General features: G+C 35.0%; 1 non-coding gene across 1 annotated transcript; it reads left to right on the plus strand.

Annotated features, from left to right (window-relative positions):
- The first annotated feature begins 35,214 nt into the window (after positions 1-35,214).
- On the plus strand, positions 35,215-35,287 carry Trnaa-agc (transfer RNA alanine (anticodon AGC)). The gene has a single exon. It is a non-coding gene; the product is annotated as a tRNA-Ala (tRNA).
- The last annotated feature ends 36,802 nt before the right edge of the window (positions 35,288-72,089 follow it).

The following is a 72,089-nucleotide window of genomic DNA, read 5'->3' on the forward strand; positions in this document are numbered from 1 at the left end:
TTGTTTTTCTTATCCTTCTACCTTCCACCATGTTAGGATACAGCAACATGGCCTTTCCTGGAAAGCACAGAAACTGATTCTCATCAGACACTGGACCTACCAGTGCCTAGATCTTGGATTTCCAAGCACCCATAACTGTGAGAAATACATTTCTATAGTTTATGGTTTATTTAGTCTGTAAAGTTTTGTTCAGCAAATTAAGATCACTGATTTCCCACAGAGCTTATCTCATTCTCCAGTACCTCCATATTGATGACCCAAAGCCCACCCTAAATCAATTGGTGTGGCTCAGAGCTCTATTAAAACCTAAATTATATTGTTAACTATTTAGCAAACTAAAGGCTTCCAAGCAAAGCTAGTCCAGTCAGTCATGGCTTTTCAAGGGCTTAGAGATTATGTTTCAGTAAACTAGGAGTAAAGGCCAGTATTATTTTGGTTAAGGTTAAACTCTTTGCTGCATAGAATCTAAAAAGTGTGTAGTGAGATTTATTCTGCTTTACATTTTTCCCTTTAAAAAAGGTAATTGTATCTCTAATATCTATAACATAAACATAAAGAAATTCTACCACCTGATGAAACCATGTATAAGGACTTCACTATCATAAGCTAATAAGAAAAACAACAAAACACCATTTTTCTGGTATTTTAATTTAACTGTAGAATTGATTAATCATTTTATTACTATATAAGTGTTTTAAATTATAGCTCATAGAATGAGAATTTTTGAAGTATTTTGACTATATGAGCTAGAATTAAAAATCACTTATAAAGCTGATTTTGTCTAGATGACAGAACTGCTTAGAAAGATATTGAGTTCTATGAATTTAACATACTGAGTTTTGTGAACTGAACTACCATTTTGAGAAAAGTCCAGAAGTGTTAAATTATGACTTGTAATTGATTCTTGTAAGAATTTAACATTATCCTCCTAGCATAAGATGAACTTTGGTATAGATTCAGTAAAGTAATTATTCTTTCTACTAGTGCTGATAAAATGTAATATGACAAGAAATAGCCTCCTGATGAAGTTAAATATTTGATATGCAGACTAAATAAAAGCAAGCAAACCTGCCTTGTCTCTCAGTAGTGAAGTCCTGATTTAGAAAGTGGTAATGAAAATTCCATTCAAAGAATCATTCTATTCATGGCAGATTTCTGTGTTTTTATTTAGTATTTCCCTATGGAGCAAAGGTAGGTTTGTGAACTGCATAGTACTAAGAAATTAAGTTTTCCCCCAGGGGCAGATTCTAGGCAACCTTACTACCTGTTTTAAACTATCCAGTTTCCTCTACCTAATTATGCAAACAACACTTATCTATACAGGGTTTGGGACTTGAGGAACCAACACAGATGCTGATAATCTGGATACCATTATAGCTGTGAGTAATGAAATCTTTTGTCTCTAATCCAGGAGTCTTTTATCTTCTGACAGCAAACAGGAAATTTTAACAGGCTATTTGAAAGTGGTATAATTTTCTGCTCTTTGACAGACCTTTATGTTCACTTCTTTATCCTTCAATCATATAAAACATTTAAATTTAGTCTCTCTTTTAATTTCCAAGTCATTTGATTCATTATAATGTGCCATTGTCTTGGGTATATTTTTCTAATATCTAACTCTGACCAAAATTTCACAGCTACTACCCATTTTTTTGATAAGAGTGTAGGTTTTAATTCATCAACTTATTAATTTATTAAATTTTTTTTGAGAGAGAGACAGAATTTTTTTAATATTTATTTTTTAGTTTTCGGCAGATACAACATCTTTATTTGTATGTGGTGCTGAAGATCAAACCCAGAGCCACTGCATGCCAGTCGAGTGCGCTACCTCTTGAGCCACATACCCAGCCCTCATTTATTAAATTTTGAAGCATATACTATCTGTGTTTTTAGGCACTTGATAAATGGCATACAAATTAAATATGAAAACAGTCCCCATTAACTTTTGAGAAGCAAAATGTTTGATATTAATCATCAAGCTGTAGTTACAATGTATTAAACCAAGATATAAAAATTATTCAAACTCCTGGGCTGAAGCAATCCTCTTATCTTTGCCTCCTCAGTTTCTGGGACTGTTGACATACATAACTGTACCAAGGCTTATGTGTATTTATGTACCTTTTAAAATTTCTCATACTTGGAAGAGTCAACACAATCTGAGAAATGCTTATAGCACAATTAATTAAACATTATCTATAAATAAAAACCATTAAGTATAAATATTAGCTATAAATAAGCAAATACCACTAGGAAGAATACCAATTTTAAATTTAAAACATTATTTATATAACTATATTTTTAATCCTTTGAACTCTGTTATAATTTTTTAAATTAATTTTTAGTTGGCAAATAGTAATTTTGTATTGAGTACATTGTGATATTTTGATAAATACATTATGAAATTATTTAACCAAGCTAATTAACAGCCATCATTTCTTATCTTTTTCTTTTTTATGAATATTTAAAATCTACTGACTTAACAAATTTGAAGTACAGTTTACATTATTACATTATTATTGGAGCTACCATGCTGTACAAGAGACCTCATAAACTTATTTCTCCTAATTTTAACTTTGTACTGTTTGACCAACACCAATCTTGAATTTTCTTTTTACTGCGTGTGTAATACACTAATAACATTTATGACATTTTTAATATTATGCATCTTTTAATAAAATTTTATGAACATTTGATCTGTTCTATTTTTTTAAAGACTGACTATATCTTTTTGAAAAGACTGAAGAAGTCCCATTGAAAACCCTTCTAGACTGTCAGTTCAAGATACCTAGTCATGAGATCACATTGTATGAAAAATGAAATAGCCCTCTAAATCAGTTGAGGCAATTGAAGTAAAATATGCTTATTTTATTCACATTTTTAGACCATATCTGAATATGTAATTTAGATGGTAATATAAAAAAAATCTGAGCTCTATAAATATGCTCCTTGTCTTACAGTGGGTTTATATCTTGATAATTTCATGCTAAGTTGAAAATATGGTAAGTTGAAAATGCATTTAATACTCCAAGCCTACCAAACATCATGGCTTAGCAACACAGTGCACTGAAGAGTATCACTTGTTCCTTGATCAGAGGCTGACTGGGAACTGAGGTTACCTGACACTGCCCAGTGTTGCCAGTGAGTATCCACACACCAGTAGCCTGGGAAAAGATAAAAATTCAGACTATCAAGTAAGGTTTCTGCTGAAGGTGTGTCCCTTTTGCACCATCATGAAATTAAATATCAATTGTAGGTTGAACCATCATAGTCTGGAAAACTTCTGTGTATGATGTAGATGAAATAGATTATATATTACACAGTTCTGTATGTTTTCTAGGGAATTTCAACACTTCAAGCCTTCTATGTTACTGTTAGATTTCTACAATACCTAAAGAAAAGTTAGAAGGCAATTTTTTTTTTCAAATCTGAGAATAAGTAAACGTTAAGATTCTTTTAAATGTCAAGAAAAGCAGTATTAAGGAAAGAAAATTCCAATTTTTAATATTTTCTGCACTTATAATACTAAATCAGTTCTCTTTATGTTATAATGGAAAAATCTTAAACCAAAAAGTCAAACACCTGTGTTCTGATCTTCTGCAGTATGCTGTACATAATCTTCTTGAAATTATTCAGTGTTTCTGAGACCCATCATGTGCCTGAATGATATAAATAAACCTCAAAACAAACATAAGAATTGCTGGAATTAAAAAAATATATATTGTAATACTATATATTAGTTTTTCATTACTACTTTCACAAATCAAAGCAATTTAGTTGCTTAAAACAATACACATTTACTATTCCATAGTCTTGTGACCTTAGAAGTCCAGGTTGGCAAAACTGATTTCTCTGCTATTTATTTCATCAGGCTGAAACCAAAGTGTTAAATGATTTAAGTCTTACTGGTGAGTTCTGGAGAAAAATCTGCTTTCAAGCACTTTCAGGTTGTTGACAGAATCCAGTTTCTTGTGGGTGTAGTACTGAGGTCCTCTTAATATACTAGCTGTCACCTGGAATCCACATATAGCTCCTGGAAGACTCTAGGGTCCATGCATCTCCCAACCAGCAGGAGCATGTCACTTCTTTCTCACACTAAGAATCTGCCACTTCTGTCTCTCTCCCTCTCCCACCCCCACCCCCACCTCTTTTGTCTCTTTCACACTTTCTTTATCTTTTCTTTAAATTATTTTTTAGTTGCCAATAGACCTTTATTTTATATATTTATATGTGGTGGGAGAATCGAACCCAGTGCCTCACACATGCTAAGCCAGTGCTCTACCACTGAGCCACAACCCCAGCCTCTTTCTTCATCTTTTAAGTATAGAAAGTTTTGTTCTTTTAAGGCCTTATGTGAGTAGGTTTGAGGCACTTGCCCAGACAATTTGGGAAAATGTCCTCAAGTTCCATGATATTAATTCTATCTGCTTAGTCCCTCTTGTAGTGTAAGGTAACATTCCACAGGTTCCCAGGTTAGAGCATTGACAACTTAGGATGCCATTATTGTGCCAATCTCATACTATAATACAAAGATGAAGTTATTTTATTAGGTCTCTAAAATTTAGAGGAAGACAATCGTGGAAAATTTAAATAATACTGGTCAAAGTCAAGTTTTTTCTTTTTTTTAAATTTTAAGACTGGAGTGATTAAGCTGTCTTTAATTAGACTTGGGTTTGATCTAAATTCTGATCAGAATGCTGGAAAGAAAGGGGACTTGTGATGTAGATGGGCATGGCTGAGACAGATGCTCTGTTAGATATTAAATCCTGAAACTTTAGGTATTTCTGAATATACTTAACAAAATGTTCCCTAAAATGTAATTTAATGAATCTAATGTTAATTAACTAGATTACTATGAACATGTATTGTCTGTTATAGTTTATATTGACCCAATTTAAAATAACCTGAAGGAAAAGGTATTACAACTAAATATCAGAGATACAATGAAATAAAAATGTTAATAAATTTTTGTTAGTACAGTGTGTCATGCTGAAAATGCATTTATGCACTTATGATATAGGAAAATTTGATTCCACATAGTTTTTAGCTACTCTGGCATTAGCATTGTCACTGGATACTTAAAGTTACAGGATAGAGAAAAGGTTATCTCTATGTCTTACCATTTAAGAATATTTTTGGTTTTATATTTACATGCTTCTAGCTCCAGTTTAATATTGTTGTGTTTGGAGAAGGGCTTACGTGGGACCATTTGAAGTACACATTTTTTTAAAAAAGTGAATAGTTATATTAAGTGAAAAAATGCATAATGTAATTAAAGAAGGAAACCAAATACTGAATATGTGCTTAATATTTAGCCTACCAACTTTTAGAGCTAACACATTTCTTGTTTTATAAATACAGTGTCATATTGAGGAAGAGTAGAGATTTTTTTAGAAATGTGAAAAGTCTTAGCTCTGCTTCAGTGGACATGAATGTTTCAGTATCTATGATGTCATCTTACAATTAATAGAGAAATGATTAAGTTTAGGGTGTTCATAAAGTTCTGTAATCTTAGTCTATCAGAATAAATTGATATAACTTTGTCAGCAGTTTTTTTTATTTTTCACCAGCTAGTTGAATATCCCAAACCTATAGTTCAACATGTAAAATCCTCCACTCTAGGACCTCGCCCCACTGTTACAACATGGTTGTCACTGCTTTCCCACAAATACAGAGGAAGAGCAAGGCTGACCACTTTATCATTAATGGTATGATGTTTTATTTTTCCATTTTCATCTTGCTTGTGCTGTAATCCTGAACTGTAATCTCTTCCTTAGAAATGCCAACTATACACAAAGATTTCCTCAAAAGTCTCCTGATTCCCCAACAAAGTATGTTGTTCCTAGTCTCAGAAAAGTTTGTCTAAATTGCACTTCAGAGATTTATAGGATGTAACAGTGTTTCCAACATCAGAATGAATATGTAATTACCAAGAGTGTATATTCTGCAGGATATACATATTGTCTTACATTTACAAGGTATAAATTAAGCATTTCTTAAGTTTAATTAATTGATGTAACTATTTGGTAAATTTCAGGTTACCTACGATCATGTGGCAAGGGAAATCAGAGAAACTATATCTATGGTGTCTTGCTCTAAAGAGAAATGAAAAATGTATGAGCCTATATAATGAGCAGAGAAGAGTCAGGGTGTAGAGACTGCAGTGAGAGGACTAGACGTGATTGTCACTGCTTGGAATCAGGATGACTCTGCCAACTAAGTTTTCTACAGAAGGTAATGAAGCTTCCATTAACATCAATGAGCCCCATTGTGTGAGACAAATTATGGAGAAAGCAGTAGTTGAAAGAGCTTTATATTGGAAGTTGAAATGTGATTATCTTTGGGTGATTAATGGTTTCTTTCAAAATATATTTTCAAGTATTCACTACAAAATGCATGTGTCTTGTCTATACAGTACAATTTTAAATGCTGTCTGACAATACAGATACTGTTAGTTTCAATTTAAAAAACAAATATATGACTAGATTTTTGCACACCTGTAAAATATGAGAAATTGTCTCTTCCATTTAAAATAGATTTGCCTTTTAAGGGACCTCTGTGTTTCTTTAATATTGGATTTGGGCAATTGTTTTATTGTAGAAAGCAATTACGCTCCCAAAGGAAGTTTTAAATTTAATGGAACAAGCATTTGGTAATACCATCTGTTGTTATTATGTGCAAATATATAAGTGTTGCTGTGAAGGGCAAGAAACACAGTTCTTACTTCTGAATATTTACATACTCTAAACAGTCAGTTTTACTTAAAAACATCTTTATAGATTAAAAATTATAATAATTAGTAGGATATCTGTGACTTCACTCTTTGTAGGTAGGATGGAAAATTTGGAAGCATGTCCTTTTTTTCCTTTAGCAAGGTGAAAACCATATGGGTATTGGTTTCTATGATCGGGACTGAAAGTAATTCTGCCTGTAATCATATGTATCCTGAGTATATAGTTTATGAAATTTAGGTTGGAAGATCAAATTACATTATAAATTAAAAAAAATGTTCTTCTAAGATTAACAAAATGTATACTTACTCAGATTCAGCAATTATTTTCAGGACGATGTTTTCAAAGCATTTTTAGAAGAATGCTGAAATAGAATGTAGCGTCAGGGCTGCTGTGCATAGTTGTTCAGGCTGCAGACTGCATAATTTGAAGGGCTCTTGTTCCTCATGAGGGAAAAAGTAAGTCTGCAGTAACAAATAGCCTTCAAATGAGAGTGAATTAACATAATAACATGTTTTTCATGCTATATTACTACCACTGATCATCTGTTTCTCTACTTAATGTCACCTTCATGCCAGGTCTGAGGCTAAAGTAATGGTTTCTATTATGGATTTCTAGTAATGATAAAGGAGAACATGAAACACAGTGAAGCTCACTGAGACTCCTAAAGCTCACATCCAGAAATCATGCTGGAACTTCTGCTTATATATTTTTGGACAAAGATCATTCAGATGCTCACAATTCACCCAGGTGGGGGTAGGTATACAATTCTCCCACAAGATAGGCCAGGGAATTTTGGAAAACAATAACGTAATCTACTAGAGGCACCATTTCTACAAGTAAACTATAAATAGCTGCTCACCAAATACCTTAGTTTGGGTACTTTATTTTTTAAACAAGTGTATTTAGCTCATGGTTGTACAGCTTCAGGAGCATGGCATGGATATCTGCCCAGCCTTGGTGAGGGACTCTGGCTGTGTCACATGGCACTTGGTATCATGGAGGGAGCTAGTGTAAGAGGGAGGTATCATATTTGAACCAGGAAATCAGAAAGTAGACAGGGATCAGTCTTGATTTTTTATGACAACATTCTCTTGAGACCTAACCAGAGTGCCTCAAGAACTACCTAAATACCTTCCAAGGGTGATGTCCCCAAGGACCTAATCATCTCTCACTTGGTTCCACTAAAGGTTCTCCCACCTCAGTATTGCCAAACAGAAAACCAAACCTCCAACACATGACTGTTTGAGAGGCAAATCGCAGCATCCTTCAGTTGTGTAATGTGGTTGTCCTGGGTTATGGTAATACACGTTATTTATTTGTGTTAAAGCAGTGCACTGTCGTCTGTTTGTGTTAAAAGAAAATCCAGGTGGTGAAAAAAAGATTAAAGCATGGATCCTTTCCTTTATGCCACTGAAGATCCTTGATCTTTTTACATGCCACCATCTTAAAGTAAAATCCACAGGGGAAACTAACACAGATTGTGTCCATTCATTCTAATTCTTCCTCAGAAATCTACTACTTTGGGCTCAGCATCCTCACAATGAAACCTCCATGTTTTCCATTTCATTTAGACTCTGAGAAGTTATGATTGGGTCTCCATATATATTTATTTTTGTTGTAGTTTCTTTTAACATCACTGTATGTCAAAATATATATATTCAGATTTTAAATCTTTTGTTTAAAAATAATTCCTATTTATTAACTAGACTTTGGCTTAGGCATGCCATTTATGTTCAAGTTAAAACTTTGGGTATTAAAAATCTAGCCTGCTGATAAGTCTGTGATTTAAGAAATAAGTTGTCAAAAGTGATTAGTTTGTATCAGACTTTAAAGAATAAATGGTGTTCATTGAGATGCTTTGCATGAAGACGCCTAATTATTCAAGTCCTACTAGTGTGAAATCTATTTAAAATCAACAGTACAATTTCTTAATAATTTATTCTAACAGATAATAGGTTTTGAAAACTATCATATTTTGAGGTCATAAGCTTCTTAAAAGAGATAACTCACCACTTTCATTATTAGTTTCATAGCATTAATTTTAATGCTATGAAGTTTAATTAAAGATTACACAAATTAAGATTTTAGGCTTTATCTTTCTCCTTGACTTCATAATTAGCAATATTTAAAAATAATTTAGAGGCTTTAATATAATCCCGTTTTGAATGGATTTAGAGGTTTTTTTTTTCCTTTTTTTTTTCAGTTCTGGGGATGGAACCCAGGACCTCATGCATGCCAGGCAAGACCTCTACCACTGAGCCACATCCTCCATTCAGTATGGAGAATTCACTGTAGATTTAATTCTTAAATACAGTCAATAGTTCCATCCTTTTTATAAGATGACATATACATTCCTAAAATGATTATAGTTTCACTGACAATTGGAAATATACGTTGGTATAAAGCTATTACAAATAATTATATTCTTTTCATTATGATTCAAAATATCATTTGTAAATTCTGGTACCCACTTTTTATTGTCACCAAAAATTCTAATGCCATGGTTCTTTATTGTAAAAACACTTACTTCTAGTATTGTGGAGTGGGCTTTTACATTGGCGTAGGTTTATTATGCATAGAAACATTCACATACCATATTGGAAACTGTTTTCTCTCTAAAAAGTGTCCAATACAGTTTTCCTTCAGTATTGAAAAAATGGTTTCTTAATTTGCATTGCAGGTAAATTTGCTTGATGTGTTGGATGACTGCTCCACTAGTTCAGTGTTGAGTTGGGTGAAATGTGCATTTTTAAGCATTTATGTTATTCAGTGCAAAATCACCTGTGCCATTGCTAAAGCTGGGTATGTGAGAGGCAAGCAGTAGCTCAGCTCAGACGCATGGTGCAAAAAAAAAGTGCCAGCTCTTTTCTCCTATTTCATTTTCCATCTAGGATACTCCTCGTTCTATTCAGTGGCCAACAGAAGTACCTTCAGTGTTGAAAATAACTTATCACTTCTCTTTCCTGTCTTCTACTTCCTCCCTCCCTCCCTTTTCTGCTTCCTTCCAATATCTAATTGGAATATCACTGGTGATAGTGTACATAATGTAGTTACTCTGTATACTTCTTTAGATGCTTATTAGCCTTTCTTTACAGGCTCATTCTCTGATATCTCTGACCACGACCATATATATGATCATGGTCAAACTAATACAAATTTATAATTTTTATTCATACACTATTGCTTCATAGTAAAGCATCACTTATATAGTTAAGCTCTTCTTCACTCTTTTCCTCAATTTATCTCACTTCAATCCTTTCCTTTCAGTAAGTGAGTTGACTTTTACTGAAGAACAGTATAATTTGTAGAGAGTTTAAACCTGTATGTATTTGTCAACAGTAAATTTCATGCTACATAAATGGATATACCACTGGTGTGAAAATCATTTTAATACTTCTGATATAATCTGCATAATGGTATTGTATAAAGGTATAATCACAGGCAAGTTTGGTAACTTTAAGGCTTATCTGAAAAGAGTGTAGGAGAAAAGAAATAAGGTCTAAGAGAAGGTACGAGAAATAAATTTCAATGCATTACACATAGGCAACCTGGATATTATTGGTTGGAAAGACTGACTTTTTTTTTCTTGATAATAATGGAAAGAGGAATAACAAACTCACAAATAAGTGTAGGAACTAATAAGGAAAAGAATTGTCTTAGAGAAAAAGACATTAACTAAAACAAGAAGGTTAGTATCAGCTACAGTCTTATGAGAGATGAAAGATATTGATTTCACATGATGTGCAGACAGAATATGTTAAATGGGTTTTTATTGAATAAATCAATAAATTAATTCATTAATGAAAAAGTAAGTACAGGAAGACAGTTATTCTGAAGGCATAAAGGAGATTCTATCTACCATCTAATGAATAAAACAAAAGAGAAGATAAAGCTTGATTTTCTTCTTCAGTCACAGAAGATAAGTATAAAGATTAATATACTGAAGTTTAAAATTGGTGAGGAAAATTGGGAAGAAGGAAAAATGACTAGGAATCCAGCCAGCTATATTTATAAGAAGCAGGAAATAATGAATGTGAAATTAGAAGACGATAAACATGCAAGCAATATTACAAAGACAGAACTACCAGATTTTGAAACCACTTAAATATGGTACCTGGATGACTTTGGAGTCAGAGCTGGCTGCCAGATCCAAGTGTGAGTTCTCAAGAGAATAATAGTGCCATTATCAGAATGACAGCAAACTAGAGGAGGAGCAGATTTAGGGCAGTAGTGAGGAGAGGGAAATGCTTATTTCAGATCAAGACATAATGACTTACTTGTTTGGTTTAAATACTCCTGGGGAAAGACATCAGAAGGCAATTTGAAATAAGAATAATATGTAATTTGTGAGAGGCTGAGACAATGGAAATCACTGAGAAAAACAGGAATAGAAAGAGTATAGTAAATAAAAAACTTTGGGAAACTGTATATTAAATTAAAAAAGAAGAAGAAGCCTGTACCATCAGATGAGTCAAAACAGAAATATCAAGACGGAAGCACATTCAACACTTTGCCCAATGCAACACTGAGGTAGAGAACTAAGAGAGGCATTTGGTGACTACAGGGGATGGTTCCAGCAACCCCACACATATAAGGAGATGCTCAAGTCCCTTATATACAATGGTGTAACATTTGCACATTACCTATGTAGATATTCCTGAATACCTTAAATCATATCAAGGGTATTTATAATACTTTATGCAATCTAAATTCTATGTAAATAATTCTCATACTGTATTTTTTAGGGAATTATGATGAGAAAAAGACTGTGTTTGGTACTGACATAGTCTTTTCTTTGTTTTTGCTATACTGGAATACAGGACCTGGTGCATGCTAGACAAACTTATACCTCTGAGCTACATTCCCAGCAGCCCCAGGCACAATTTTGTTGTTGTTGCTGTTGACTATTTTTATATGGTGAATGACTGACTCCATAATTTTAGAACCTGCAGAAAAGGGGACCAAGTATATTTTCTTTACCAGTAACCTTTTAGAATGTAGTTTTCATGAAAAGTAAGCATGACAGAAAGGTTGTAATAGGCTAAGGAGATGGTTGGTGCTAGCATGAACATAGTACATATAAACTGTACTTTTGAAAGTTCAAAGTAAAACAGGTTTGATAGAGTGTGTCCTGAGCTATATGGAATGAGGGTCAAGACCTATGATGTATGTGAGTGCTAACTATATCTTATCTATTTCCTACTTCCTGTGGAGTTTTGCATAGTTCCTGGCACACATAGTCTCTTAAGAAATATGTATTGAATTAATGTATAAATGAGGTAGAAGACCAGCTGGGAAACTATGTACATTTGTATCCAGAATCCTAAAATACTCTTCTGTGTAACTGTTTCAGAAATAGATGTATTATGATAGATTATGCAGAACTAACTCATTGCACTATGTTTCTTCCACATTCTAAAACCCCTGACTGGTACTTTACATAGAGGAAACTAGAAATGCTGACACACAATTTTAAGCAAATGTAAATCAATGATGCAATTAGAAGCAATGCTAAATAATGGATCTTTGGGATAAGGTGGTGAATTAGACTCATCTTTAAGTGATGCTTAAACCCACATATATTTTTCTATAGGTTTGTGTACATATGCTTTTACCAAAGTGTGTATTCTAAAATAAAAGAAGGTGCTCTAAAGCTTAGAAATGTACTTACTATTGAATTATTTATCAATATCTCAACTGGATTGCTTTAAATAATGGCATCATCAATCTGCTTTCAAATGACCAGTTACATTATACAACAAACTACTGTAGTTTAAGGGAATCAAAAATATTTACATTTTTATTGAGGAAACATAATGCTTCATGGCTGTGACCTGGGGTCACTGATGATCTGAAATGTGATTCATAGGCAGCCACAACAAAATCATTTCATGAGTTTCTAGATCTCACAGGATATAATTTTATACTCTAATCTAACTTGCTATATTTTATCCTTTTTGATTATTTCTCGTGCCATATATTACATGAATATATTAAACAAGTTTAGAGATGACATAAAGTTTCTAATTGGAGACAGACTTACATTTGAATAATTTAAATAAACTCTTAATGATGACCAGTGTCCAGTGTCACAAAATTCTTTTGAAGTATTCTCGCCATTAAATGTTGTTTTAGTCTGATTCTTCAGAGAGAGAGACCAATAGTAGAGAGACAGACAGATAAATATAGAGATATGAAAGCTAGGATTTATTAGGGGAATTGGCTCATGTGATTATGGAGGTCTGGGAAGTCCCATAACAGGCCATCTGCAAGCTAGAGACCCTGGGATATCAGCAGCATGGCTAAGTTTGAGATGAAGAACTGAGAACCTAGGAGCCTGCTGGTTTATGCACTAGTGTGCAATGGCCAGAGAGCCTGAGGTTCTGATGCTGGGAGAAAAAGTTTGTTCTGTAGGTCCAGGAGAGAGAGAGACATCTGCAGAAGAATTCACTTTCCCTGTGTTTTTAATTATCTCCAGGTCTCTAGGGAATTGAATGATGCCTTCCCATTTAGTCGACTGAGACTCATATGCCAGTCTCCTCTGGAAATATTTTCATAGCCACTCCTGAAATAATGCTTTACCAGATCTCTAGGTATTCTTTAATCTAGTCACTTTCCTACTGGAACATAGAAATCATTCACTTTTTTTGGAAGGTAAATCAAGGTGATAGAACTTATCTTTGTCTTGTGGAAAACATCAAAAATGAGGCTAGTTTCAATAGCTCTCCCTAATGATTTTATGCAAAATAAAGTGGTACCAGGAAGTTTGGTCCAGAAGAAAATACCATTAAGAGAGTCAACATTTCTTTTTTTTGAAATTAAAGAAAAAAGAAAGAAAACAATTGTCCCCACATATGGTTTCCTAAGAGGAAAGCCGAGGAAAGCCTAGACTTCATCCAGTTTGTTTAAAATAAGAAAATTTGAATCTTGTGAATGAAAAACATAAATCCACAATTATTTATTTATTTTGCTGAAAAGTGCACAACTGCCTGAGATTTTAAAGCCAGAAGGAATGAGGACGAAAGTTTACAATGGAAATGTTTAAACCTTCTTCTTTCTGCAGTAGAATAGACAAAGGGGAAATGAAGACAAGGGAGGAGGGATGAGTCAAGGAAAGACAAGGGAATGAATCTTAGCTAACTTTTCTATGTACATATGTGCATGTACCACAGTGAATCTCAACATCATGTACATCCACAAGACACTAATTAAACAAACAGAAAGATCAGTGGAGTAGGGGGGAAGGGAGCAGGGAAAGGGAAAGGGAGAAGAAAAGGTATTAGGGAATGAATTAGAACAAATTATATTCAGTGCTTCTATAATTATGTCAAAATGAATCCTATTGTTATGTATAACCAAAAAGAACCAATAAAAAAGACAGAAAATGTTTAAACCTGAATGATTTCTTCTTTGTGTTTTGATTGAAAAAGAAAACAAACATTTTGAATCTACTTTTTTTAACTTGAGTTTTACATTGTTTTCAATGTTATTTCACAATGCTGTTTCTTTTTAAAGCTCAAATGAAATAATAATGTTTTATCATTTAGTTACCTAGATTGACTTCATTTAATAATCCTTTGTAGTTACAGTTCACAAATAGCATTCACATATATAGCTCTACCTTTCATGTGAACTGAGTAGTAAATATGTTTTCTCCATTTTCAGATAAGGAATTAAAACCAAAGAGTTGATGTAATTTTCCAAATATTGTAATACTGTCTGACTCAGGTCTAAAGTAAAAATTAAGTACTATTTTGTAGCCCTGAAAAAAAATGTTAATTATCATAGGAAATTAGCTAAATATAAATTAAGAAAATGATAAACCTTTTAAAATATAAATTAGTAATAATGCAAATATATTATTACTCAGGAATAGTAAGTGGAAGGAAAAATTTTTCTTTCATATATGCTATTAGAATAATAGAATGTACATATATGTTCATATAAGCTATTAGAATCTGTACAAATTTTCTGCTACAAATTTAGCAGTTGATAGAAAAAATATGATTGCTTATCATTATTCAACAGTACCATTAGTTAAGTATCCCCCTCCCCCCCCAAAAAAATCTTGAATGAGCATAAATTTCCAACAAAATAATTCATCTTTTGTTAAAACCATATAGGAAAATATTTAATTTTAATTAAGGGATATGACCTAATAAAATTACTATAATCATCTATTTTAAGTAGTAAAACTATTAAAATGATTATAGAGGTATTTACTTAAAATATAAATGCTCAAATATTATAAATTACTAATTTATAATATAATGTACATATATGTTTGTAAACAAAATTTTATAAAGATATAAAAATATTTCAAGGACATACATCATCATCATGGCAGAAGATGTTTCATTCTGCTTTATAACATTTTTTTGCTTTTCTTTCTTTGGTGAACATGAATTTCATTTGTTATTATACCTATAACATTTAAGTATTCACTTATTTTCAACTTGAATGTTCCTATTTACTGTTTTTATTTAAATGCTGTGACAGTGATTAAGTTTATGACTACAGAACACTTTTTAATACATCAGTACTTACTTTCAGATGTTAAAGTTACCTGAGAGCCCTTTGGTTCAAAAATACAAATAGAATATTTCTGAAATAAACAGCCCATGATGGCATTTTGTTTTGATTTGTGGTGCTGAGGATTGTACCCACAATAGGAGAATACTCTACCACTGAACCAGATCCACAGGCCTAGTCATATACTTTAAATTGTTCACTATTTTGTGCATAATGAAGATATTTTGCACTGTCATACTCCAGCCAGCCCAGGATGTAATTTTTGTTCACCATATCCATGCTGTACATACTACCTGACCCAGCGTGTTTGAGAGAAAGAGACCATGTTTACATAATGTATTACAGTATATTGTTGTAATTGTTTTATTTCATTTTGAGTTGTTGTTAACCTCTCAGTGTGCCTGACTTATACATTAAACTTTATCGTAGATACATATGCATAGGAAAACATGTTGTATGTGCAGCGTTCAGAAATATTCATGTTTTCCAGAATCTAATGGACATCCTCAAATATATCCCTTGAAAATAAGGAGGGGTTGCTGAATCTGAAACTGGAGTCAAAGTTCATCAGTAATTAGTATAACTTCATTTACTATTAGATAATTGTAATAGTTAGGACAAAAAGATGATTCACTACATTATGTGATTATCCAGCTATATTTTCTGGCCTGACTACATTTTATCATTTGAAAAGGGATAATATTAGAACTCTAATTCAAAGCTTTTCAGATGTTCATTTTGAGGCTAAAACAAAAAATTTTAAAGAATTATTTATATGCTTTTACTGACTTGTGTAAAAATAGGTAGAGTTTTCTGCACAGTTTTACTTTGTCAATATCTTTTGTCTCTTCTTTTTAAAAAAAAAGGATTTAACCTTTATTTTGTTGTTGTTGTTTTATGTGGTGCTGAGGATCGAACCCAGGGCCTCACCAGTGTTAGGCAAGTGCTGTATGGCTGAGCCCCAGCCCCAGCCCCTTTTGTCCCTTTTGATTACACCAAAAGTAATGGTTTCACTTGATAATCTGAAAGGTGTTAGTGGTTTTGGCAGTGTGAAGTGGTGTGTGTGGTATGTGCACACACACAGACCTGTGTACTTTCCTGGCCACAACTTGAGATGAGATCTTGTCATGGCAGCATTGTAAATTTGCTCAGACTTCAAACATTCATTTTTGTTTTTAGTTAAATTAACCAGATGGTGTCTAACATGATCAGTGGCTTCTCAGCAGCTGACATATAGGCCTTTAGTAGGAATGGCTCAGTTCAAAGTGAGTCATCCTGTCTTCACAAAACAAGAAGGTGGTTTCACTGTTTATTCAAAGATTTTAAATTATAATTTTAAAAATAGGATTTATAGTATATAATTTTATGTGTAGAAATGTATATATACCTATATATGTAATAACTTTCTACAACTTTATTTTGGAATAGTAAAGAGGTCCCTTTGACATATTTACTTGCCATATTTTCCAAACAATTCATTAGTTTTCTTTCTTTCCTCCGTTTTAATATCTTGAGATTAAGAGCAGCATTTTTAGAAAAATAAGAGATTATCAAGATTTTTTTAAAGGCAAAAGAAATTATTAAATGTGGTATGTTTTCAGAAGTATGTTATTTCCCCTTATTCTTAGATTCTGTGCCCTGAAAATAACTCCTCCCTTGGTATGATTTCCATGGCCATGATTTCATCTTCTAGGAAAGCCTTTCCTCCCTCCCAAAGATGCCTCTTAGACATAGCTAGGAGCACATGCTTTTATTTATTTTTATTTTTATTTTTGTTGAAGGAATGAACCTTTTTAATAAGTGTAAATCAACTTTTATTCTAATTAGTTATACATGATAGCATAATGCATTTCAATTCATTATACACAAATGGAACACGACTGAGCAAATGCTTTTAAATGTGTCTTCTTCAGAACCTAAGCAGGCCATTTGACTAGTGATCATAAATGGTGGCTTACAACAGTATTTTTACATTTTATGTACATTATGTGTCAGCTTCAGGGCTTAAGTCAAATCTGGGGCCCCAAAATTGTAAAAGTTTTAACTCATCTAATCCAGACTAATTGCTTTCATAGCAGCACAGCTCACAACTCTCAAATAGTTGCTTGTCTTTTCATCTGTTAGTTTTGTTCTGTTAGATGTATCAGTATTCAAACTCATAAATCATGTTGAATATGCCTCGCTTAGCTTAATTGCTGATACCTTGGTTTTTATCAGTCTTCTTGAGAGATTCATGCCTTTAGAATCTTTTTCCTTAACTATTTTGTCCAACTAAGAGGACTTATGGATGCCAAATTAATCAATTCAAAGGTTTTAATAAAGTCTCTGGTAACCTAGTGCTTGGATTAAGTCTGGGTGGCTTTACTACTTAAAAGATATCTTGATAGATGCAAATGAAAAACAGTGGATTGTTTCAGCCCACAAGACAGGAATCTTTGGGGATCTCCACATTTATATCCATTCCTCTTAGCAAAACAGCAAAATTGCAAATGAGGTTTTTTTGTAAGTTCATCTCATAACGTTGTCAAATAACACCAAGACACAATATTAACAATCTGTTTTTGCAATCTTTCCACCTAAAACTCAAGCTAGCCATTTCTATAATGTCTTCTACCTTAATTGGTTTATATTATGGTAACAAATAATCCAAAATATGAGTGGTGGCTTACAACAGCAGTTTACCTTTTGTTTACATCATATGCTAGCTAAGGGGCTTAGCCATATGTCTCTTCTTCGTTCTATAAATACAGTTGGAAAGATCATTATTTTTCTGGGATCTGTTGGTCTCTGAAGCAAAAGTTGAAGAGAATTGGTGGAATGATATGATGGTTTTCAAAGCTCCTACTTAAAAATGCTGTGTGTGATTTAAGTGTCTATTACACATGCAAGACACAGGCTTAAGCCTACCATGGCAGTGGGGAGAAAGGGCAGGGCAGTTGCAGTCCTCCTGTAGTTTGGTCAGTGAATGACTGGAAATAATAACACAGTCTTCTACACTTTCTCTAGAAATGAGGAGAGTGGTAATTAAAACAAAAATAAGATATAATTTCACACATTCTTTTTTAAAATATTTTTTAGTTGTCAATGGACCTTTATTTTATTTATTGATACATGAGAATTGAACCCAGTGCCTAACACATGCTAGACAAGCACTGTGCCACTGAGCCACAACCCCAGCCCACATTTCACACATTTTTGATTGGCAAAAATCCAAAATGTTGATTATATCAAATGTTTCAAGATGTGAGAAAATAGAAACTTTCACTCATGGCCCTTGAAACTATTAATTTGTATAATCACTTTAGAGAAAAATTTGGTAGTAGCTAGTAAAACTGAAGAGTGTATGTCTTCTGTAGTCTTAATCCAGAAATTCCACATTTTTTTCCAGTAAAGTGTTCCTACATATACACTCAGGGCAGGTAAAAGGAGGTTCATCACAGCATGATTTTTAAAATCAGATTGGTAAGGAACTTGAATGATCAGCAAATTGAAATGGATAAATTATGGTATATTTATATAGGTGAATGCTAAACATAAGTTGTAATAATAAAGCTATATATTTTTTTCAGCATGGATAGCTTGTAAGAATTGTAATGGAAAAGAAAATTTTAAAAAACATGTAAAATGTACATCAAGTTTTACACAGAAGCAAATAAGTTACTTATATGTTTATATATTGCCAGTTTTAAGAACAAGGACAAGAATCTGGGGAGAATTAGCAGAAGAGGAAAAGGAGCAGGGTAAAGAGCTCCAATAGTATCCCTAATATTTTATTTGCTTTAGAAAGAAATTAAAAAAAAAGGCATGTTGTGAACAGGAGAAATATATCCACTTACTACACTCATTACATCTGTCAAACTCATATGTTTAAAGTAGTTCTTAAATAAAAAGTCGATACTGAGAATAAGTTATATAAACAATGATAAATTCCTGCAGAGTCTAATCTATATAATGGCAATGAAATAAACATCTCCTGTAAATAAAGCAACAAAGTGGAGGAAAATGTACAAGGAGTTATATATTCATATCTGCAAGCACACAACATAAAGTTACATATTTCCAGTTGTTCTCCTATATATATATAAATACATAGAAAATATCTGGAAGTATTTAAGAATATATATATAATAAGATGAACAGCTGAAGATAATGAAATTGGATTTAGGAAAGAAGGCAAGTGAATTTTCTTTTAGCTACATTGGACACATTTTTAAAATATTATTTATTGTAATATACTGTTTTTATATTACAATTGTTTTAATTACTTTTATAGTAAGAATTAAGAGTTGGTTATCAGAAATATATAGGGTGATGTTGGGAGTAGTTCTAAAGGGTGTCTATACAGTTTGGAAACATGACTATAATATCAATGATGAATTATATCTGTAAAATATAAATAATATTAGATGCATTTTCAAATTTTTTCAATACTATGTGATACCAGCAAATATGAATGAAGATAATACTTGTTCTTCAAATACTTGTTTCAAATTGCCTAAGAAACAAAACTTGGAGAACCACAATCATTCATGTCCTGGGAAAATTAGGTCAGGTGGGAATTGTGCCTAAAATAACATTGTTACTTACATGAGACAGCAAGCAGTATGATTAAAAATAAGCCTACTATAATTTTAAAGTAATTTTCTCTAAAATGATAATGCTTTTTAAAATATTTTGGGTATTTCCATGTGACATTAGGCTAGGAATGAGTAAAGTGGAGTTGAATACTATCCTAGTTATATAGCTCTTTAGCCTCAGCACTGTTCTGTGTCTCTCCCCCTACTTTTTACAACAAAGTCCTTTCATTGTATCCTTTTTATGCTCACCACTTTAAAGATTAGACGTTATTAGGTTTTGATCTAAGGAAAGCTTAGATATATCTTAGGTCCACTATTTTCCCTTTCAAATTTTAGGTCACTATGTGTCTTCTACTTAGTTCAAAAAATGTAGCTCATACCACATAAAGCATTTATCCTTCCAGAGTACAAAAAAAGAACCATTTTTAAAAATGCATTCAGATTCTCTGAAAATTTCATGAGCTATTCTAAGAGTTAAGAGTATTACACTTTAGCCAAGCTCCCTTACTGTTTGGTGAAAGTGTGTATGTGTGAGACGATCTTATTACCCTGATTGGAAATACCAAGTCCTTCCTAAGTTGACAAGCTTTACCTAGAAGCAGTAGATACTTGAGGAAAGTCATGAGCAGAGTCAGTAGAGACCCCCCTAGGAGAGCCTACAGAATCAGAATCTTTACAGTGTATAAATGAGAACATTATTACATTTATGAAAGAAACAGTATACTACAACAAGGCTATATAGTCATGTGTCACTTAATGACAGACACATTCTGATAGCTATGTCTTGGAGGGATTTCTTTGTTATGCATACATGATAGCATTGGTCTTTAGGCCTCTCCTCTTGATGCAGTCAGGAGACATGGGAAACATGAGCTGAATAAGGCTGTTGCCTTATTATTATTAACATGTCATACTGTTCTTCAGTAATTTTTTTTTATAAGTAGAAGGAGTACATTCTAAATAATGATTTAAAATATAGCATAGTAAATATAGCATAGTAAATACATAAACCAGTAACTTGGTCCTATGTTCATATCAAGTATTGTACTACTATACATAATTGCATATGCTGTGCTTTTATATGACCAGCAGCACAAAAGGTTTGTTTATATCACCACCACAGGCATGTGAGTCATGTATCGTGGCAATAGGAATTATTTTTCAGCTCTAGCATAACCTCATGAGACCTCACACTATCATGGTAAGAGTAATTGACTCCTACATTGGTGTTAGCATGTGTCCACTTGCAGCAGATGCCATCATTCCCCAGTCTTTCATTCCCATTTCAGAGTCCTTGACCCATCCAACTGCCCGTACCTTGATGTTTTGTGTGAAGATTTTTTTTCTTATTGCTGGATTCTACTTTATGACCAACCAAAATGTTCTCCAGGAGCTGCCATCAACAAATGATTAATAGGAAATTAGAATATAAAGACACCAACTTTTTCACTCTTTAGGTGGATAATTCTGAGGTGTGTGTTCAGCTTTTATTCTCATAATCTGCCAAGTGGATGAAAATCCAGTCACTCATAATGGTAATTGGTTTAAAAAATATCTCCTTTATAGGTGAGCTTTGTTTCTTCATCTTATTTTCCCCCACACCCCATAATGTTCCTTTCCCTTTCCAAATCAGAAACTTATACTGGATTTTTGTTTTAGGATCAACATCTGGAGAAATCGAAACTAAAATAACAATATTGCCTCTTTCTTCTAATTCACCTTCTCAAAACAGTTTATAAAGGATTTGAATGCAGTTCAAAGTGGGACAGGGAACTGAAATTAAAATATACCTTCACAGTATCCTAGTATCTAGAAACAATAACCTATTATTGTTACTAATCCCATGGTGCTCTCAGCTATATGTGGTGTACCTTTGATTCTGGATTCAGCTTGACTTCTAGTTCTCACAAGGTTGGTATATTCCAATTTCTTTATTCTGAATTCTACCACCGGAAATACAGAACCCCCTTCCCCCTGATGTGATGTACGCCAAGTCCACACAGGATTTGACATCAGTGCAAATCTGGTCTTCTCAGCAGCATTGTAAATAAGGGGACCTATGGAACTAATGAGATACTGGTGAGCATTTGGATCTGTCCCTTTAATTCTTGAAACTTTCATTTGGCCAAGGAGTTAAACACAACATTAATAGAATAGGCATTCTATTACTGATTTTTTTCCTTTGCCTAATGGTCCATTTAAAATATCAAAATATTTTTCATTAAAAATTATAGTGAAAAATGTTTATTTTTTCCCTTTGTCAAATTTTTAAATTATAAATAAATTTGATGAACAAGTATGGGGCTCTTGTTTTTTGAGTAAGTTTCATGTTTATTCACAGTTCATCAGGCTGCACTGGCGGAGCTAGATGCCCAGCGTCCTGAAGGTACCAGTGTTAACAGTTATCTGTGAGGCAAGGAGAAAGAGAATTCTCCTAGTTTTCTTTTCTCTTTAGCCAATAATTAATATTTTATTTGGTAAAGATAACATACTAGTAAATTTGGTTTTGATTAATACTATTAAATATATGATTATCCAGACCTAGAAGTTATGACTGCCTTTTTCAAGAATGGGACGTAGGGGGAAGGAAATTAGACGTGCCAATGACCTGGTTACTATTTTTTCTAATTTCATTCATAAATGTAAGAATGGGCTTATAGGTAACATGAATAGATTGTTATGGTTCTTTTTTATGCCTGATTGTACATGAGAATTACCTGGGTAACATTGGAAAACCCTCCCTACCTTTTCTGGAGATGATTTAATTGGCCTGTACATCCATAGTTTATGTAGTTCTTAGGGGATTGTTGTCTGCCCCTGGGATGGCAACCACCTGCTAGAAGAAGGCACTATTTATTAAAGGATAGAGTACTGAAATTGGAGCAATAGAATCTGAGTTCTAATCCTGGCTCTGCCACTTAACTTCTATAGAATTGTATCAGTTCTATTATGATAGATAATCATAATAGAATGATGGTCTATTATGGAAATCTTGTCCAACAGATATGCAGACATATATTTAATATAACACTACTTCTAGGACACATTACTTCCAAGTTGCAAACAAGTTAGTTATTTGCAGGTGAATGGAAAGTAATCCTTTCATTATTTTGAAAAAATGAATTTTGGGTATCAACCTTTTACTAGAAACTTGCTACTTCATGTTACAGGAGTCGGGGTGTAGTTTAGTGGGAAAGCACAAGCCTAGCATTTGTGAGGACTTAGGTTCAACCCCCAGCACTTCAACAAAAAGCAAAACAAAACAAATTCATGCTACAGATGACCCAAAAACTGGATTCAAATAATGTCAGAGCCATGCTTTGATCGATTTAATCTGTTAAATAAAGTACTTATACGGGGAAATATGTTACAAATTGACCTTAAAATCAGTCAATAGGTAAATAGGAAAGGCTTTAAGTTATCATCAGTAAAGTACAAAAACAAAATATTTGCTTCTCTACGTTGGAGGACAAATTTATTAGAGTCAGATTTTTCTCATCACACAGCGTTTAAAGACCGTTTGTAATCATTCCTCATTTCCATCTTTAGTCAATCAGACCTATTTTCTAACACATCTTTGGATACTGGTCTAACTTCCCATTCTTGTCACTGCCAACCCAACCACCAACTCTATCTAGCCCAGCTGCTCTCACAACCTGCTAATTGAATAGTTACAATGGCCCTTTTATACGTCTATCCAAACCCACTCCAATCCTCTACTTTGGCAACAGTCATTCTGGGATTTTTCAATTGCACTTTTAAATGTGCTTATTTTTGAATTGAAAATGATTCTAGTCATGCATAAGATGCAAATATTTTTACATTATTTTTCCAATTGAGATATTGGGGCTCTGTTGATCCATTGGTATTTCTTAAATGATGCCTCTGAGCAGAAGAGCTTCATGGTCTAATTAATTGAACAGAAACACTTAGCACATTAATTGAGCTTACGCATTCATATAACACGTGAAATGTGCATATCAAATACATTTGTAATGTATTTCCAGCTGGCCAGCCCCCATCCTTTTCCCTTCCTCCCTTTTTTTTTTCCTGCTACTTGTTTTCCCCTGGTAACTATAGAACATAGATGAATACTCTTCTTAGGTAAATGCTGAATTTAAGCTGTGATCAAGAGGATGGATTTCATCATTACCCACTGGAAAATAATACATATTTATATACAGATCTTACTGAAGGGGGGATTATGTAGTCTACCAGAACTGGGCTCTTCTGAGTGTCTCCACTCGTTGGGAAAAGAATATTTTCCGGCTGTGAAGAGCGTTTGGTGTCTCTAATGTTGAGGATGGAAGAATTTCACTGGTTCCATCTCTACTGTCAGCAAATATATGAAAATGCATCTCAGGGAAATTTTGCTGCTGACTCCAGCTTGTCAGCCATAGACTCTGTATTTTGAGCTGATTGAGGAAGGGTTGAGTTAGAAAAGGAGCAGAGGATGAGCAAGTCATGATTCACATAGTGCTTGTTAAGAACCTCATGCTTTCATCCTTCCTCTTTTTTTCCCCTCATATAACAAAAAGGATTTTTCTCTTAATGAAAAAATAATTGCAATACCTTTCACTGCTAATTTTTATTCGAATATTATCTCACTGAATCTTTTCTCAACCACAAAAATTTACTTTATTCCGTAGTAAAGAATGTGGAACTTAAAGTTGTATAAGCAATCAACCACACGTGTGTGGGGGAAAAATCACAAGATTTTATAAGTTCCTTTACATATTTCTCTTCTTCAATCAAGTTATTTCTGCAAGTATGGAAAACTGAAGCATAGGGCCCCACTGAAGATTGCAGCATAGGGCTGCTGTTATAACTGTGTAGGTTGTGCAGTCCACAACTTGTACCACTATATGTAGCAGCCCTGACTGTTGAGGCTCATTTTCCTATACTTCTCTGAGTGTTTCATTTACAGATTAATATTGATAGAAATTAAATATATTTTTTTCCCCCAGTGAGCACCAACTATGCCCTCCACACACTGAAATATAAGTCATTTGCTTTCAGCATAAGAGGAAAAAAGATCCTCACATGCTAAGACCAAGCCAGGGCAATTATGTTATTAAAGCAATGAATAAATAAAGGAAACAAAAAAAATCCTAAAATTGACCAGCTGGGCAACTAGCAAGGCCCTGTCTCAAAATAAAATAAAATAAAATGGTAGAGGGCTTGTCTAGCATGCCAATGTCCTGGATTCCCTAGCACTACAAAATAAATAAGTAAATAATTTTTAAAAGTCCTAAAATTAATAGTCACCAGGAAGATGGATTTTATGTGATTTAAGATGCAAGCTTTTGAAGTTTACCACTGCAAGTGGAAATGATTCCTCCTAAAGTGGGCCTTCATTCACTTCTAGTACTGGTATTTCTAATCATGGCTGCTGGCCTCGTGTATCTGATTAATGTCAGCATATGGCTGAGCTTACAGATTGCTTTTTTTTTAAAAAAAACAAATGTGTGGTTGCAAAGACTACACGAGTTTATACCTGAGCAGAAGAGCTTAAAGAGCTAATTTAAACAAGATTTCTTAGAGTGATTTCAAGGGCTTTGTTAGTAACCAAACAAAATTTGCAGACTTGACATCTTTATCATTCGATAGACTCTGTAACTGAAAACTGAAGGGTAGATGTTAGAGTATTATTGATCCATTAAGCCACCAATTCCAAATTTAAGAATAATGGCATGGAAACATAATCAAGTAACAATATCTCCCGGAATAATCCTCTTTTCTGAACAGACTTGAGATCTGCCTTATGAACAGCTCAAATAACAGTGATGGAGATGGAATTTGAAGTGTGCAAGTTGACCCAGGCCTTGATCTCTCTCTCACCTTTTGGTCGTGACACCTTGAACAACAGATTGGTTTCTTTTGTTACCCAGAATTCTTTAGAATCCAAATGTCCTTTGGAAGCTTGCCACTCACGTGAAAATAATAATAATAAAATGTTACTAACAGGGCATTATGTAAAATTGTGGATGTGTAACCGATGTGATTCTGCAATCTGTATTTGTGGTAATAATGGAAATTCATAACCCACTTGAATCTAATGTATGAAATATGATATGTCAAGAGCTCTGTAATGTTTTGAACAACCAATTAAAAAAGGAATAAAAATTAAAAAAATAAATAAATGTTTATCTATTTAGAACAAAAATTCTCACAACATAGTTTGGTGGAAAAAAAAGGATTCTATGGTCAAATTAGATTGGGAAACGCTGAATCAGAGTTAACCTACTCCTGGACTTTCTCAAGGCCTTAAAGATGCTAGAAGGAATTGAGAATCTTCAGAGATTCTAGTAAGCAGCATTTCCCCAATTTATGATGTTAAAGGATCATGCATTTGTGATACTGATGTTTCATAAGTCACCTATAGGGGAGCCTCTGGTCCTCACAAGATAAACCCCATTTCATGTCCAAATAAAATGACTGCAGATGTGAGTCAATAAGAAACTAGAGTTCCTCAGGAGGCAACGAGCCCAAGGATTTAGTCTTCAGTGGAAGGAGTAAGGAGATCTGAAGTCCCCCCTGCTTCTATCTCCCCTGACTAGGGCGAGATGACTGGAGACGCTGTTCACTTAGGAATGTGAAGTGCTTTCGAGGTGAGCTCAGGACACTCTGCATGGGCATCTCAGGCCAGCTCTGATTCTGACTAGAGAGGACATTGGAATCTTCTTACACTTTCTTCTCCCACCAATGTGGAAGTCAATCTGGAAGATCTTCAACATTGCTTCCTGCTGGGGGGATTCGAAGGGTTTTTAAGGCAGATTCTGGTTTTATGGGACTTGGAAGTTAGCCAGTTTGGAGGTGGGGGAACTTGTTGAAGAAAAAAATATAAAAGTGGGAGGGGTACTACTTAAAAAGGGAAGAAATCACAACAAGCAAGATTTAAAAAGATTTTAAAACTGACAAATATCATAACTCACCCCTCGAAAAATACCATAAATTTTATTAACTGCTTGATTACCTACATATTTTTTCAAAGAATTTTTGTTTGTTTGTTTGTTTGCTTGGCTTCATGCTTGTTTGCTTCTTCATATGAAGATTTCACATTGTAAAAGAACACATTATATAGACTAGAAAGAGAATCCAAGCTTTTCTCTAGTGAGCTTATTTGAAAATTTTGTTGTTGTTGTTGTTAATAGACCTTTATTTTATTTATTTATATGCAGTGTTGAGAACTGAGCCCAGTACTCACACATGTCAGGCAAGTGCGCTACCACTGAGCCCCAGGCCCAGCTCCTGAAATTTGTTTTTATTATTGATAATCTTGAAAGTAGAGCACTTGCCTAGCATATGTGAGACTCTGAGTTTGAGCTCCAGTGCCACCAGAAAAAAATAGAAGAAAGAAAAGAAAGTTTCTTTCCATATCAGTATCTGTTTTAGTCCATTTGGGGTTACTATAACAAAATATCTGAGGCTAGATAAGTTATAAAGAAAAGTTTTAGTTAGTTCACAGTTCTGGAGATCCAAGAGCATGACACACAGCATGTGCTGGACTGCTGGTGAGGGTGTCATGGCAGATGGCATCACATGGTGGGAGTGCATTGGAGAATGGAGGGTCTGCATATGTGGAATAGGCAGAACGCCAGAGGCAACCTTACTTTATAATACCCAGTTCTGAGGAAAGTAAGCCAATCCCAAGAGATCCAACTCACTCCCACGAGACCTAATCTAGTACCATGAGACCTCCTCTAGTCTTCAGAGACCTAACCCAGTCTCTTGAGAGAGACATGAATCCATTCATGGGGGCTCCACCATGTTTTATATTGGGAATCCAATTTTCAACAGGAATTTGTGTGGGGACAAACCAGATCTAAATCATAGCAGCATCCTAACTTCTTGGAAATGTCATGTAGAACTTTCAACGTGGAGAATTTGGGAAAACTTTTCCCTAGTTTCTTTCATTTCTCAGCTTTCAGAGCATTTCGGTGTTTCTTGTCAGTGATGAATGCAACTCCTCTTTGAATTGAAGACCTCGTGGAGCAGTTTGTCAGCCATGTGCTATGGTAGCAGCTTGGTAATGAGCTTTACGTGGAGCCCAGTGTGTGCCTTCGTACCACCGTGCCAGGTGGGTTCGCACCGTGGGCAGCGGGAGTTTTCCTGATAATGATTTCTGTACTGCGACGGCTGGCACTAACTCCACTATACACAGAAGGATTGTGACTCCTGAGTGTATCCCATTAAATTCGAACTGAATGTATCCTCAATTTAACTTCCCATTAGCCTCATGGCCCAAATACCCATGCCACTCCAGCAGTCCTCGCCTTATATTGAGGGTGGGGAAGTCTAATGGAAATGATCCTGGTTTTAGCAATTCTTTTCAGGGATGGACATGGGACCCCAGACCTTGGGCATGCTAGGTAAGGGTTCTACCAATCACTCCCCAACCCTAATTAAAGTTAAAATATCTTAATTTTGGAAATTTGACAGAAACATAAGATCTTGTAAACATATCACCAGGATCTTTCCTTCACTGAATGGAGGCTTCTGATAAATCTCTTAAGTTTTAGCTGGCACTTACTGTTTGCCATTCATCAATTTCTTCCCTCTGGGAACTTGTGTGCAGTGCTAAAGGGGTGTGGGCAGCCATCTTGTGACCACAAAAGGACAACAGGAAGACAAAAGACACATGCTGAGAGAGAGGCACAGGACAACAGAGGATCCAGGTCACTGTTTACCTTCAGACTTCTTAGTACCTGAAAAATGTTTGTCATGTTCCTTGTTATTTGCTTATGAATGTGATCACAAATTGAAACACTTCTTGTTATAGTGATTTGGAATTAATGATCCAGGGGGCAAAATTTCTTTTTCTCCCTTCTGTGGGACTTTCAATATTATAAAAATTAGTTGGTCTAGGCAACGAATAATGCACATTGTTTTCACAAGCCTTTTTCATACTTCTCCTTGACATTTTAAAATCATGAAATATTTGAAGTCAATATTATGAAATGTTAATAATCTACTATCAATGTTGGAGTTCATTTTTTAGTTTCATTTAAATTTCACTGCAATAGTCTGGTTGCAGGGGGCTTGGGGGTTTAGCTCAATGGTAGAGCAACATACGCGCACACACACAAGCTCTGATTGCATGGTAATTGTATTTTAAGATGTAATATTGATTTAATATGATTTTTACGATACACTTTTATATCATATGCCCTTATTTTATCCTTTTGTAAAACAGAAGTGATTATTGTTTTCTATGAATCACAAAGGATGTAAATGAGTTTGTTGTAAAATCTCTTTGTATGCCATCATTAAGGGATCAAATAGTACATCTAGGAGGTACTTTGCTTGTGCCTTAATCATGCATATTAGGATTCTGTAAAATAAGATTTTAAGTGTGTCCAGAATCATTTCTTAAGTTAATGACTTTGGACTTTTCTCAGAATAATGCTTTAGAATTTATCAGCCTCCCTTCTTCACTGAGAGGCTTCCAGACATTCTTCACCTAGATCAGACGTAAGGGATGGAAGAGTTTCACCTGACTTTGCACCATGCTTGAGTAATCCTTACAGTTCAATGATATCTATTTTTATATTTCACTGTATGCATCTGGGTACCTGCTTGTTACACCACACATGACTTTACAATCAATACTTGTTCACAATATGTCATACAATCTCCCTTACCTCAATGCACAGTTTTCTTTGGTTGTAGAATATACCTCTCTGTTATTTCTTATATATCTATTTATTTATTTATTTTTGGTACCAGGTATTGAACCCAGGGGCTCTTAACCACTGAGCCACAATCCCAGCCCTTTTTTGTATTTTATTTAGAGACAGGGTCTCACTGAGGTGCTTAGTGCCTTGCTAAGTTGCTGAGGTTGGCTTTAAATTTGCCATTCTCCTGCCTCAGCCTCCCAAGCTACTAGAATTATAGGTGTGCCCCCACAGCACCCATATACTCCATTCTTTTATTGGTAAATAATTGAATCTTTACCTATTCATTTGCTCAAGAAATACTTAGTGAATACCTCTTATAGGTCCAGTTCACGACACTAAAAATGTAGTTTACACTCTTATTTCATTTTATTTATTTAGTTTGATTCTAGGAATTGAGCCCAGATGTGCTTTACTACTAAGCTACATCCTCAGTCCTTTGATTTATTTTATTTTATTTTGTTGAGATAGGGTCTTGCTAAGGGTCTTGCTAAGATGCTGAGGCTGGCTCCTGTCTCAGCCTCCTGAGTTACTGGGACTGCAGGTGTGTACCACTGTGCCCAAGATGGAGTTCAAACAGTGACAAGGTTCTTGCTCTCATGAAGTTTCTTTATTTTGTCCTTCTGTAAAATATAAATAATATAATAATTGTTAATTATATAAACAATTATAAAATATAAATAATTTGACTAATATAAATAATAAATATAGTAATTATTAATTATATAAATAACTACAAAAGATAAATAATTTTTTATTAACACAAACAATGTAAATTTTATATCATTTACATTTAAAATAGTTCTCATTGAGCCAGGCATGGTGGTGCATGCCTGTAATCCCAACTACTTGGGAGACTGAGGCAGGAGGATGGCGAGTTCAAGGCCAGCCTCAGCAACTTTATGAGGTCCTAAACAATGTAATGAGACCCTGTCACAAAAAAAAAAAACCATGTAAAATGGGTTGGGAATGTGGCTCAGTGGTTAAGTGCCCCTGGGTTCAATTCCTGGTATGGAAACAAAACTGAACTGGAAGGAGCAGAAGTTAACAGACAATAAATAATGCTTTAACACTAGGAATGGATCTAGGGAATGGTGAAAAGATAGACTCAAAGTTTAGCAGCTCCCACTTGACTGAAATAGTCTTGGGTCTCCCTCTCCTAAAATACTCCCTTGTGTTTCAACTCATGGTACTGATACCATTTTCTTAAGTGCTGTAATTGCTCATTAATAGCTTAGTCATTAGTAGTTTAAGAAGGACTTATGAAAATATTGTAGACACTTTTAAAATTTATATGTGACAGTGGAATGCATTACAATTCTTATTACACATATAGAGCACAATTTTTCATATCTCTGGTTGTATACAAAGTATATTCACACCAATTCGTGTCTTCATACATGTACTTTGGATAATAATGCCCATCACATTCCAAAATCATTTCTAACCCCATGCCCCCTCCTTTTTCCTCCCATCCTGTTGACTTTTAATTGAAATCATAGCATGTTAAAGCTGGAAGGGAGGCAGTCCAGAAATATTATCTAAGAGCTGCCTGGATCATCTGATTAAACAATTAAGACCTTGTCCCCTAAGAGGATGGCCCATCAGGTGTTCATATTCCAGGTCAGGATGTTCATTCCTTGGGATAATGAGAAACTGAGGAGGTTAGTGGGAGGAGATACCAAAATATGAAGGAGACTCAGAGATAGGTGGATTAAAGGAAGAAAGTACAGAAGATGAACTTTTCTATTTCTATTAGAATTAACCTTGCTCCACCAATCAAAAAAGAAATATCTGGACTTAACAACTTCATTCTTTCATTATTCATCTTTCATCAATTGCATATGAGAGTGATATGGAAGTTACTATGAAAGGTGATTACCAGTAATTGATAATTTAAGCCCTCAAAACTTTCAAATTATGACAAGGTGTTCCTGATTATATTGCTTTGCAATTCAGCAAATTTCAGTGCAGTTAGTCAACAGGAAATCAAAGATAAACAAAGTCAATTGTGGTTGGGAGTTCTTTTCATTTTGAACCTAGGGCTTTGCACTTGCAAGGCAGGGGTTTTACCACTGAGCTACATCCCAACCTAAGTTGATTTTTAATGGGGTTGCTGTGGACATTTTGGTTGGGTATTGTATAGGACTGTTTTGCACACAGTTGGGTATCTAGCATCTCTGGTTCTTAGACACTAAGTAACAAGGGCACCTCCCCCTTGTCAGTATGCTAAACAAAACTTTCCCCAAATATTCCTACCAGGGAGTAGGCTATATTATCCCCATTGATGAGAACCACTGATCTTGAGAAAGACTTAAATACATCACTCCCAGGTGATGTGGTTGGTGCTAGGTACAATGTTGTGTTCAGTGCTGTGGGAGCACAGAGGGAGAAGTACCCACTGAATCTGGTGACTCCCACAGGCATTTGGATAAGGATCCTTCCTATCAATATAATCCAACAATGCCATTCTTATTCAAAGCATTTGATAACTTCTCTTCTGGGTTTATTTTAGAGCCTGAATCATGTTCTTTTGAATTTGTTCAACAGAGTAAGCTTCCTTCTTTTGGAAATATCTCAAAATCCCTGTAGCCAAGCCTGTGAATAAGATGAATGAATAAGCTGGACAATATTATTTTTAGTTAAAAACAGTTTCACAGAACACAGAATTATGAGCTGACACTTAGCAGTTTTTGAATTATGAGAAGCATTCAGTCCTGGTATTTATAAGAGGTATCACTTAGTTCATTGTTTTTCATGTTCTCATTATCACAAGATTGTTATCATTCTGTTAGATGCTGTGGATACAGAAACAAAAAATAAATAAATAAACAAATAACAATTTCTACCTTTAAGGAATCCACTATCTAGTGAGGAAGAGAAACAAGAAAACAAAAAATTACCATTAAAAAAAGTGTAAGTACTTTCTAGAAGAGGCCTATGTATGTGTGCTGCCATGGCACATGAAGAAAGAGCTGTTCCTCAACCTAACAGGGAGGATGCCATGAGATTTGCTGAGGGAAGCTGACGCTTTTTCTGAGTTTCAAAAGTACAGTGCTAATTAGAGGAGAAAGGGAAGATATTCTAAGCGGAAGCAGCATCATATCATCATAAAGATACGAAGAATGGAACATGTGGGATACTCTGTGAGCTTTGAGTTATTTGGGGTCTAGAGCTGATGGCATCTGTTAGGAAGGGGCAGGAAATGACCCTGGTGAGTAGAAAAGGTGGTTGTCTTACCTCTTTTATGTGGGATTGGCTAACTTCACTTAGCATTATCTTCTCCAACGCCATCCATTTACCTGCGAATACCATGATTTTCCATACCAAGGAATTTGGACTTTGTATTAAAGATGAAGCATGCTGTGAAGGATTTACAGAGGAGAAATCATTGATTTAATGTAATTCCACAGGGCTGAGGATGTTAAGAGTGGTAGAGTGCTTGCCCGGCATGAGACCCTGGGTTGGATACCCAACACTGCTAAAAAAAAAAAAAAAGGAAAATGAATGAAAGGAAGATGAAAACAGAGATAGGAGTTCAGATGTTAAGAAAGATGGAAGAGATGAGGAAGTCCTAAATAAGGAATGAATGGAAACTGGATGGAGAGGAAAGATATTTTTAAAAATTACAAAATAACTAATTAAAGCATGGTCCTGAATCAGGAGAAAAGTTCTATGTGATGAATGGATATTAGAAACTTTCTATGGAATCAGGATAGAGTTTAGAAACCAGCAGATGTATGGGAGTTATATAAATGTAAAGATATTAAATGGTATTTTAATTGTGTAGGAAATTGGTGGAATATTTAATAAAAGGTGCTCGTTAGAAGGGTATATTGGTTTCCTAATTCATAAATTACCAAAAACCTGGTGGCTTTGAAAATATAAATGAATTGTAGTTCTGTAGGTCAGAAATCTGACCTGGCCTTGGAAATCTGGGAATGGAACCACCATTTGACCCAGCTGTCCCTCTCCTAGGACTATACCCAAAGGACTTAAAAACAGCATACTACAGGGACACAGCCACATCAATGTTTATAGCAGCACAATTCACAGTAGCTAAACAGTGGAGCCAACCTAGATGCCCTTCAGTGGATAAATAGATAAAAAATGTATCATATATACATAATGGAATTTTACTCAGCATTGAAAGAGAATAAAACCATGGCATTTGCAGGTAAATGGATGGAGTTGGAAAAGATAATGCTAAGTGAAGTAAGCCAATCCCCCCAAAACAAATGCCGAATGTTTTCTCTGATATAAGGAGGCTGACTCATAGTGGGGTAGGGACGGGGAGCATGGGAGGAATAGAAGAACTCTAGATAGGGAAGAGGGGTGGGAGGGAAAGGGAGGAAGCAGGGGATTAGCAAGGATGGAGAAATGTGATAGACATCATTATCCAAAGTATATGTATGAAGACACGGATTGGGTGTCAACATACTTTATATACAAACAGAGATATGAAAAATTGTGGTATATATGTGTAATAAGAATTGTAATGCATTCCACTGTCATTTATGTTTTTTTAAAATCAATTTTTAAAAAAGAGCAGAATACAACAGTCACTAATATGGCATTATGTAAACATTGTGAATATGTAACTGATGTGATTCTGCAATTTGTATTTGGGGTAAAAATGGAAATGCATAACTCACTTGAATCAAATGTATGAAAGATGAAAAAAAGAAAAAGAAAAAAAAAAGAAAAAAATTTTTAAAAAAGAAAAAAAAGAAATCTGATCTGGGTCTCAAATCAAGGTGTCAGTAGGGACACATTCCTTTTAAAATTACTTAGGTAAGTATTTCTTTGCCTATTTCAGTTTCTAGAAGCCACCCCTCATTCCTTGGTCCTTGGCCCCTATCTATCATCTCCTAAGCCTGCAACATTGGATTTTTTCTAACCATTCTGCAGTTATCTGTCTTCCATCAGAGCCAGAAAGTGTTCCACATTTTTGGACTCATATGATTAGAATGGACCTACCCAGATAATCCTGAATAATCTGCTCTTCTCAAATTCAGTAACCTTAACTACATCTGGAAAAATCCCTTTTGTCAGTAAGGTAACATCCACAGGTCTGAGGTTTTGGGCATGGACATCTTACTGTATTCATTTTTTTTCCTACTACAGGTGAAAAATGTTAATTTAGGGGGGCTGGGGATGTGGCTCAAGCGGTAATGCGCTTGCCTGGCATGCGTGGGGTGCTGGGTTCATCCTCAGCACCACATAAAAATAAAATAAAGATGTTATGTTCACCGAAAACTGAAAAATAAGTATTTTAAAAAATCTCTCTCTCTCTTCTCTCTCTCAAAAAAAAAAAAGAAAAAAAGAAAAATGTTAAGTTAGAGCCCTACCTCACATCATAAAGCATAAATTACTGATGGATTAAAGATCTTAACATAAAATTAACGAAAGTGCCAATATGAGAAAAAATATAGAAGGATATTTTAAAATAAAGAAGTTCTTTCTGGGTAGGATAAGAAACTCAGTGGTCATAAGTAAAATTAGTGACTTGATCAAATATTTAAATTATTTAAAATGAAAATCATAAAAGTTATAACTTTAATAGACAAGCATCAGATTAAGAGAAGATTTTTGCAACATGTATAATAGGCAAAGATAATATCTATAAAGAGTATATATGAAGAATATCTACAAATCACAAAGGAAAAAAACACTAAATAGAAAAATGGGCAGGGCTGGGGATGTGGCTCAGTGGTAGAGCACTTGCCTAGCATGCATGAGGCACTGGGTTCGATCCCCAGCACCACATAAAAAATACTAAATAAATAAAATAAAGGTATTGTGTCCATTTACAATTAAAAATATTAAAAAAAGAAAAGAAAAATGGGCAGAAGGTAAAATAGATGATTTAGAGAAGAAGCCTAACCAACAAACTAATGAGGGGGACAACTAAACTTTAGTTACTAGGAAATGTCTTTTAAGAATTTCTACAGGTATAGTAAACCTTTAAATAAAAAAAAAGAAATGATAAAATATATTAAGAATAATGATTCCTTTGGGGAGTAAGGTGGAATGAAGCTTTAACTGGGAATTTTAACCTATTGATTTATTTCTTGGTCTGGGGGTGTAGCTCAGCAGAGGGAAAAAAATTATATATATATATATATATATATATATATATATATATATATATATATATATATATATATATATATATATATACATATATAATCTTGGTTGGGATTAGGATATTGATTATTCCTTGCATGTGCAAGGCCTTGGATTCAATCCCCAGCACTGAAAGGAAAAATTCTCAAATTGAGTTGTAAATTCATAGATGTGTATTTTAATCATTAAATTCCATATGTTTTATTTATGCTTTTTTGTGTGTATTCATAGTTTTATGATTTTTTTTTAAACAGAAAGATTGGTTTTTAAACTTTTTATTTTGAAACAACTTATTTGAAGTAATTTCAAACTTACAGAAAAGTTGGAAGAATAATACAAAGAAATCTTATATACCTTTTGTCCAGAGACCCTATTCAAGTTTTGCCATTTGTCCCAATGATATTCTTTATAACAAAAGAATCCATTCCAGGTTTATGTATGGTACCCAGTTGTCACATTTCTCTAATCTCTTTCATCCTGAAATAGTTCTTCAGTTTTTTCTTGACTTCCATGATCTTAAGGCCAATAATGCTGCAGAATGTCTCTCAATTTAGGCTCATCTGAAGTTTCTTTTTGATTATACTCAGGTCATGCTAGAACATCATGAAAGTGCAGCTTGAGTAGCCCGTGATGTCAATTTGTATCATTTCTGGTGGTATTAGTTTCATCGGTTGATTAAGATGGTATCTGCCAGGTTTCTTGACTGAAAGTTACTCCCCTTTGTAATTAACAACTCTGTAGTTAAAAATAAATATTTGGGGGGAAGTACTTTGAGACTCTAAAATTCTGTTCTTCATTTCGTTTTCACCCACTAGGAATGCTATCCATTGGTGTGTCTTCTGAATTTTTACTATGCTCATTGTTGAAGAGTGGTTTTCCTATTTCATCTTTCCTTTTACATTTATCAGCAGAGAGAGCATGAGTTCCCTAGAGCCCCTACTCTCAGAGATATCCATCACTAACATTAATTTTTGTTAGTCTGGTGGGAAGTTTTCCCTAGATGCTCACGTCTCAGAGGGAGAAGGCAGTGGTTGGATTGGTCCAAAGTGGGTTCACTGAGTGACCTTTCAAAGGAGTAAGAAAGATAATGTGCTTGACAAAAGTGGGGTTGAAGGGATGGATCATGGGGTCTATCTGGAGAAGGAAGGAAGGAAAGGCAGAAGCAGCTGACAGAATAGGAGAAGCTGAGGAAGGTAGAGGACCCAGAACCTTGCACAATGCTACCATGGTGGAGGGGCAGCTCTGGAGCAGGGCAAAGATATTAGAGCAGTTGGTTTCAAGTGCTGGCTCCGTTTTTTATTTTGGCTTTCCCTGATGCTCACAAATTGTATTCCATCTCATTGTTTGGAGTGATTCACATCCACTGAAGTCAAGGAACAACTCAACTCTGCCTTCAGATGTGAATAGGACCATTTTGAGGCGTTGGTGATAGTTTCATACCTCCAACTTTGAGGTTTGTTTCAAGATGTAACAGCAACATGTTATTTTGTTTCAGTTGCTATTTTCCTCAGTGAGACATTAATTCTTTCAGTTTCTGTTGAAAAATCAGAAAAAAAATTGCAAACTTTTGTTGCTGTTGTTCATAATCCAAACCAAAACGTTCTTGTGTTCAAGGTTTCTTAGATTAAATCTGTTCAAAATTTGATTTCTGAGCCATCAGTATCAAAGCTAATCTTATTTGAAAGTCCCAAATTTATGAACTTTTGAACATTTTCATTAGGCCTATAGTTTTATATCTTATGAAAGTCGTTGTCTTCAACTTCAGACTTTATGTTCAAGTCAAATATACTTCCTCTTACCATTGTTTTTGTGCTTACATACTCTTTAACATGTCAAGTGAATTGTTTGCAGAATTTACAAATCACTGAAAATTTAGTCTCAACTATTTGTCTAAATAAGTCACTTATTTTGAGCCAGTACAGAAAAACCTCCTGTGCTATTGAAACTACAAGTTAAAATGCATTGCAGTCTCCTTGGTTCAGACAGTTCCTCCTATTTCCAGGAATTACAGGAGAAAACAATTGGTCCCCTTAGTTTGCAGTACTCCCAGGTTGTAATTTGTGATTTCAATTACCCATACTCAAAGAGAAAGATATCAATATGGATAAAACCACTGATCACATGCCACGGCATTCCTTCTCATCAGCTCAGCATCTGAATTGCTATGACAAACATTACCTATCAGGACACTGAGACCTGGAAGGCAAATGCTCCTTAGTTATTGCTTTAAATAATTCTTCCTTGTGGATAATGAAAGTGATGTATAGAGTAAATACTGTCAGCATGTCAAACCAAAAACTACTTCCTTTTCCTCTTCTTCATTTTTTCTTCCTTTTTTAAAAATAAATAAATAAATAAAAAGCATGGAGGAAGCTTGCTGCTTAAATGTCAGGCTCACAGCAGTAAAGAGCCTGTCCATGTTTCAAAGCCTCTGAAAGATGTCTAGAGGACAAATAAGGTGCACAGGGGGAATCCAAACCTTCTCTATCCTTTTTTTTTGCCTCTTAATCAAGATTCCAACTCATGTCTGTCTGATTCTGTTAACTGCTAGATTATGAAAAATTAGGTCTTTGAAATGAGAATGAGAAAGAGAAAAAATGTCATCATGTATATTCATTTGGTTTGGGAATAAAAGGGTGCCCTGCAATTTAGTATAAGAGACAGGGATGACTCATTACAACTATGAAGGTTATTAAGGAAACAAATAAATCGGTCACACCACTCCAACTGTGCTTGTCATTGCAGCAGCATTGCCAATTTCCCCGTACAATTGGTAATTTCTATTCCATATTTTCTTATGTGGAATACAAGGCTCTTTCTGGTGTAACAATAAATATTAGAATAGTCTTCAAATCCATCCTTCAATGGAGCCATAAAAAGCTGTAACTAGAGCAGGTACAAGCTACCTCAGAACCCTGAAAAAGAGTCATTCAAAATTACAGCACTGAAAATGCACGGAATTATCCAATGCAATAAAAAGCATATATAAAACTTAATAGTCATCAGTATAAAAGGCTATAATACTTGCAAATTAAGACTGTTTTGATAATGTAAAGTTAAATTGATACCCCAAACCAGGAAAGTGGTACAAAGCCTAAACTTACACGCATTTTTTCAGTTTAATAAGTCTATAAATGTTTAACAAAAAGAATAAAAGCAATATACATTACAGCAGCTTTGTTTGACTGTATTTAGACAAGTGAGATCCTAAACTTCTCTGTAGTTTCCCCTATAAAGCTGAAATGGATTGAGAATGCATTTCAGCTAAGGTTTTGCCTTTGGTTACTTTGATCACCAGGCTTGGAGTTATAATTTCACTCTTATTTTTGACTGCTTTCCAGCCTAGGTTATGACTGTTGCCACCAGTTACATCTTTACCCAAGCCTGTTTGTCTCATGCTGAGTCAATGAACAGAGAAGATGGTGAGAAGCTGAAGAGCATACTTCCCTTCATGTCCTATCTGTAATGGGAAGCTCCATGACATTCCGTCCAGAAATCAAGAAGTAGATCCGTGGAAATAAATAAAATACATATGCAAAGCAGTTGAGACCACGGGCTAGGACCTTATGCATACTTGAGTTTCAATTCTGGTTTCTTCCCTTTACTTGAATGACCTTGGCCAAACTCCCTCTAAGCCTTAGTTTTCTCGCTTGTAAAATGAAGCTAACATAGTACCTGTCTCCTAGGACCACTTTAGATAATACATGTAAATACTCTACAAATGGAAGGCATTCAAAGATCCTAGCTAATAAAACATTGATGCTATGAATAGAAAAATATTTTTGTTTGAAAAACACACTCTTCCTTTGGTAGGAGATGCTCCCATATGTTTTTGTAAACCTTTTCCAGCAATGATCTTGAACCTAAAAATGCTGTATTGTCATAAGTTTGCTAGTTGAGAAGAGATAGGTTCTGGACAAAATGGTAAAATCTGGCTTTGATGACCAGTTCTATTTCAAGTTGGGTTTCTCACATACATATTAGTTGTAGATTGTCACAATACCTTTTTATTTAATTCATTTTTATGTGGTGCTGAGGATCCAACCTAGTGCTTCACACATGATAGGTCAGCGCTCTACCACTGAGCCACAATCCTAGCCCTGGATTTCTCTTTCTAGGGACCACTCCCTCCCTCATTGAGACCCTCAACATTTGCATGCCAAAGGCTTCCACCGCATTTTTTGTCTTCCTCTGAATATCTGTTTCTGTGTGTATTTCCTCAATGTATATGGCAACCAGGATATAATTTTTTGGTCCAACTATATTAAAACCTATTCAAATTATTTATATAATTATTCTATGGCCCTGGTTCTTTATATTATTTATTGATTGCCTGCTACCATATTTCATTGAATATAAAATACAGTGATTATAACATGTGCTTTTATTTTACGTTATATGAAGAAAGTGAGGGAAACTATCAATTATAAGAGACAGCCTTGGGGGATAGTAGAGGATAGGAAAGGCAGCAGAATACAACAGACACCAGAATGGCAATATGTAAATCAATGGTTGTGCAACTGATGTGATTCTGCAATCTGTATATGGGGTTAAAATGGGAGCTCATATCCCACTTGAATCAAAGTGTGAAATATGATATATCAAGAACTATGTAATGTTTTGAACAACCTACAATAAAAATTAATTTAAAAAAATTTTTAAAATAAAAAAAAGAGACAGCCTTACTTCAAATATATTAATAGGTAAAATAGGTATTGCTTTAGGTGTTGGGAAACTAGATGCGAACAAATAAAAGTCTGCCTTCATGAAGCTTGCATCCTAGTGTAAAAAAATGTAGAAATTCAAAAAGAGAGAGTAGTATAGTTTCAGGTAGCCATGGAGGCTCTACAGAAAAGTTGTCAGGTAGAAGGATAAGTGTATGATAGAGTGGTTGGGAGGGGCATTCTCTGAGGAGGGGACATTTGTATACAGATCTGAATGAAGTGAGGGTATAGGCCATGTTCAGATTCGGTGGAAGAGCTTTCCAGACAGAGGGAATATTAAATGAGGTTAAAGTATTCTTGCTCTGTTTGAGCTCTAAGAAAGTCAATACATCTCTTCTCCTGTGACAGAGCAAGCAAGGCTAAGTGAGATCAAGGGAGAAGCTGTGGATCTAGACAGGGGTCAGATTATTATGGACCCTGAGTTTGGGGTTTTCCGAGTTCATTTTATTGCTACCAACAGATATTTTTAATTTTTTTTCTTTTTTTCCTTTTTTATTATTATTTCTATTTATATATGAAGCAGAATGCATTACAATTCTTTTTACACATATAGAGCACAATTTTTCATATCTCTGGTTGTATACAAAGTATATTCATACCATTTCATGTCTTTATACATGTACTTTGGATAATAATGGTCGTCACATTCCCCTATCATTTATAACCCCATGCCCTCTCCCTTCGCTTCCAACCCCTTTGCCCTATCTAGAGTTTGTCTATTCCTCCCATGCTCCCTCTCCCTATGCATCAGCCTCCTTATATAAAAAAAAAAATTGGCATTTGATTTTTTAGGATTGGCTAACTTCACGTAGCATTATCTTCTCTAACTCCATCCATTTGCCTGCAAATGCCATGATTTTATTCTCATTTATTGCTGAGTAATATTTCATTGTCTATATATGCCACATTTTTTAATCCATTCATCTATTGAAGGGCATCTAGGTTGGCTCCACAGTCTAGCTATTGTTTATGGGTTTCCTTTTAAATGTGGTGAAAACTACTGAAGGATTTTAAGCAAGAGAATGATGGCTATTATGTGGAAAACAGAGGACAGAAGTGTAAGAGTGGAAGAAGGGAGATGCTTAGAGGTTATTGCTTTAGCTCCAGTAGAGACAATTGTGGCCTAGACTAGGATGGTAGCATGAAGAAGAGAAGAAATGTTTAAAATGTTTTTTTTAATATATTTATTTTTTAGTTGTAGTTGGACACAATACCTTTATTTTACTTACTTATTTTTTATGTGGTGCTGAGAATTGAACCCAGGGCCTCACATGTGCTAGGGCAAGCACTCTACTACTGAGCCCCAACCCCAGCCCCTAAAAATGTTTTTTAAAAATACAGTTTCTTCATTGCTAGGGATTCAACCCAGGGCCTTGAGAATGTTCAGCAAGAACTCTACCACTAAGCTATACCCTAAGCATACTCCACTTTGGGAGGAAAAGTTTTCACTAGTCTTGAATTCTTGGATTTAAGTGATTCTCCTGCCTTAGCCTCCTGAAAAGCTGCATGCCTAGCTCAGGAATATACTTTTAATGTGCAGCATATCTGGACTTAATTATATGGATATGGGAAGTGAAAGAAGTGTGGAATCAAATATAATTCCTTGGGGTTTAGTCTGACCAGCTACTAAATAATGGGGCCATTTACAGAAAGGGGAAGGCTGGGAAAAAATCAAGCTTGGAGATAAAAATCAATAATTCAGTTTTAGATATACTAGTTATTGGATGGACCAAAAGAAGCTGTTCAGAAGCAGGTAGATATTTAAGGTCGGAACTCAGAGAGAGGTCAGGGCTGGAGACACACTTTTTGAACTAATATATATAGAGATGTTTTCAAACCCATGCTGGTCTCATATTAGAATCACCTGGATTGGTTTAAAACTTGTGAGACCCTGACTCTACTACAGAAATTCTGATACAAAAAGGGCCTAGATATGGTAGTTTGCTTTGGAAAGCTTCTGAGATTATACTGATATTCATCACTGTTGAGAACCAAGGCACAAGGGAGTGAGGTAGCTCATTGTAGGAAAAGAAGAGAAGTAAATTGAGGACTAAGCCTTGGCAGGCTCCAATATTCATTCAGTGACTCAGAAGTGGATCCAGCAACGGGACTGATCAAACACAGGCATCAAGGTAGGAGGAAGACCTAGGTAGAGTCCCAAAGGCCAAATAAAGACAGAGGTTCAAGGAGGAGAGAATAATCGTTGGAATCAAATGCTGATAGGAGGACTAGTAAGACAAGGACTGAGAGTTAGCTATTAATTAGGTACAATGAAGTGTGTTTAAAAAAGAATGGAAGATAACAAATTTCTGCAGGCTTTCTTCATTGTGCATCTATTCATTAGGCAAAATTGGGAGTCATAAGACATTTTATAACTCAAAAATAGTTTAAAATGTTAAAGGTAATATAATATTACTAAGAATTGTATTTTAAGCACCCCCCCCTTTAAAAAATAATGAATCTAAAGAATAAGCCATAGAATATTTGGTTAATTGAAAAAAGGAAAAAGATTACTCATAATTCTGTTGCACCAACACAACCACCATTATGTAGCCATTCATTCACTTACATTTAGTGAGTTCTTTTCTGCATCAGGTTCTGTCAGGGGAATTAAGAAATGAATTCAGTAAAAATCTTTGTCCTTAAGGAACTCAGGGCCAAGTGGGGAGGTGAACATATAAAAACACAATTATAAAGAAAGTGATAAGTGATGTAATAAAGGTTATATACAGCTTACTACCATGGAAGCAAAGAAGACTGGGAACTTAATATTGCATGTTAAATGGTAATTATGAAGAGCACCTTGGCAAACTGGAAAACTGTTCATATTTTAATATTAATGATAAAAACAAGATGGAAAATTGGTGTACTCTATGCTTATAACCATGTACAAATATGATCCCCGAAGGTTTTCCAGCCAAGAAAGTCTTGAGCCAAGTCTGAATGGTGGGCCAGGCAAGGAAAGGAATTCCATACTGCGAGATGGCAAGGGAATTGAAAGAGAGTGTCTAACCTGTTTAGCCATTGTGATAACTTTGGTGTGTCTGGAGTGTGGGATTCCCATGAGGGTGTAACCAGAGGTAAAACTGGAAAGACAGGCAAGTGATAAAAGGATAAAAATCACAGAGTGCTAGAGAGTTTGATCTTTAGGAGTAGCCATGGAAGAATTTTAAAATGGAAAAGCATATTCAAATTTGGTATTACAAATATAACTATGGAAGTTGAATTGAAAGGGACTGAAATTGGAGGCAGGAAGATTAGTTGAAAGATGTTGCAATAATCTAGGAAGGAAATAATAAAAGTTTGAACTAAGGCAATGGCAGAAGGATGAATGGATGAACGGATGGATTAAATGAAATTAATTTAAAGAACTTTGTAGTATTTAGTATGATCTAGGGACTGGTAAGGCATGGGGGTATGTGATATGGGGAGTGGATAAAACAGTTAATGACTCCCAGATATCTGGTTTAGATAACTGTGTCCTTATCCATGTCTTTGTTTTCATATGTGCCTGCTGTTTCTTTTCATTTTTGTCATTATTTCTGGTCCTGTTTCTACTCAAGACAATGATTATGAAATAAAGAAATTCGAGGGATCCATGGAACATGCAAGAGAAGATGTGTAGTGGCCAGTATGAGTATCCTGGAGCTCTGGAAAGGAAGATGTCATTACATATGTAATTCTTGAAGTCATAAGAGTAGATGAAACTGGAGAAGTTATGTATGTTTTACTTGTGTTTTCCTTTCTAGTCATTTTATTCTAACTTATATATTTATTTAGTTATAATAATCATGTATATATATAAAATTTTATTTTTCCTTGTTCACCTTATATTATATCAAAAGCTTTTAGGGGCTGGGTATATAGCTCAGTGGTAGAGCACTTGCCTACGATGTGTAAGACCCTGGATTCAATCCCCAGTACTCCCAGAAAAAAACCCAAAAAACAAAAAACACCAAACTTTTGTCATGTTGCAATTAGAGTTTTCAAAGTGATCATTTGTCTAACTAAAACTAAAACTAAAAGAACATGCTATAGTTATGGTTCAATTGAGTTCTGTCATAAACATTTTTATTTATATTTTTCATATAACTTGAATTTTTTAGAAAAGATTCTCAGAAATTGGAATATATATGTGTTATAAAAGTAATGTGTATTGTACATATGTATTCATATTGCTTTCCAAAATGGTTGTACTAGTTTACCAAATATATGAAAACAAGTGTTTAACTAGATATTTATCAGGTGTTAACATGTGAGTGGGGCATGCATATAATTTTATTATGTATATTAAACATTTTATTTGAGTACAACATACCTGCGTCAAAGTGTACAAACCTAAAATTTACAATTTGATGAATTTTTCACAAAGTAAACACACCATGCAACCTGAACCTAAATGAGGAAACTTTACCAGCAATCCTGAAGCCTTCCTCCTATACCTCTGAGGGTAACTACTGTCCTGATTTTTAACTCTATAGAAAAGTTTTGCCTATTTTTCTGCATTTTTTATATAAATGGAATCACATAGTACACAAGCTTTTATGTCTACCTTCTTTTGTCAATTTTATGTTTGTACAATTCACCCACATGAGTGTGTGGGTCCATTAATTCTCATTTCTGAATAGTATTTCACAGTGTGAATGTTCCATAATGTATTTACTCTGGGGAATTTGGATGGTTTCTAATTTTGGACTATTATGAACAGTGCTTCTTATGAACACTCTTGTACATGTCCTATGATGGAGATATGTGTTTTTTTTGTTGAGTATATATATACCTAGGAATAGAATTGATGGATCACAGATGTTTGTGTTCAGTCTTTGGTGCTTACTGCCACACATTTTTTAAAGGTGCCAATATCCACTCCCATTAGTCTATGTGAGTTCCCAATATTCCATGTGCTTATTAATACTTCATCTTTTTCATTTTAGCCTTTCTGGTGAGTGGTATCTCATTTGGCTTTAATTTACATTTTCTTGTTAACTAAAGATGTTTAGCATCTCTCCCCCCCCTCCCCCGTAATTTGGTTATTCTCTTTTGTGAATCAACTGTTCAATTTTTTTGTCCACTTTTCTACTCTATTGTTTGTCTTTTCTTTATTGATTTGTAGGTTTTGTTTTGGTTTTTACATATTCTGAATTCCCTCTACTGTCTAAAAGTGAGACTTTTGATGATCAGAGGTTCTTTTTTAATTTTTAATTTTTTAGTTGTAGATGGGCACAATATCTTTATTTTGTTTATTTTATTTTTTTAATGTGGTGCTGAGGATTGAACCCAGTGCCTCACACAGGTTGAGAGCTCTACCACTGAACCACAACCCCAGTCCAATCAGAAGTTCTTTATCTTCATATAGTTCAATCTGTCAGGTTTGTCCCTATAGTAGGCATATTCAGCATCCAGTTTAAGAAAACTTTATCTAACTCAAGGTCATGAAAATATTTCCCTATGTTTTCTTTTAATATTTTATTTTTTTTAATTTTCACATTTAGAGCTACAATCCATCTGGGTTATTTTTTGTGTTTTGTGTGTGGTAGGGGTCAAGGTACATATTCTCTCAGTGGTCAGCCGTTTGTCCCTATGACCCAGGCTGATTTATTGAGAAGATCATTCTTTCCCTCCTGTGCTGGATATTAATATATTTTCATTTTTTTACAGTTTAACAAATGAAAAGTCATAATTTATTGTTCAACTTGAATTTCTTGAGTATTATTCAAGACAGACTAGGCTATGCTGCAATAGGAAATAAAGTAGCAAATTTTGGAGGCTTCAAACAATGGATGTTTATTTCTCTATGTGCAGTCAGTGCCAGTGGCCAGCTTATACAGCAGCTGCTCTCCCTGCCATGACGGAGAGATCCTGGCCTCTTTGAGCCTGTGACTTTACATCCTTATGTTGTCTCTCCTGCTGAAGAAGAAGAATCTGATGGTAACGTGCTGACTCTTATGTCTTTGGCCTGCAAGGGGCACACCAGGGTTCTCACATTCCATTGTCTATACCTAATAGCAGGCCCCACCTCACTGAAAGGGGCCTGGAAAGTATAGTTTTCCCATGTGCCCAGAACAGTGAAGAAAACTAGTTGCACAGAGATAGTGGTTCCACCACAATGTCATAACTAATTGTTTTTCCATTTTATGAATTGTGTCTATTGATGTTTAGCTTTATTTGTACATATTTTATGTTTATATTCTCAAAATAACCTTTAAGATTTCTCGCCTTGAATTGTATTTTAATTTAAAAATACTACCATTAATTCATTGCAAATGTGCTTACTACCTTTCTACTTATTCTTTACTTTGTAGTCTTTTTGTGTTATTTTATTTAAATGTATTTTTTATAAGCAGCCAAGAATTGGATTTAATTTTTTAACACGATCCAAGAGGCTGTTTCTATTAATAGGGAATCTAAATTTAATAACTCAACTGATCATGCTTAGTCTCATCCTGCCATGGTTCCGTGCCTTTGTTTTCATATGTGCCTGCTGTTTCTTTTCATTTTTGTCATTTGCTCTGCAGACTTGGTTTTGTTTGCTCTTATCTTCTGCTATGATTTTTGAAGATGGACTTTCCTCTGATTTCTGCTACTAGATTCTGGAGAGCTTTGCACAAATACTTTTTAAAAAAATCTATCTTTGTTTAATTGTACCAATAAAAAGCCAAACAATAACTTTTGACTCCCAGTGGAAGAGGAGGCGTCAAACATTTTTTTCCTCCCCTTAGGCCCAATTAACCCTTCTTTTGGTTGATTTTCATTAATTTAATCTGGGGTAGTACACCTAGTCATTTGAAAAAAATACAGGATTTTTTTCCCCATAAAGTAATTGCTATTCCAATAAAACATTTGGAAAATAATGAAAAGGTCAAAGGCCAGCAACAAAAACCTGCCATCACTTAGCTACACCAATACTACTCTTTAATATTTTAATATATAGCCTTTCAAACTTTTTAGTATACACATTTTAAATGATCGAGGCTATGTTATGTAAATATCAATTTTTTTTAACTTGGGTTCTTGTTACCTTGCCCAGGCTGTTATTGAACTCCTGGGCTCAAACAATTCTCCTGCCTCTGCTCCCCAGTACTGGGACTGTAGGCATACCTATATATATGCCTATATATATAGGCTCTGTATATAAAATTAAAAAAATATATTTTTTAGTTGTCAATAGATCTTTATTTTATTTATTTATATGCGGTGCCTCACACATGCCAGGCAAGCACTCTACCACTGATCCACAACCCAGCCCTATATATAAACTTTTTAATATGCTGATTTATTCACTGAAATGATCTTAAAGTAAATCAGTTGCTTTGGGTTATTTTAAAATCTTCACAAATATTTTAATGACCTTATCATTTTTTATAAGTTAGTGAACCATTAATTATTACCTTTCCCTGTTATTGAACCTTTAAGTTATTTTCAATGTTTAAGTAATGTTGAATCAGATTTTTTTTTGTAAAAAAGAAAAATCACTTTCCCCCCTAATTTAAGATTGTTTTCTTCAGAGTGAAATTAATGGGTCAAAAAAGAATAATTTTTAAAGAACTCTTGATCTACATTGCTAAATTGTTTCCAAAAGAAATCTCATTATTATAAATACAATCTCAGTGTAAGTATATTTACTGTATTATGCACTATATAAATACTATATTACGCTATTATAACTATATTTCTCTAGTTCCGTTTGTATTTTAGGCTGAACAATATTAATTCATCTCCCATTAGTGTTTATATTAATTTAATCTATAGCCAAAGTGTGTTTTAAGTATCTCCAAGTCTTTCCGACTACAATCTTCCAAATCATGTGTTCTTTTTATGATTCAGTGAGTCATGATTTTATGATTCATCGAATTATGTCAAATCCATGGGAGAATGTTCCTGATATGCTTTTTTTGATCACCAATAAAAATCAGTGCTTTATTTAACTTAATTAGAAGATTTCTTTGCTGTATTTTGAGTAGTTAGCTACTTAGTTTAACGGGGGAAAATTACACTTTGCTACTAGTGTCCCTGCCCTCTCCCTACCCATTGCATCCTTGCTACCTACACGAAATAGAAGCTTAGGCCAAATTTAAAGATGCATTTATAGGAGAGATTTGAAAGTGTGTGAAGGTCTCTATACAAGGTTAAAAAAAAAAGGAAAAAAGCAAAGATTGAACCAGGAACTTGATACTACACGAAACTTAAGATATAATAAAAACCAGTCTTAAGTTGTGTAAGGAGTAGATCCAGACACTGATGGATTAGTAGAGAAGTGTTGGATCTTGAAAATGAAATAATCTAGATCACTTTGATATACTTTGTGGTCCAGCAGAAATTGCTCCTTATTGATGAAGTTTCAAATTCAAGCTTCTGGGTGATTTTCTACTTTGGATGGTCATCATTTGTTCCATGGCTCTCTCCTCACCAGCCTGGTCTCCGTGTGTGACTCACCCCTGTGTTCCCACTACTCTGGGCAAGCAGCCTTACTCAGCTCAAGTGCTCAGCAAGTATTTTATGACCAGAGTGTTTATCAGTCCATAGCTGTTTTCAACACCGATGAGCACACAGGTTAAAACCATTTCCAAACAACTTTCTTTACTAAGTGCCCAAAGTGAACAATAGCTTAGTACATAAACACTTATCCGAGGACTTTCGAAGTGGCGATTTTAGGAATTTCATCGTAGTTTTATTGTTTTTAAGACATCATTTTCGTCTCTCCTGCCCATTAGAAACCACCATTTATTTCTCCATATATTAATAACATTTTTCTTGTTTTTAATATTTCTTTTTATTTTCTCATTGAACAATTATAAGTACAAATTTATTTTCCAAAGAGAAAGAGACAATGAGAGAAAGGGAGAGAGAGAAGAGAAAACTTGGAACAACAATGCTGGGTTAAACTTTCTAATTTTTTTTTCTTTTTACTGTAAGTATATAATTTAATGAATTTTTATACCCCATACCTCAAGTACGGGGGAATTGAACCCAGGGGTGCTCTATCATGCAATTACATCTCTACCCTTTTTATTTATTCATTCGAGATAGAGACCAAATTGCCTAGGCTGTCCTTGAATTTCTATTCTCCTTGAATTTTTGTTCTTCTGCCTTAGTCTCCAAAGTAGTAGTTGGGATTACAGGTATGCAGCACCATGTAGATACCTGAACACATCTTTAGTCAGTACCTAGATGAAGGAACTAAATATCACTTGCAGTTTAGATGCCCCCCTCTTATTTCATGCATGGTGGTCTGTATTCCTTTTTCTCCCTCTCTCCCCCTTTTTTTCTTCCTTCTTTCCTTTCCTGGGAATTGAAATGTTGAGCTACATCCACAGTCCTTTTTGCTTTTTGTTTTAAGATGGAGTCTTGCTAAAGGTCTCACAAAATTGCTGAAGGTCTCACAAAATTGTTGAGACCGGCCTTGAACTTGCAATCCTCCTGCCTCAGCCTCCCAAGTTATGTGCCCCTATGCTGGGCCATGGTGGCATTTTGACTATATTTTTGAGAGGAATAAATTCTCATCAGTACTTGACATTCCTGTGTTTCAAATTTTTCATGCATATAGGAGGTTATGTATGATTCGTCTTATTTTTGTCATTTCAAATTAAGAAAGATTTGTTGGTCTTAGCACTGTGGTGCATGCCTGTAGTCTTAGCTACTTGGGTAATGAGGCAGGAGGATTCTGTCAAAAAGTGTATATATACATATATCTATATGTATAATATTATATAATATAATATTATATTATAGCATAATATATCATATAATATATAATAATATTATATATACATATATGTATATGTATATATATATATATATATATATATATATGTGTGTGTGTGTGTGTGTGTGTGTGTGTGTGTGTGTGTGTGTGTATAGTCAGGATGGTGCATACCTGTGATCCATGCTGCTAGGGAGGCTGAGGCAGAACAATCACAAGTCTCTGAGATTTAGTGATCCTTTCTCAAAATAAAAAATAAAAAAGGGGGCTTGGATTGTAGCTCAGCAACTGCTTGCCTAGCACATGTGAGGCACTGGGCTCAAATCTCAGCACCACATATAAATAAGTAAATAAAATAAAGATCTATCAACAACTAAAAAATATTTAAAAAAATAAAAAGGGCTGGAGATGTAGTTCAGTGGTAAAGCACCCCTGGGTTCATTCCCCAACAAAACAAAACAAGAAAAACTACACACACACACACACACACACACACACACACACACACACATATATTTGCCCCCCCCCCCACTCCCCTTTTGTCCTGGGATTGAAAATAGGGCCTTGTATATGTTAAGCTTGCTCTCTATCATGGAACTGCATCCCAGCCCCTGGCATTTATTTTTTATTTGCTAGAAAAATGTTAAAGCAACTTTTAAAGTCTTTAAACTATAGAGTTAGGAATTCTAAAAGCTGTAAAGAATTAAGGATGTTTGATGTCATTTCTAATGAAACGTGACATTGGTTTCTTCACCTACAAAAAAAAACCTTTATGCTGCAGAAACAAAGTCCAAGGTAAGATTTGGGGGATTTTTGTTATTTCCCTCTAATGTGATATTTTGGTTTAATCAGTAACATTTAGGATGGGTAAAGTGTAACATTAGACTACAATTGGTTTTATATGTTATCTCCATTACTTTTCAAAGTAGCCTGCTTTGCTAAGTGGTACATTGTCAATTTAAAATCTGCTATATGAGCACTGTTTGCTTTTTGTACTTTGTTTTTGTAAACATTTTATAATACTCATCCTTGGTGGATAGCTTCTAGTGCACTTTTGGGGGCGGCAATATTATAATTTTTTTTAAACTTGGGCAAAATGAATCAATTTTGAAAATCTTGTAGTTCTAATTTTTGTTTTATATAGACCAAGGCTTCCTCCCTCAAAATGTGTTGACAAAACTGAGGGAAATCATTTCCATAATAGATTAGAGAAAGTGTGACCCAGCCTGTTATGCACAAACCCTGGAACTATCATTACCGGAATTTGGAAACTGAAACCTTCAAGCAGTGGCTTTGTGAATGCATACTGCAGGTAGAACTAACCTGCTCATATTTGAAATGAGAGTTCTTCATAATCCAGTGTAATAGAGTTATTTGTCTAATATCTAATGAAAAAGATGAGTAAGGTGGCATGTAGAGATAGGAGGGCAGGCATCTCAAGGGCTCCAATCCGTGTGTGTACATTTGAACAAAGAAGGGAATCAAAATGGGGTGTGAGTCTGGGTGGAGGAGGCCATACTGGCAACTCACTTCACTTTGATAAGGAGGAAGAAGGCCAAGCACTTCTCATTTTCTTAACATTGTTATGTAACATTTCCTACGTGTAAGAGTAGATCTAATAGATATACACAATTTTGAATAGAGAAAAAAAAAAGAAAAAAGAAACATAACCTCCATATTCTCACCCAATTTAACAAGTGGTGCTTTTAGCAAGTAGCAAGGTTTTGAAGTCCCCGTGGGTCCTTCATGATCACATCCACCCTTTTCCCTGACAGAGGTAACCTCTCTGACTTTGGTTTCTCATTCTCACCTTTTTTCTTTTCTAAATTATATATGTATTTTTAGTTTCTTAATGTTTTTGAATATTTTATAAATGGAGTCAAACTGACTTTATCTTTCTGTAGCCAGCTCACTTGCCTGCTTATATTTTCCTTCCTTCCTTCCTTTTTGCCTGCTTATATTTTCCTTCCTTCCTCCCTTCCTCTCTTCCCTTGCTTCCCTTACCCTCACCCTCCTTACCCTCAACTCCCACCCACCCCCACCTCATGGTCATGCTCCTGGGTCTCCCTATGATGTGCTGGCTAGCCCAGAAATCTTGGCCTCAGGTGATCCTTCTGCCTCAGCTCTCCCAAGTAGCTCAGACTATAGGGGTGGACCACCATGTCCATCTTAGTAACTTTTTTTTTAATCAAGATTATGTTTATGAGCATTTTTATTGTTGTACAGAAAACCAGTGTGTAAATATACATAACTCTAGTTTATTTATCAATGGACATATAGGTGATTTTCAGCTTTGGGCTACTATACACAATAGCACTGTGAACATTTGTGTCCTTATCTCCTAGTTCACATGATCCTCTAAGATCTAGTCTTTGAAATGGAACTGCCAAGTTATAGTGTTTTTAACTTTACTAGGCACTACCTTATGAACTATTCTTCGCTTAGTTCGAAAAGTCTAGGATTGCCAGATTTAGCAAATCAAAATACAGGATGCTCAGTAAAATTTGAATTTCAAATAAACAATAAACAATTTTTAGTGTAAGTAAGGCTTATGAAAAAATTTATGTTTTATCTTACAAGATCAATAAAATTTATTAAACCACAAACATTGACCAAGAAGACTGAGTATCACCCATACCCAAACCAGAAAAGGACACACCAAGGAAAAAAAAGTACAGACCAATATCCCTGATGTACTCAAAAGCAAAAATGCTTAATAAAATGTTGGCGAATCCTGTTCAACAACATATTAAGAAGACTGTATATCATGACCAGGTTGATTTTATTCCAAAGGTAGAAGGATGATTTAACGTATACATATCAATAAATGCAATTCACCACATAAATAGAATTAAGGACAAATTACTTAGTCACCTCAATTGATGAAGAGAAGGCCTTTGACAAAATTCAGTACCCATTCATGATAAAAACATTCCTTCTGGGGACAGAAGGAACCTATCTCAATATCATAAAGGCTGTGAAATGAAAAATGCAAAGCCAACTTCATAGTGAATGGGGAAAAACTGAAAGCATTTCCTTTAAAATTAACATGACAAGGACATCTATTTCTATCACTCCTCTATTTAATATAGTGCTAAAAATTCTAGCCAGAGCAATTAGGCAAGATAAAGAAATAAGATGAATACAAATACGAAAGGAAGAAGTTAAATTATCACTGTTTGCATATGATAGGATTCTATATTTAAAAGATCAAAAAAATTAGTAAGTAAGTAAATAAATAAATAAATAAACTCCACCCAAAGTCTCCTAGAACTAATAAACAAATGCAGCAAAGTAGCAGGTAAAAAATCAACATACAAAAATCAATGGTTTTCCTATATACCAATAACAAATCTACTGAGAAAAAAATCAGGAAAACAATTCCATTCACAATAGCCAAAAAAACAAATAAAATAAAATACCTGAGAAAAAAATCTAACCTAGGAGGCAAGAGACCTCTTCAATGAAAACTGTAGAACATTGAAGAAAGAAATTGAGGAAGACCTCAGAAGATCGAAAGACCTTCCATGTTCATGGACAGGCAGAATTAATATTGTTAAAATGATCATTCAACCAAAATCAAAAGATCCAGTGCAACCCTCATCAAAATACCAATGACATTTTCCACAGAACTAGAAAAGAAAAATAGTCCTAGAGTTCATTCAGAAGAATAAAATATCCAGAATAGCCAAAGCATTTCTAAACCAAAAAAAAAAAAAAAAGCAACACTGCAGGTCTGACAATACCTGACTTCAAATTATACTAAAGAGCTATAGTAACAAAAGCTGTATGGTACTGGCATAAAAACAGACACATAGACCAATGGTCCAGAATAGAAGTCATAGAGAAAACCCACACATCTATAGTAATCTGATCCTTGACAAGGTGCCAAAACATACTTTGAAGAAAAGATAGCCTGGGGCCCTTTATCTCTCATCTTGCACAAAAATCAATTCAAAATGGACCAAAAACCTAGAAATTAGAGCAGAAACTATGTAACTCCTAGAATAAAAAAGAGAGTCAACATGTCAGCATATAGGCACAGGCAACAAGTTTCTCTGAAAGCTCAGGAAATAATGCCAAGAGTTCATAAATGGGATGGCACTAAATTAAAAAAACTTCTGCACACAAAGGAAATGATAAAGAATGTGAAGAGAAAAAACCTACAGAATGAGAGAAAATCTTTGCTAGTTACTCTTCTGACAGAGGATTAATATCTAGAATATATAAAGAGCTCAAAAAACTTAACTCAAAAAAATCTAATAACCCAATTAATAAATGGCTAAATGAATTGAACAGACACTTCTCAAAAGAAGAAGCACAAATGGCCAACAAATAATGAAAAAATGTTCAACATCATTAGCAATTAGAAAAATGCAAATCAAAATTACACTGAGATTTCATCTCACCTCAGTCAGAATTGCAGTCATCAAGAATACAAATAATAATAAATGCTGGAGAGGACGTGAAGAAAAGGGAACACTTTTACACTGTTGGTTGGATTGTAAATTAGTATGACCACTATGGATATTAGTATGGAGTTTCTTCAAAAGAGTAGTCATGGAATCACCATATGACCTAGCTGTACCACTCTTCAGTATTTAGTCCAAAAATTTAATCATACTACAGCAGTACATGCATACCCATGTTTATAGCTACATAGTAAACCATAGTCAAACCATGGACCTAGTGTAGGTGTCCATCAATGGATGAATGGATAAAGAAAATGTGATATATACACACAACAGAATTTTTTCTGTTACAAAGAAAAATGAAATTACGTCATTTGCAGGAAAATGTGTGAAACTAGAGACAATCATGTTAAGCAAAATAAGCCAGACTTAGAAGGTCAAGGATTGTATGTGTTCTCTCATATGTAGAAGTCAGGAAAAAGGAAAAGAAAGATGGAGTGGGGATCTCAAGAAAATCAAAGGAAGATCAGTAGAGGAAAGGAATAAGGAGGTGTGAGGCGGGTGGGGGGGCGGTGCTGGGGAGTGATACAAACCAGATTATATTGTCATATTTTGTGTATGTATGAATACGTAACAACAAATTCCATCATTATGTACAACTATAATGTACCAATAAAAAATGTAGAAAGAGAAAAAAACAGAAGAGTAAGTGTGTGGGGTGATAGGCTCTTGGTCCTTTCTTCCTTTGCTAGATGACTAAATCAGATGTTTATGAGTAGGTCAGCTCAGGGACTCAAGTGCTTGCTAACCAGTTGTGTTGGTAAATGATTGGCTCAATAAATATGCATCACAACTGTATGCCAGTCAGGTGCTAGGTGTTGGAAATACAATTGTAAACATGAAAGACCAAGGGCCTTGACCTCTTGAGATTTTTAGCCAAAGCAGGGAAATGGAAGAGAGAGTAGTACTACAGCAATGATAAATGTACTATATGAAGAAAAAACCTACAAAATGAGAGAAAATCTTTGCTAGCTGTATTCTCAAGCTGGCTTTCTCTTTGGGAATATTTCTCTCAATGAGATTATCCAAAGAACCTTTCTAGTGATCTTTTCTTGCTCTTGAGAATTCTCATTTGTCACAGAATGACAGGGGATCCTTTCTGTCCAAATCTGGATGCTTGAATTTTTTATAATTTAACTTTAATTTTTAATTTGTTAATATACCTTTATTTGTTTTAATTTATATGTGGTGCTGAGAATCTAACCCAGTGTCTCACACATGCTAGGCAAGCATACTAACACTGAGCTACAACCCCAGCCCATAAACGCTTGATTTTTCTGCAGTTTTTTTCTGTCGTGCAATCTATCACCCCAGCCATCCCATCAGACATTTTTTAAATGCCTACATAATAGCAAATGTGCAAGATGTGAGACCAATTATTTACCATTCAGAAATTTTTATTTGACATAATCATTTTTTAATAAAATTATATATAGGCACAATTTGTGTCCAGAGGCCCTTTTCTGCTTAGATTATTTTAAAAAGTATTTATTGAACTTTTTTCAGAATATAAGAGGAAATACACGATTCATTGTGCAAAATTTGGGAAGACATAAAGGAAGAAATAGTAATTATGTAATCTCGTAGCCTAAGGTAAGTCATTATTAATTTTTTGGGGTGTGTCCTTCTAGTCACATATACTTGCAAACAAATTGGGATCATACTTTTTACTTTACTACAGTGTGAAAATGTTATCAATCTTCTTTGATATTTTTTGAAGACATGATTTTAAATAATGGCATGACATTCCATTTTCAAGGTGAACCATGGTTTCTTTGATTAGTTTCTTATTGCAGCTGGTAGTGGCCTCTTTATAAGTCAGCAAGTGCTTTTTTTTTTTTTGGTAGTTGTAGATGGACAGCATACCTTTATTATTTGTTTATTTTTATGTGATGCTGAGCATTGAACCCAGTGCTTCACATGTGGTAGGAAAGCCACTGAGCCTCAGTCCCAGCCCAGTAAGTGCTATCTTTATCATAAGCTGTAAGAAGGCAAGAATCAAACATCTAATAGTCTTTAGGCAACACTCACAACCAAAAAATATCTAAAGTAATTTGATTATACATATGCTGTGCTCCTCTAATTACCACTTAAAATAAAAGCAGTAAGACTGCCTAAATTGCAGCTCAGTTTGTATAAAAGTAACTGTAAGCTCTGGACACTATGGGAGGATAACCTAGGGTCATCATATTCCTTATGCAGAATTGAGCTTTGTTTAAAGTCATAGAATTCCTAGGAGCCACCCAGTATCTCTAACCTCTTTTTCATAGGTGAGGCAATTGAAACAAATATTGTTTTCTGCTGAGACTAATACTCATGTCTCTTAACTTCTTTCTTGTCCTATGCTCTTTTCACTACAATCTGCAGACTAAGCTTATTCTTAAAAATACAGAAAGAAGATACATTTATCTACATGTTGTTATGGGAACCATTTCCCCTTATAGTACATGCATGCTGGCACAAAAATCTCATGGTAAGATCCTAGGTATGCATCCAAGAGAATGCAAGCATATGTCCAAAGACTTGCACATGAATGTTCATAGCAGCATTATTCAGAATAGGCAAATGGAAACAATGCAGAATGTTGTATTTTCATACAATGGAGTAGTAGTCAGCAATAAAAAGTAATGAAGTAGTTATACATGCACGATTGTGGATGAATCTTGAAATAATTATATTGAATAAAGATACCAGACAGAAGAATGCAAATTGTATCCTTATATTTATCTAAATTAAAGAAAATGCAAATTTGAGAAGCAGTGACAAAAAAGTCACTGAAATATCTGAAGCACAAGAAAACTAAAATTACTTCTGCAGATAACTGACAACCAAGGTTCCATTCTAGCATGATAGTTTATCTGAAGAAAACATTACTATGAGAAATGCAAAGTCATAAAAATAAAAAATAGAAATGACATTTTTGTCCCTCTGGTGATCATGCCATTTCCTCATGTCTGCATAGTTCTCTATATCATAATCTTTTCAGTGTTCTATTCAATTTGGTTTTTTAAAGAGCAATAACCTTGTTGTATTTTTCCTGAACTATTAAGACTGTTGTTTTATGTACAAGATGGCCAGTCGCGGTGTGTGTACGCGGGTGGGTGTGCAATAAAGCTACACTGTATCCATAAATTTTAGCAAATGCTGTAATTTGTTTTGGTATTTTGTAGTCAGGACTCAACAGCGGCACCAGAAACAAATTGGAAATTTCTAGAAACCATACCCTTTGTACAAGATGAATGCTGTATAGTTTTTCCAAATATAGGCAGTAATCAAATTTTTCTTAGATTATCTATGTACTGTTTTAAAACAAAGAACTGCTATCACACACATATAGTCCACAACACCGGTAGTATTTTTAAATCCCTTTATTAAAGATTGTTTCCTAAAACACAGAAAGTTTAATTTTCAACCCCCCCATCCCCGCCACCTCCTTATTTTCTTAGTTTTTTTTTTTTTCCTAGTTATTACTCCCATTTTGCAGACAGGGAGGCGCATACAGGTTTTTTTTTTTTTTCCACAGTGCAGAGGGGCAAAGAAAGAAGCAACTCTCAACTTTTCAGTTCCATTTTGAGAAACTTTCACATCCAACTCCAGAGACGCGACAACCCGGCGAGAGCAGAAGCAATTCTCCCCAGGCTGGGTGTGGGTCGGGAGCCAGGCGCGCTTCCGCGGGAGAGAGGGGGAGTCAGGTGGCAGCGGAGCTGGAGTCGGAGCCCGAGCAGCGCGGCGGGGGCGCGAGCCAGCGCGCCTCCCGCCAGCGGGCGCGGGGAGGCAGTCCCCGCGCACAGGAGTCAGCCAGCCCCAGGCTCCCGCGCCGCGCTGTGATCCGCGGGCGCGCCAGGGGCGCCCCGGCGCCCGCGCCTCCTCCCTCGCGCGCCCGCTCCCTCCCCGCCCCCAGCCCCTGGCAGGTCCCTCATGCCTGCTCCTGCGGCTGCCGCTGCTGCCGCCGCCGCTACCGGAGGCGCAGGAGCCTCCCGATAGTGTTTGCACAGGCAGCGCGTGACGCTGCCGCCGCCTGTAACTGATGCAGAGGTTACCCTACCGCCTCAGCCGCCACCCACCGCCCACCGCCCCCGCCACCCGGGCGACGCTGGGGGCCGACGCACTGCAGAGGTGCCGGCAGGTTCCGCCCGCGGAAGTCTCCTCGGCCGGCGCAGCCAGCGCTCCGCCCGCGCTCCGACCCCGGCCCTAGCGGGCGCCCCCTCGACGCCTCTGCCGCCGCGCTCCCTCCCTCCGCCTCTTCGGCGCGCCCGCCCGCTCCCTTGCTTCTCCCCGCTTCCCTCCTCCCCACCCCCTCTCCTTCCCTCACCTCTTTCCTCCCCACCTCCCCTCTTCTCGGTTTCCTCCCCCATCCCCTTGACTCTCCCCTCCCAGCCCTCGCTCTCTCGCTCGCCCTCAGCGCGGCCCCCGCCATGACGGAGGCGGGTGCCGGTGCCGTTGCCGCCGCTGCCGTCGCAGGGGGGGAGTCGTGTTCCCAGAAAGTAGCTTGATGAGTGTCCAAAGTAGCAGTGAAAGTTTGGAGGGGCCGCCATCTTGGTCCCAGCTCTCCACGTCTCCAACCCCGGGCGCGGCGGCGGCCAGGTCCCTGCTGAATCACACGCCGCCATCCGGGAGGCCCAGGGAAGGTAAGCGCCGCCGCGCCCGTGCCCGCTTGAGGGCCTCCCTTCCGCGCCGCGGACCCGCCGCTCCTCCGCCTGACCCCGGGGTTGGGGGTGGTGGCGAGGTGGACGCAAGGCCGCCCGGCCCCTGGGAGGTGGTGCGGTGGCTGTGGGTGGTGGTTCGCGGGTGGCGGAGGAGACGGACGAGGGGGTGCGTGCTGGTGGGGATCCGGTGAGGCGCACAGACTCGCTGGGGTTCCAAGGAGCCAGTACTGCGAGGGTGGGAATTCTCCCCCTGGACGCGAGCTTCTTTCTGCTCCATTTGCTAGTACACTCAGTACTCTTAACCTCCTGGCCTCCGGTCTCTGGTGGGCTTTCCCTCCCGTTGGAGCATTCATCTTCTAGCCCCCTCCCCTTCCCCCGCGCACTCCTCCCATAGAGGCGGTCCTCACTCTGCGAGGTTTGCTGCCCTGGACCTGGAGGATGCCCTTCGCTTTCAGGATGCCTGCCCTTTGGGAGAGGCGCTGAAATTATTCAGGTAGACTTTGATCCCCAGCGTGGTCCCCTAGAGCAATTCAAACGACAGACTGACTCGTGGGCAGGCTGTTTAAACCACCCCTCCAGATGGTTGCAACTTTCTCTCCTTCGCCATCGCCTCCTGCGTGTTTGTGCGTTATCTTCCCGAGTGCAAGTAGGCTACTGTTCCTCTCTGACAGGGTTGTGGGTTTTGTGGGAAATGTCTGCATAAAGGTTACTGCAAACACGCACCAGATCGGTTACAATTGTTTTCTAAGTTTTCTGGCTTCTTGCATGCAAGTGTGCTGCCACCAGATGTAGCAGTTACACAGCTAGTAAGGCAGAGGAGAGTGCTTTTGACTAAAATTTCAACTTGCTGTATTTAACTTTAAGTATACGACATAAAATGGAATTTGGGAGAGCACGCATTTATGGGGGAAGAACAAATGTGGATCGAATCTCTTTTAACGCTCTTTTGTCTGGAAAATGCGTAGCGATATTCGTCAGCAATTGGTAAATGGGTTGTTCACTCCCAGTTGTCTCACACAAGGAGATTATAGGCGCATTTAAAAAAAAAAAAAAAAAACGTTTGGAAGTCTAATAGTCTAGTGAATCTTTTAAAGAAATCAAGAGCTTCGACTTACATAGGAATCGGTGGGATTAATTTATTCTGAAAATATCTGTCGATATTTACTACTAAAAGCCATGACAATTGTTAATCAAGTGTTTTGTGCCCCGAATCCAGTGGTTCAGGCATAGCATTCTTTGTCATTTTGTTCCTGTGAGCATGTGTGAAAGTGACAATAGGCTCAACGATTGGCATGAATATGCTCTAGAAAATTCATGGAAAGGTTTGATTTATGGCATCCATTAAACATGCCTACTACATTGACAGACATTTTTCCCTTTTATCTATCCCAACACTGATTTTTCATTATTAGAAGGTAAAAGCTTAATTTATTGAATGACTGAAATTTAATACATCTGATGATTTTCTTGAAAATTTGTATTTTTAAATGTGATTTCTGAATAGAGCAGTTGGTGCTTTTAGCATAATTTTACTTGTATGTAGTTTCATTAAGGTGCTTAATGATAGTAAAAGAACATTTTATTTTTTAAAACTCTTTTTATCATTCACTCATCTGTTTCTCAGGTACTTATTGGGCCATTACTATGAACTAGAACCTGTACTAGATACTGAGGGCATAATGTTGAATTGTTCAGTCTGTTGATATCTGTTATCAGTATTGGGAATTTGGGAGTCACAAAATCTAGATGGTGAGTTTCTGATGTAACTTAAACTCTAGTTAAACTTCTCATTTGTATCTACTATTCTGCACTTTTCCTGATGTTTGAAAAACTTTGAAATTGTTGGAATAATGTAGCTTGAACTTCCAAATAACCAGAATTTTTTGTAGCAGTTTAGATTACAGTAGATTTTTTTTTTGTAACCTATAGCAATGAGTTTCTGTTAATTAATGAAATAATAGAGTATACTTTTGTGAAAGTTATACTTCACATCAAATACTTATTTGGAGTGGGGGAGTATTGGAGATCAAACCCAGGGTATGAATTGTGTCAGGCAGTGCTCTACCAATGAGCTTTCACCCCTAGCCCTCACACCAAGTACTTGTATGGCCACTGTGGGATATTTCTTTTTGAATAACCAGCATGTAAGGTAAAACTGTGTTAATCCTCTAGGGTTATTTATTCATTTTGAGATTTTGTAGTATACTCTCAGATTTCACTAATGCTAATAGGAATTGTATATATGAAGCACCAAATATCAAGATGAAGAAGTTTGCTATTCAGTGGAGTCCCAGTTTTTATTTAAAGAACGGGTTTAGCTCCTTTTGTAGGAACATGTTGATATGTTTCATAAATAGAAGTTTTTTTGTGTGTGTGTTTTTGTTTGATTTTTGTACTGGAGATTGAACCTAGGGGCACTTTACCAAAGAGTTGCATTTCCACCCCTTTTATTTTTTCAGTTTTAGGCAGGATTTCACTAACTTGCTGAGGGTTTTTTGTAGTTGCTGTGGCTGGCTTCAAACTTGCAATCTTCCTGCCTCAGCCTGCCTTGAGTGGCTTAGCACCTTACTATGGCTGAGGCTGGCTGTGAAGTCATGATCCACCTATCTCAGCTTCCTGAGCTGCTGGGGTTACACATGTGGGCCACTGCACCCCAGCTGTAAAGGTTACTTTTGAATGAGTTAATTGCTGAGCATCAAATGATTGATTATACTTGCAGTTTTTTCCTTTACCATCTTGTCAGTTATGAATAATTTGTTTCACTTATTTGTTTTTTATGTATTTTTTTATTTATAGATGACAGCGGAAGGCATTACAATTCATTACACATGTAGAGCACAATTTTTCATAACTCTGATGTATACAAAGTATATTCACACCAATTGGTATCTTTATACATGTACTTTGGATAATGATGTCCATCACATTCCACCATTATTTCTAACCCCATGCCCATTCCTTCCCCTCCCACCTCTCTGTCCTGTTTAGAGTTCATCTATTCCTCCCATGCTCCCCCTTCCTACCCCACTATGAACCAGTTCCTCCTTATATCAGAGAAAACATTCAGCATTTGTTTTTTTGGGATTGGCTAAATTCACTTAGCATTATCTTCTCCAACTCCATCCATTTACCTGCAAATGCCATGATTTTATTCTCTTTTATTGCTGACTAATATTCCATTGTGTATATATGCCACATTTTTTTAATCTGTTCATCTACTGAAGGGCATCTATGTTGGTTCCATAATTTAGCTATTGTGAATTGTGCTGCTGTAAACATCCATGTGGCTGTGTCCCTGTAGTATGTTGTCCTTTGGGTATAGACTGAGGAGAAGGGATAGCTGGGTCAAATGGTGGTTCCATTCCAAGTTTTCCAAGGAATCTTCCATACTGCTTTCCATATTGGCTACACCAATTTGCAGTCCCACCAGCAATGTATTTTACTTATTTGTAAATAGTGGAAGTAGTTTGGTCTAAAAGATGGTATCAAACAGTACAATTAAACTGTTGTTTCTCTGTTTTCATGTTTGAAGACTGCATTCCTTAGATAGAAGAATTAAAGTATTTGAACTGACATGGTAGGGCATGGTGGCACATACTTGTAATCCCAGCAACATGAGAGGCTGAGGCAGGAGGATTGCATGTTCAAGGCTAGCCTGAGCAATTTAGTGTGACCTTGTCTCAAAATAAAAAAAAAAAACAGGATTGAGGATGTGGTTCAGTGGTAAGACACCCCTTAATTCAATTCCCAGTACTAATAAGAAAGAAAGAAAATATGCTTTAATCTTTTGGTCTCAGGACTCCTTTATTTTCTTAAAAAATATTGAAGATTCCATACAATGAATCCAATTGTCAACAACAACAAAAAAATAAAGACCCTAAAGAGATTTTGTTTATGTGAGTTATATCTGTTAATATTTGCTGTATTAGAAATTAAAAAGTTTTGAAAATATTTATTAGTTTATTTTAAAAGAGTGGTAAACCAACTACATACTAATAAGGTTTTTTGTGAAGAATAAAAATATTCTAAAAATTAGTGCAGCTAGTGGCATTATTTTATATTTTTGCAAATCGCTTTGGTTTCTGGCTAACTAGAAAATGGATTATGCTTCTGTTCTCAGTCTGTTGTGATATGCTTTTATTTAGTATGTTAAAAAACTTCACCTTCATATAGATATGTAGTTGGAAAAGGAAAAAATATTTAATAGCCTTTTAGAGTGAATATTCTCTGATGTTACACCAAAATGACAAGTTGCAGTTTTTCTTTAAAAGGTTACTTGCAATGTGAAAGTCCAGAAATGTCTTTAGGACCCACCCAAGATCTTTGGACCATTCATTAGTCTAGAAAAGAGACTAAAGGGTGGGATGCACATAACTGTTTTCAGATATATATTTCACAAGCATAAATAGAAGTGAGAATAGATTCATTCTCCTGTTGGTTTTTATTTATTTATTTATTTATCTATCTATCTATTTATTTATTTATTTATTTTTGGTACCAGGGATTGAACCCAGGGGCTCTTAACCATAAAACCACATCCCAGCCCTTTCTATTTTTATTTTGAGACAGGGTCTTTCTAAATTGCTGAGGCTGTGATCCTCCTGCCTCAGCCTCCTGAGCTACTGGGATTACGAATGTGCTCTATGGTGTTCTCGTATTTTGGAAAGCAGACCTGTAAGTGAATCAGGAAGACATAGATTAGTTAGACTTGTCCAACAACAGAAAGAAGTATTTAGCTGTAAGAATTTAGAGTACTAGAACATTTTTGGAGGAGAGTGGAGATAAATTACAGATTCTTATATTAGATACTGATGGATTTACAGTTTAAGGTCCCTGGAATTTAAAAATATATGTTCTATAGTTAGAACATTTAGATGTACTAAACTGAAGTGACAAAAATGCATTTCATGGAGGTGGTATCAAAGAAATTTTAATGACAGAATCCTGGAAATGTTAGATAATATTATACACATACATATACAGTTATACAGAGAAAAAGATAAACGATAAGCTCATAAATGCAAGGGTAAATTCAGTGTACATGAATTGCATGTACAAGGTAATGATGGCACCTAAAAAATCAAGAAAGTAGTAATTGAGGTGATTCAGAACTCTATAATTGTGGGGAATAATAATAAAAATTTAATAAAAATAGATACTCTTATATCCCTTTGGGTATGCCTCTTTCCCCTGCTGTTCATCTGAATTTGATTCTCTCAAATAAGCTTAGGTGAATATTTTGTCAGCTAAGTTTTGTAATTCCCAGTCCTGAACTCACTTTTGTTGCTTTTTAAAAATTTATTCTCATCTGCAGAGGCACAAACCCACTTCACTCATTTTGTTCAATGAACTGACTTTTTTATATCTTTACAATCAATGTTTGAAATAGTCAGTCTATAGGAGGGTCTTCCATATCATATAATATGGTTCTCAGACCTTGTGGGAATTGAGGGTAGTTCCCTGCTGTTTTACTATCATCTTCCCTGTGAGAAGGCTTATCTATCTTCTGTATTCCACCAACTCAGAAGAAAAGTATTTGTGGTCACAAGCTAAAGAACACTAGAAGATATAAGATTTGATAAAATGCAAGAAATAATTTTCTCTTAGACTTTTATAGGCAGTATGGCTATTTCATCAACTTGATAAAAATTTATATACTCACAGTCATTCACACTATGAAAGTCTTGTATTTAAATAATCCATAATTGTAAGAAATAATTTCTGGTTGTTTCATTCCTATAAGTGACTTAATTTTTTTAGCTATATTAAAAACCAGAAATTACTGAAAATTAAATCTATGTATTCAAATTTCCATCATGATAATGTGATCAGAATTAAGTAGGAATTAAGAGAACATTGAACAATGTTGCTTCAAAACATGATTGAAACTTCCCTGCCTTTTCTGAGTGTAAGAATCAGGTTGATAAAGCAATGTCAAATTTCTGAATAGTATGTAAGTTTATTTGTGATTCATTTTTTCAGTACTAGTTTCCAGGGCTGAGGATATAGCTCAGTTGGTAGAGTGCTTTCCTTGCATGCATAAGGCCCTGAGTTCAATCCCTAGCACATAAACACTCAAAGAGAGAGAGAGAGAGAGAGAGAGAGAGAGAGAGAGAGAGAGAGAACCTGTTCCTTTGTGATGTAACTTATTGGTGGTCTTTGCTAAACCATTCTCTTCATGTTAGATACTCACATGTTCTCTTTGCTTTTAGGTCCTTTTGATAACTTCTGCCTTAACTATTATTTTCTTATGAACCTAATAGGGATTCATTTTATTATTTGGAATTTAAAAATCTGCTTTCCACAAAAGGAGGTTTTCTACTGATATATATATATTCTGATCATTCTTGTTTTATATTTTGGAGATTGGCTGTTTTATTTTCAGCTTTTTAACCTACTCAATTTAAACTTGGTCAATTTGTTGGCTAGTTTCCTATCATTTTTTTCATCAAGTGAATGTAGTTTGATCAATTTTATGGTTCCATTCTCTACTTTTCTACCTCATTGATATTGGTTTCTTCAAAGTTTCCCATCAATGTTTCTGATTGGTGGTGGGAATAACTAGGAACTAAACTCAGAGCTACTGGAGTACTGAGCCTCACACCCAGACCTTTTTTGTATTTCATTCAGTGGCAGGGCCTCACAGGTTTGCTTAGTGCCTTGTTGCTGAGGATAGCTTTGAAGTTGAAATACTCCATGCTCAGTCTCCAGAGCTACTAGGATTCTAGGCTTAAGCCAACTTACCCATCTAGATCTTGCATGTTGTAATTTGATGTCCTTTTAAAATTGCAAATACAAGTATGTTGCACTTACAGAAATATATTTCGATTCATTTTGCAACTATTATTGTGGTAGCAATTTTTTGGGGGCTAATGTGTCTCTATAATTTTTTCTGTTGTACTTATTAAATTAAAAATATATCATGTTAATGTCATGTTATTGACAGTGTTTTACAACATTTATTATTTTTGTAGCTATGTAGTATCTAAAACTGAATAAGCTCATATTTCTTGAATCTTATATGACCCCCAATGTAGCTAATTTCAGACACACTTTTTACTGTTTGTACTCAAATTTGTCATTTTATGATTAGTAGGCCAATGACAAAATTTAGTTTCCTTCAAAATATAAATATTTAATTGTATTTATTCAGGTTATCATAACATCTCATAAGCCTTTAAATAAAATAGTAGTGTGACTACTTCATAGGTAATTGTGAGCTGTTTTAGTAATTAATATTTTACCACAATGTGTCCATTAGAAATAGTTCATAATTTACCAGTGTACATTCATTAAAATATGATATTTTTAGAGAGCTTTAGCATGACAGCATGAAGATATTCATGAAAGGTTAGCCCAGCAGAACTAGTGAACAGAAAAAAAATTCCAACTATTTATCATTGCTGGTCCAGAAAAGTACCTCAAGAAAATAGACAAGTAAAGGTATAAACAAAAGTATAAAAGGCAATAGAAATACACATTTTCTACTTTCTTAATGGATATTGAAAGCAACATAAAGAACTGCATATTTAGAATATTTGTCCCTAGTTCCTCAAAAAGCCTAACCTGAAAAATAAAAACAAAAACAAAAACAAACAATAAAACCCCTCTCACTATGTGGTAAGCATTCTTAGTATTCTTCTTTATATTGTTTGACACATGTTTTGAGGTTTCTAAAGAAAAACATGTAATAAACAGTGTCTTCAGACTGAAATGTTTAATATTTTTTCTCATCACCCACACACACATACATTTGGCTTGGTACAAAAATCCTTGTTTAATTCTACTAATTTGCACTTTTTTTCAGAGTGCAACCAAAAGTCTCAGGATGTGTATCTTCTAGTCTAGCATGTACTTAGTGCCAAATTAGTTATTCACCAATGGAAATCAGTACTCAAAAGGCCCTGATTAATTAATTAATTAATTTTTAATTTTACTGTGGTATTGACTTTAGTAAGTATGAGGCTCTTTATTTTATTCTTCTTATTTTTGTTCTTCTTTGTACTGGGGATAAAATTTAGCAGTGCTTTATAATTGAGCAAAATCATCTCTGCCTAAGTTTCCCAATTAGTCTTGTACGTTCATTAGTATCAGGAATTAAACCCAGAGGAACTTAACCACTGAGTTACTTGAAAAACTTTTTTTTTTCTTGGTTAAATTTCTGAGGTTGCCTTTAACCTTGAGAATTACCTGCTTTTTCCTTCTGAGCTATGGTATTACAGAAGTTCACCATCATAACAATGAATCTTGTACTTATTTGGTTGGCCTCACCATCACAACTTACTAAAATTATAAATGTACACCATCATGCCTGGTGCTTGCTGAGCAAGTGTGAGGTACTGGGTTAAATTCTAAGCATAACATATACATAAATAAATAAAAATTATAGATGTACACCTTCATGCCTGGTGCTAGCTGAGCAAGTTTGAGGTACTGGGTTCAATTCTAAGGACCACATATACATAAATAAATAAAAATTAAAAGTCCATCCACAGCAAGATACATACTTCACATTTGTTTTTTTATTTTATTACTAAATTAATATTTGTTAATAAAATTGGTTATTAAATCCATACTATTATAATTAGGCTTTATAAAACTGGATAATGAACTAGAAGTAATGTATATGTTTTGGTCTCAGGAGATTACAGTTCATCAATTATTTACAATGTATATCTTTTTCCTTTGATTTGCAACTGTTAGTTATCTCCTTCAAATAGAAATTAAAGTAGAGGCTAAAAAACTTGTAGGCCATATTTGTTTCACCTAAGTGCTAATTTTGTAATTTAAATAACTATTAGATAATTAATTCATTTTTAGTAAATTTCAGATGTTAGTCATTTTAAGGGCTGTGGTGATTGACCCCATTGACACTTTACCAATGAGTCACAGCCTGAGAATTTTCAATTTTAAGACAATGTCTCTCTATGTTGCATAGGACCTCACTAAGTTGTTGAAGTTGGACTCCTACTTGCAATCCTCCTGACTCAACCTTCAACATTTCTGTGATTACAGTAGTGTTCCACTGACCCCTAAAGTTATTAGATTTTAAGAGAGCATTATTGGAAATAGAATGACCTTGCTTAGTTTGCTTTGTGTTTGTAATCCTCTGACCTCAGAATCCAAAATTGCCAGTTTTACCAATGTATGATAAATTGTGTAATTTGTATCTTTGTGAATTACTCATGTAACTTATGTGTAAATAACATGTCAGGAAACTTAATGCTCAGGATCTTTTTTCTCAGGTTCCATTTGGTCTTTTAGTAAATGCCTTGTGACTTCTTTTTCATAAATCTGACTGTCCCTATGCATAGTTCCTTCTGTCTGAAAACATGGCTATGAGTTATAGACGATTTTTGGCTTTTTAATGCAGACTTTTTCACTGCTATGTTAGAGTAAGACCCATGACATATGCAAGAGCATAGGTAAGAGAGATTGCCGACACTGAACTAGAGCAAAAGCAGGAGTGAGGAGGCTCAGGAGCCCAGAGAACTGAGGATTGTGTGAGACTGAGCACACTAATCATCAGGGAGAGCAAGTTTATATTCTACATAAAATAAATAGGCAATACAAGAAAGCATATATGTGAAGTATTAGAACATACTAGTTAATCATGTGAAATTTTTATTCACTCATAAAACAGCAACAACAATCAATAGAGTATTAGCAGAATGTTAATTAGAACATAATAAATGTTCACTTTTACAAAAAGAAATATAAAATACAGTTGAAAATTTGCATTAGATACCTTTTCAAAAAGAGATAAAAAGACAGATATTGCAAGACATGCCTGTAATCCCAGGACTATAAATTAGAGGCCAGCCTAATACACTTAGAAAAACTCTCTGCCAAAAAAATAAAAAGGACTAGGAATGTAGTGCAGTGGTAAATGACCCCAGAGTGCCCTCTGTGACCAAAAATACAAAAGAGAAAAAAATGAGAGAAAGATAGAGAGTGAGGGTCTAAGAGAGAGACAAAGAGAAACAGAAAGAAAGGGAGAGAGAGAGAGAGAGAGAGAGAGAGAGAGAGAGAACCAAGATTAAAAATATACATTTTAAATGGGTTGTGGCAAAACAGTAAAACACCTGCCATGCTTGTGCAAGATCTTAGGTTTGATCTCCATTGGTGCATGCACACACACACTCACAAAAAATGAATATTAATTCATATAAGAATATTAAAACTTGACTACTTTACAATAGTGGTTGATGTATAGACCTAGTTTTCTTATATACTTATTACAAATTATAAAGTAAAAATGAAAATTAAAAAAGTCACAGTATATTCACATAAATGTAAATGGATCTCATAATGAAAACTCACTGGGTTTTTTTTTAACAGTAATAAGTTACATTTTTATTTTCCTATTTTTCAGGCTTTAGTTTTGGCTGCTTTATGAATTCCATAAATCATTTATTATTCATCTTTTCATTTCTAGAAAGCACATGTGAACTTAAAATTAACTTTATAAATATTTTCAGAGTGTAATTCTTTATCATTTAGTATATTCACATGTTTACCATCCCCAGCATTTAGTTTCAGAAAGTATTTTAGATGAAAAAAAATTAGTGTCAACTAGCAGTCTTTCCTTTTTTATTTTTTCACAGAACTCTAGGAAATGACTTATATTTGTTTTGGATTCATGAATTCACTTGTGCAAAATTAAATATAATATTAATTGTAAAACACATTACAGTTTCTCTGCTTACTTTCAATTAGCTAAAGGTTTCCTTGTACACATTCATTGTAACATTTAGTGCTCTCATGAATCCTACTTGCTCAATATGGCTGGGATCATAACCCAGAGTTAGAGTGCTTTTCTAACCTGTTTGAGGCCCAGAGTTCAATTTCTAGCAACACAAATATAATATTCCTTAGTAACAGTCTACTGTGAGGATTTACATGTTTCCATTTATCTATTTACCTTGCATTGATTTTATATATTTGTTCTTATGTATAGTTCAGTAATTAATATTCCTATATGAATGACAGTCTCAATACATTTTTAGTTACTTTTGGTATATTTCTGAAATAAATGATTTTTCATCTAGTAATTCTTTATTTTACCAAGAAACCATCAATGTAATTTTACTTTTGTATCAGAGAGGCATGGAATTTTCAATATTCTGCATATTTACATTTTTTTCTTTATTGTATTGTTTTATTTTAGGGTATTTTTGCAAATATTTATAATTTTTTTACATAATATAAAACAGTTGCTTTGGATGGGTAAAAGGAAAAAAAGAATAATGTCAAAAATAAACAAATAGTTGTTCATTCAAATGTATAACAAAGATATATTAGAACTGTGGTAGCAGTTCTATGTAATCTTTACCGTATACTATGTACTATGAAGTAATCTAGATTTTAGTAATTATCATTGACTTAACAGCTTTAAAAATTTGGGGTCTCTGGGATGTATAACATTTTTTTCAATGGTTTAGTACCATATTGTTGGGTAATTATGAAGGGTGCATTTTGGTACTGGAGTATGAGAGTCTAAAAAGTTGATTATTTGGGCTCTTGGCTCAATCAGCCTCTCAATAAGGAGGAATGGACTGCCCTCCAGCCAAGGCTAAAAACTTGGAAAAGATAGGTTTTTGAAAACAAAAAGGAAAACTTGATAATTATGTCTTCACTTTCATGGTGAGGTTATTTTTTGTACAGCAGTTTTTTCAAGTCCAATTTCTTATTTCTTATTTTTACTTTGGAAGCATAAGGAAGACTCCACAGCTGAATCTGATCTATAAATATGTAATTGTTTTCTTCTTAATATTTTATAGTTTTAGTTCTTATATTCTAGTGTAAAACACATTTTATGTTAAACATTGTATATAATCTCATGTAAAATCCAATAACAGTACTTAAAACATAAACATGCATTTATATCAATCTACATTAAAGAAGAGACTATTTATTCTCCATTTAATTTTTCTGACACAAGTTTCAAAATTAAATTGACCAGAGGTATGGAGTTTACTTATAGACTTCTACTTTTCTTCCATTGTTGTGTTGTTCAATCTTATTTGTATATATACAAATATATACTCTACCTTTTGAGACACTGGGATTTTAGATATGTGCCACCATGTTTTGTTAGTTTTTGTATTTTATAAAGATGAAATATTGTTTACTTGCATTATTGAAAATCATTCTCACTTAATAATAGAAGTGTTAATAATCAGAAAATTTTAGGATAAATGTGGCCTCTTTAGTTAATAGCTAGAACTGAATTTTTATCTGTATACCAGGGATTACTCTTGTGACAGAGGGGGGTATACGTACCTCAGGTTTATTTTAGAATTGATTTGTATTTAAATTATTATTTGTTTTCTATTTATTTATACTTATTTTTTACTCTAACTCATATATGGATTTCTCTTATGATTGTTAAAATAATTCTTGCAATTAAATTTAAAATAGTGCTCTATCAATGCATATATATCATAAACATGGAATTCATTTCCCAATTATGTCTATTTGAAATCCTTTTGTATTGACACAAGTTCCAGGTAGCTTTATGTTCTTAAATAGAAAGGCACAGGTAATAATCTCATCATGGAATTCTAGTGTATTCTGTGGTATCTTGTTTAAAAGTGCTGTGTTCTTCTACACTCTTTCATGGGTTTTTAAATTTTCATTTTTAGCACTTTTGGGACACAGATGATGTATTCTTTTTCTAAAATTTCCATAGAATATTTTAATGCCATGCCTGTAGGATGCATTGTAGCATTTTCATGTTTCTCACATGGTAAGAAATTAAGAATATATTGATGATTACTGAAATTTTTTTAAAATTGAGACATCAGCCATTACTCAAAATTATTCCAAGTTCTTTTTCGAAGGCTGAGAAGAACACTCTTGAGTATCTTATCCCCACTGGTGATGTACACAATATGGA

The sequence above is a fragment of the Callospermophilus lateralis genome, unplaced genomic scaffold (genome assembly GCF_048772815.1).
Source record: "Callospermophilus lateralis isolate mCalLat2 unplaced genomic scaffold, mCalLat2.hap1 Scaffold_94, whole genome shotgun sequence".
In the NCBI taxonomy this organism is placed as follows: domain Eukaryota; kingdom Metazoa; phylum Chordata; class Mammalia; order Rodentia; family Sciuridae; genus Callospermophilus; species Callospermophilus lateralis.